This window comes from Patagioenas fasciata, chromosome 4 (genome assembly GCF_037038585.1).
Source record: "Patagioenas fasciata isolate bPatFas1 chromosome 4, bPatFas1.hap1, whole genome shotgun sequence".
In the NCBI taxonomy this organism is placed as follows: Eukaryota; Metazoa; Chordata; class Aves; order Columbiformes; family Columbidae; genus Patagioenas; species Patagioenas fasciata.
The window spans coordinates 19,133,782-19,205,870 of NC_092523.1; the positions used below are offsets into that span (position 1 = coordinate 19,133,782).

Genomic DNA, 72,089 nt, shown 5'->3' on the forward strand with positions numbered 1-72,089 from the left:
AACTAAAATATTCAACAGTGACAAGTCTGAATTAGGTGATCAAGTAGCCAAGTATATACAATCCAATTCCATTTGTTTCTTACACTTTGAGTTGTGTACTTAATCACCCAGAATCCTTTTATACTATTTAATGTACTTGCGGTTTTAGCAAAAAGGGACTCAGTACCGGCAACAGGTAAAGCCTCAAGCATTACTCTGCAACTACAACCTCAAACTTGCCACAGCAGCAAGATGACACAAAATATCATCTTGTTCACGTTAAGCTGTCAACAACGTAAGTATAGAAAACTATACTCAACTCAATCTGTTCAACAATATGTCATTTTACATGAAGTATTTTGACCACGACTCTAATTTTTGTAATTATACTGCAATTACCTTTAAATTAGGTTTAACTAAAACTTTTGTTTTTCAGCATTTACATTATTGTAAAGGATGGCATGTTTTAGCTATTTCTACTGCAGGAATTTACATGCTTTTAAAATCGATATCCTTATTAATATAGCTCTACTACTGTAACTTTTTTTTTTTTTGAACACAGATGCTGTATGGCATTGGAGAGATTATTCTGCAAATTGTCACATACAGGTGAGTAAAAGTGAACTCGCAACTTAATGCCCTTTCCAGAGGCAGCTTCTATGGTGACACCAAACCTGAAGACCCTGATTATGCACCCTGGTCACAGTCTTCACAGACTATCGCATCACCACGTATCGAAACACCTGCACTATTATTCCTCCATACTATTAGAGCTGATTGAGTTTCCACAGATATGTACTGGCAACCTTAGCAAATTAGCACCTATTGTCTGTGAACACTCATAACCTTCTGAATTACAAATTATTAAAATAAATTAAAAAAAAAAACAATCCCAGTCAAATAATTATGAAGGTAAAACACAGTATTATCCGAAAATTTTACCAAGTAAACTAACACTCTGTGCAAGTGCTTTAAAATAATCCACAGCCATTTGAAATATAACTAACTTATGCAGCAAGACAGTGATTTTTGAGTAAGCAAGTTGCCTCCATACTAAAAATCTCTTTAAGATGTAGCTTCTTCATTTCAAGCAAATTCTAGGTCTCATGCAATTAATTGAGCTATTGGCATTGTCTATTTCAGACACCAAAAAAATCCTTTAGTAACTGAAACTTCTAAGTTTCAGTTAATGAAGTAATAAAATCAAGATGACATTCAGTGCAATAACCTTTAAAAAAAGCAACACATAAGTGCAACATTGCACTGCTGTAGAAAATACTATTTATTATACATTTAAATACAAATTTGAAATGTGTTGTGGACACATCTGCAGGGTTACAGGTAAAAAAGTGTACAAAGTTATGTTCTGCATCTCTCAAGACTGACACTTCGAAAAAATATTTCACAAAATAGCAAAAGTTCATCTTTGTAAGAACAGCAAAGATAGTAACATATACAATCTTTTGCTTGGCAGATTATCTTTTTTCTTTCCCTGCATAAAGTACCTAGTTTGTAAACAGTCTTTAAAAGTGTTATCAGCTTTAAGGAATGTGTAATCACAGTTCATATGGATTAGTCCCACAATGAATTATAATGCTACACAGTAGTTTCGTGTTTCCACAACCCAGTTCTAATATTACCAGTACTGTCTGCAGTGAGCAAGGGTCCATCCTGTCCACTGCTTTTAAGTGGTCCATTCTGAATGGCTAAATTTAAGCCATAAGATTTTTGTTGGTTTTCAAGTTCAACTGTTATTGGTTTCCTTAGAATATCTTTTTTGTTGTTGGAACCTATTGTTTTTTCAGTATTTCTGCTACTTTTTGGAAGTGTACTGCAAGCATCACTGCTATCTTGTTGGGACTGGTTATACTGACGTTCTCTATATGCCAAATAGGCTCTTCGGCTCCTTGAATGCCCTTCGCTGTTGCTTTGCCGACTTTTAGGTAAGCCGTTCTGCACGCTTCCTTCCACGCTTGTGGGAACATCATATGCATATTCCCTCAATACTGCAAGCCTGCTAGCACGATGCCCCTTGCTTCTGTTCTTATGATGCCGACTTGTGTGTCCGTTTGTCCGAAACTGTACCTCTAAGGGAGCTACATGCATTTTGATATCGTTATCCACTGAATGTTCAGTGAGGCTGTTATCAAGCTGAGGACCTGTGTTCAATGGCAGTGAAGTAGGGTGGCACTGAGCTGCTGCAGCTTGTAAGTTTGTTAGTTTACAGCCTTGAGAAGAATTTTTTAGGCTTGATGCGCTTTTATTTGTGCATGAAGATTCTGCGCTACTGTTGGTGCACTTGGGGGCCTCTCCATTGGTTCCACTGGAACTGGAGGGCTGCACGTTTACTTGCACTGAATACGTGCTCCTTCCAGGGCAGCAAGTCATTATCCACGCATGCCTGACATCTTCCCTGTTAATGCAATGGTGCACCATAAGAAAGGCACTGAAGCTTAAACACGTTGCCCCAAAAAAACAGCTGAAGATTAGGTCCATGGGGTAATACAGGGAAACTGACAGAGCTCCAAAGATCCACAGAGCGACGTACAAAAGCAAAGTAAGGCCTACTCCCAGCAGCTGGGCTTGAAAACTGTGCTCATTCTCCAAAGCAGATGTGGAAACCAGAGACACAGACAATGAATCTTGATGAGTCAGTTCCCCATGTTCATTGGTTGCCAGACGCTGCTGTTCCTCAACAGGTTCTTTCAGCTCATATTTACGTTCAGGGTGACGTTTTAGTTGTATGAATATGCTGAGAAAATACATACAGTTTATGAAAATTATAAAGCTAGCTGGTCCATAAAATGCTCCCAAGCTGGGCTCCCAAGTCATCCAGCAACTGGAAAAGAAACAAGCCAAAGAATCAAAATGGACATCTTCTCACAAGTCAGTGAGGTTTTATCAGTTCATAATTGTACTTTGACTGTGTTACGTTTTCTGGAAGAATCAGAATTATTTGCAACAAGTACTTAGAAAATGAAATCCATGAAATCTTAACACGGCAGTCTTGGTTATATGGTACTTACTAAGGAGCATTAGGTCTGCTGCCATAATTTCGGATGTTTGCTGCTGCTGTTATTCCACAAACAATGATAGGGATCCCTCCACCAATGAGGTAGAACCTAAAAAATAAAGCCATTATATCAGTGGCTGCTTAATGGTAACGGATTTAATTCAGCTACCATGATGGAAATGTGAGCTTTCCAGGATTCTGGAAATATGCAAGTTCTTTAAGAAAATAAATAGGGTAAATCAGGTTTGGGCTTTTGCAATATCATTTGTTTCTAAGTCTTCCTTGCTACAATATTTTCCCTCCTGTTGTAAACCACCTCTCTCAACTCCTCACCTTCCTTGCAGGCACTGAATTAAAGTATATACAGAGGTAAGAAGCAAAAGCTGGCAGTCAAAAGTTGTAAACTGATGGAAGAGAAAACAGAAGCTTGGAAAGAAAGCAAAGTGGTTTGCCTCTTGTTCCAGAGATGAACTTGCCTAATACTATGGACACTGAGTGCAGATGATCAGTCATAAGAACCCCTGTTACTTATGGGTGGGGTGTGAGTGAGTGAGTGACTGTGTAGGGGCCAAGGGGGGTGGCGTTGGTTTTATTTATTTTTAATTAATTCTCTAATCTCATAGCATACACCTCCTGCTTTCCCTGTGCTGGTGTTAATAAATCTGAAGCCTTCACAAGGACAAAGGCATGTGCTTTTTGAGTATCTAACTTTTCATTCCAATTTCCATAAATTCACACTGAATTCATTAGTGCCAGGTCAATAACTACTGATGATCATTTTAAATAGCACTCTGCTAATCCAGTCCAAATTCAGATTAGAACATGCAGCGACAACTACTACTGTGACATGTGGATGCGTAGTTTGCTGTTTTAACAGGAGATACCTATACTGATGGTTCTGGACCTTTTCACTCCATTTTAGATTATTCACCAGAAGTTACTGCTGTCTTACTTAAGACACAAAGCAAGCTTCTAAAATAAATTAAATCTCTTGGAAGTCTAGATACACTAAGGATATTTCTTAGATGCTGAATCCTTTGGCATTGGTTTATTCCGTATCTTGATGTAGCAATCAGAGGCTGGCCAGATGAAAAAGATCATTGTGGCAGATTTTACTCTACTTATCTTTCACTACAAGTTACCAAATCACTGCCTCAAAGAGGCACCACTACTCAAACATCATCAGACAGGTGAAGGTGGTTCTACACAAGGCAAATTGTTATTGGTGAGAGAGCGAAGCAATATGGATTGTTTGCATCCATAGTTCATCTTGCTGCGTTGAATGAACATCTTTACAACTGCCCTTGAACCATACCGAGACACCAAGTACCACCACCACCAACAAAAAGTGCATGGTTGTGTGTTGCAGTGTCTAAGTCTTCAGCAATTCCTAAGAGTCCAAATTACAAACCAAAACTACCATGCAACAAGGAGCTGTATGAACAAAATAGTAATTAAAAAAACCACACACAAAGCATGCTAGAGGATGCAAGCAGTAATATTCAGATTTGGGGGCTGAATGCTGTACAAGCTAAAACTTTTCCTTAAGTTAGATCAAAAAGAGAAAAACAAATCTAATGACTTGGGTACAAAAGAGGTGTTAGGAAGGTAACAAAAACCCATGTAAATAGTGAAATGTTGTCTAAGTAGAACAGTCACCCAGTATTTGTATTACAGTAATACAAATATTTGTATTTTTTAAAAAATTAACAAAATACTAATATTTCTATTTTATGCTCTACTTGAAGTATCCCATTAAGATCTTCAGCAAGGTTCTTTGTAAAGCAGTTCTTCTATGTAAAAAAAAAAAAAAAAATTGAAACTATTTCCTTTTGTCTTTGTTGTAGTCTGCTGAACAAAATACAGCTTCTGCACAACAAAGTCCATTTCTTTCTTGTGACTGGCAGCTGAGGACAGTTATTTTTATACTCTCTTGCCTGGCATGGCAATAAAATATACTGGGCATAAAGCACTTCACAGTTAAGAAATTCCAGCCAGTGCCAAGTGCTGCACTCTCTTCTCAACACAGCTACTGTGAGCCACAAAAAAATCTCCCCTCTAATGCCTCCAGCATCTTTCTGAAGAACCCCAGATCCATTTCAAAGACTTTTTCCACCTTGTTCATGACCTGTGACAAAGTCCCATTTAATACAAAATGAAGATCATCATCACCAACAAAACTGCCTTGCATGCAATGAATTTTCCCAAATAAAGAATAAATCTATTCTATGATAAATCATAGAATACATCTAATTTATACTAGAGGGGAAGGAATTTTAACAGGTATGAACTCCACCCTCAGAAAATACCTATGGGAACTGAAGGTCAGTGTAAACACCATGTCCACCTATCACCTGTAAGGCCAACTCCTTTAAACCCCCAAAAAACATAAGGCAGAATAATTTACATATAGAAAATAAGGAGAAAAATGTGTACCTACATATATTTATCATTGCTTTTTTTTCTGTTCCAAAAGACCCTTCGTAATTCTGAAAAGGCACACGCAAGAAGAATATAAAAAGTGTGGAGGCCAACAAAGAATCAGTTGGTTTGTCTCTCTAAATTCCAGTAACAAGGGGCATGTTAACAGTAGGTGACCAGTTCCAAACAAGCAAGAAACTCTTGCACAGAACTCTTTGTGCTGTGCCACTACAGGTAGTTTTGTTTTGAACATAAGCTTAAAAGACAACAACAAAAAAGAATCTTCTATGGCTCTTCCATGCAAAAGCAGTACACATCTAAGGAAATCCCTGATATGCAACAAGTTGGCCATTCAGTAAATCTGAAAAACATGAAGCAAGTTTGCTCTGTTCTGATACTTGTCTCCAGAGTTACTGCCACTGTCACAGATGAGGCATCCAGATATGAAATGGTGTGTACATGTGTATGTCTATGCAGAACTGCACCCGTGAGGCCGGTAATTTTACTGTAACATTTTCCAAAGCAAGAGCTCTATAAGGAAAAAAAAATAATCACAACAGATGTTAAAAAGGCTCCCCAGTACACTGCTGGAAGGCACACAGTTGGTGATGGGCATGATATCATACAGTGAACACAACAGATTTACTTTTTAAAACTTTTTTTTTAAAAAGAGAAATAACAAAAGGACAGCAAAGACAACACTAAAGTGATATACATATTAACCATCCACCTTCTAATTTATCAAATATTTCTATATGCTTGTACATAGTTGATGATATTCAGAAAAGCATTTCTGATTTTCTGCAGTCTCTCTATTTTAAAATCAAGCTTTCCAAGTATTCGCCTGTAACTAATCAAAGTTAATCAACTTCTGCCACCTTGTGGAGAATTTCAGCTTAGCAGTTTTTAATTAATATCTAGAGGCTCAGTAAGCTCTGTGAACAAAGTATGTTAATGTTTTCTATTAAAACGTATTTCACATGAGAACTTCACAGATAATCAGTTTGTCTCATTTCAGTGATTTCAGAAGTAAACATTTGATAATGAGTGATACTTATTTTTCAAATTATTTGTAACCAATCATTGGAAAACATATTGAACTTTATTTAAATTGCAATGTTTGTTAATTGTGTGATAACAGAGTTTTCTATATTCTTTCTTCTAAGATAACTTAATAGGAAGCGCTGCTCTCTCAAGTCCTAATCAAAGCTCCAGTGGTGACGCTGAAACACCACCCATTTCTTAGTTTACAAATCACGAACACAGCATTGCAACAGTAATACGCCAAGACCAATCGTCCTTCACCTCACTCTCCTTAACATAATGCTGAGAAATGACTTTATGGATTTGGAAAGGAAGTATTTTATGAAAGGCACTTGCAAAAACACAGTAGTGACCTGTTACATTTTTTGGTCAGAACATAAGCACAGTAACCTGGAAAATAATGAGCTGCAGAAACAAACAATAAGCTCACCTCAGCATTGGTCTGGGTGGAGGAGGTGGCTCATCAGGATCTTGACATCTTTTTACTTTTTTGGTCACTTGCTTGTAAATATTACGAGATGTGACTCCCAGCCACAGTACTGTCGCAAGAGTGGAATAATGGAGAATTATCCCAACCTAAAAAAAATAAATAAAAAATGAAGCCCCAAACGTTTCCTTTCTACAAGTTAAATGATTAATAATTGAACACACAACTTGCACAGAGCCTGAATTTCCAAAAGCTCAGTTCGAGAGAAGAAAAAAAACCCTTATTTTATTATGACTGTTCATTGTGGATTTCAAAAAAGCAAAATGTTACGCAAATCCATCTTCCTATCAGCTGAACTGGGAAACGCTACAGATCTGCAGTTGCTTCTAGTGGAAGGAAAACTTAATAACGTGGGAACAACTCTGCTGGCCAACATTTTTAAGATTACATATTAATCACACACTTTGTGAAACACTTTAAAATATCTTGTGTTACAGATATTATTCAAACTGAAAAAAGGGAACAGCAAACTAATGACATTATGGTAACTATGCAGCAAGTGGCAAAATATAGACTGCTAACACTCAGGGATTTTAATATCATTAAAAAAAAAAAAAAGAAGTGTCATACTTTGGATATTTAACCAGCCCAAACATTAATGCAAAGTCAGCCTCACGGACTGATTGGGCACTACTGTTAAGAAAATGGTTGTCTGACAGATCCATTTGCACCTACATTATTTTCTGAAGTGAACATTGCTGCGAGTTCCCAAAACTTCTTGTAAGTCCCTGGGGTTTTGTTGAGGAAAGGCACAAGCTGGTTGTCCTGTATTTCCTTAATTAAAAGCCAACACTCAGACAATGTGACTGCAAGAAGTAGGTTTCAGCACACACATAACAGAGGTGACACTTCAGTTTCTGTTAAGATGGCTGGAGGTGGTTTCCTTGCAAGTTTCAATCACCAGTGAAAGCACAACTCAGATAACCCCTCCATACCACAGAATTTCTCTTGGAGGATTACTGTCTCCAAGAATGCAAGAAAAAAGATTACAGTTTGTCAAACTGTTTCCTCATCTCCATATATATGTGTGTGTGTGTGTGCGCACACACAAGCATTCTCTTCATATTTGTAAGAGAAGGGTCAGAGACATTTTATTACAACACTTTAAACTGTCAACCTAATAACTACTGTAAATTCAAAAAGAAGCATTATGGAATATTATGCCAAGGGACTAGAAACTTATGAATCACTGAATCAAAAAAAAAAAAAGAAAAAAAAATTTCACTGATATCATTCCAAAGTGGCAACTGTTGTTATATTGAAACACTGCAACTGAATTAGAGATGGTCAAATCTTAAAAAACCAAATCAATATAAAAGAGCAGTCTCAATAAAGCCAGTGATTTTTGTTTACAGAAAGCACTGGTCTCTAACTTGAAACTCTCTCCCTCCCTTTAGGTTGTACTGAGCAAACAGAAATAACTCTTTTAATACCTGTGGAAATCAGTTTTCTCATGGTCTGTAAAGGCCACATACAGGCCTATAAAACAATTTCATAACAAGTAAGTCTCAAAACAAACAGGTATCACATTTCTTTGTGATAGCATTTTGGACAAAAAATATTTCTGCTGCACTTCTGAAATATTTTTCCAGTTTTCAAGTAACAAACTAGTTTTATCTTCATGGCTGGAGGAAAACACAAGAGAAATCTTAAAAGTGAAAAAAAATAGATCGTTTTTTGTCCAAATTTTACATTCTGATGAAAATGCCTGGACAGTACAACAGGCTTGCAAAAGGCAAGGGGGGTGGTTACACATATAGGAATATGAGACTGGTAACTAATTTTTTCAAGTGTTTGCATTTTTACTTACTGCTTGGCAAATACTGGCGTTCCTGGTCTGAGTTATGCCTCCAATAAACATCACACATGTCAGGAAAATGTGAAAGCTCAGGTTAACTAGCATATGCCAGCTTTTTACACTGATCCTGATCACACTGTTAAAAGAAACAAATTAGACAACATAAAACACAGCTGCATTATTGTCTTTCAGAAACTAGCACGATACACTTGTGATAAATGAGATATAATTACTGTTAATGATTGTTTGACTATCATGTACTTTGTAATCAAATATCTCTGGTCTTCATGAGAAGAAATTAAAACACCCTCCTATTAACTCGCCTTATACAATTATTTGGGGCCTGATTCAAAAATTTTAGGCGTTAAGCTTTCACATCAACAGAAGCGTAAAAGGCTGAAGAGTTCGTTAAATTCCACCATCGTGCTCGAGTGGAATCTTATCATGAAGCAAACGTGAAAAATTAAAGAGATACATGGTTACAAGAGCTACATTGTCATACTCAAAAACACATGAAATAACTACTTTCTTAACTATTAGTTTGCATCAACAGATTTTATAGGGGAAAAAAACGATCACAAATGGAGATCACTGTATTTTTAAAAAGAAAAATTAGTCTAAGCACTATGAAACTGATTTTTTAAGTCTAGTAACTTTGATTCATACCTGTGATGGTATATGTAACTGACTATGATCATCAACAGGCACATCAGCAAAACCATGGCAGTGGCATAAATTACTGGATGCAAAAGATCAGCTGGCTGCGTATATAATTCAGCTCCTGTCAAGTCCTGACAAAAACAAAATTAACATTAGTCCACCTTATCTCCTCATTTTGTGAGGGTGGGGAAAAGGAAACACAAATTAAGTAGTAACAGGAACCTTTTAGATGAAACTTCTTCCCCTCACCCTACCCTAAAGCTGACCCTCCAACTTTTTATTATGTGATGTCTCTGGCTTTCTTCCGCTATTACTTGCTATTCCGACTAACCATTATAAATGCTGTCACCCATCTTACAGGACACTTAAACTTCATACGTACTGTAATACAGAGAGAAGTTAGCAGCTTATAGACACAAACCACTTTCTTCTTCCTAAAATATTTATATGTATAGCATGTAGAACAACTGTGTGTTTCAGTTACGATTATTATCTTCTGCAATAACCCAAAGAACATTACATGAAGGGTCCCCAGCAAGTCTGCAGATGATGCTATAGACTGGGGGGACTGATCAATAGATTGGAGGATATTCAGAGGGGTGTTCGTGAGCCAGAAAAATGGGCTGATAAAGTGTCATTAAATTTACCAAAGGTAAATGCTAAAAGATCTGAATTTGGGATGTAATAACCCCATGTGTGCAAAAATACAGGCTGAGCACTTGCCTTATTAGAAAGCAACCAAAGAACCACTTGAGGCTACTGGCAGACAAAAGCTGACCTCAAGTCAGCAGTGCTGCCTGCAGTCCAAGGCCAGACTTTGCTGCACTAGCAAAAACACAGCAAGTGGGTGAAGTGGTTATTCCCTTCTGTTCAGCACTGTGACACCATCTCCTCAGAACTGTCTTCAATCTGAGGCTCCCCAGTACAAGAAAGGCACTGACATACTGGATGGAGCAAGTCTAACAGGTCACTGGGACGATTAGCGGGCTGAAGCACACAATGTCAGAGGCTGAATGTCTGAGTCTGTTCATCTTTAGGAAGAAAAGGAAGATAGGAGAAATCTCATTATTATCTTGAACTACCTACTGGTATAAAGAAGACTGAGTCAAACTATTCTTGGAGCTGAACCACGAAATAATGAGAAGCAACGGACATGATCAGCAACATGGAAAGTTCTGATCAGATACAGGTAAAAAACTGTAATGGCAGTGGGCACATAATGGCCAGAGAGACTCTGTCCTTGGAGATACCCAAATCTTGACTGAGTATGATCTGGAGCAATATGATCTGACTTTGAAGCTGATCAAACTTCAAGCAGATAATTGGACCAAATGACATCCAGATGTTCTCCCTACCACAGTTATTCTATGACTACTGTTTGACTGGAATATACAGTTGACAACCCAAAAAGAATTCAACAGCTCTTTAGCATCATTCAGGTCTTCTGAACCCACCCATCAAAATGTTACTTAAGGAGTAAGCATGAAATGGGACCCTGGACTGCTAAAGCACGGCAGTATTTCAAATGACATTTAAGGAGTGACATTTTCATTCATTAACAAGAAGAGCAAGAAGAAATAATTCTGCTTGGATGCAGTTACAACTACTAGAGTTCCACTTCCATTATGGTAATGAACACTGGGGACACGGGGGGAAGAAGCCACAAAAATCCACAAACCCCAAACCAACATAACATCAGTCACTTTCAGCACAAAATAAAATAAATTTGTTGAACTGACTGGAAAAAACTCTTTTAATGTTTCAGAAGGGACAGCATACAGAAATGTCTCTCACCTCTGAGTCACTCCTAAACCTCTAGAGTTGGCAAAGTTCAAAAGCGTGCTGGGGAAAAGAACAAATTTGGCATTCACAAAGAACAGCAGAACATTAAGGAGGAAGCTTCAGTTTGTTTTGAGAAAAACCACAGTGATGTACAATCTGGTTTTAAGGTTAAGCTGGGTAATCTGATTTCATGGACAGAAGAAGAGTTTTTGAATTGAGGTTTACAATTAAATTAGAGTCAGCAGTCTCTTCACCACTCCTTCAATTGTTCTTTCATCAGAATATAAATTTGGTATTTTTAACTAACTCACCTACCTCATTTCAAACTAATTTAATCAGATTGCCAGTTTGATTTTTATGTATTTGGTTTTCTTTGGCACTTGGAAAAAACACTTGGAGAAAGATCATAAAATCTTATGCCCCAGGCAGGCAGTGTTATCCAATTTCAACACTACCCATGGCCTGGTTGATCTCCAGCTGCAGATCCCTAGGAACTCAGTGCTGCTACAAGCATGAGCAAATGCACTGGCACCCACAGCCAGTGAGCATCAGAGAAGAGGAACTATAGGAGAATTCCGGTTGCTGCTTCCAGATTGGTGACAGGTAACAAGATTTCTGCATGTATTTGTGCAAATGTTGAGAACAAGGGCTATGAAAATGGCAAGATTTACAATAAACTTCTAAAACATTTGAGAAAAGTCAGTATGCCTAGCCTAGTCAGCAAAGGCCTTGCCCCAACGCTCACCAAGTCAATGGAATTCTTAGCAATTGCACTGACATTTTTAATCAGATCTACTTAAAGCAGTACAGGGAGCAAATGATGTTATTTCTGAGCTAAACTGATCTTAAATAATAATTTAGTAAAAAAGAATTACAGTAAAGTAACCATAGAGATAACATTAAGAAGAACATTAGGGCATTTATGGCCAACTACCAGAACTCTGTTTCTTCTCAACTACCATTGTTAGGTTTTTTTAATCTCTGCTGCAGGCCTATACTAATGAGATTTCAGCTGAGCTTCCTGGTTATGTCTTGTATTATTAAACAGTGGTTAAAATAATTTCCAAATAAATACAAAATTTTATAACTGTATCTTCTGAAATTACTAAGATTAGAAAACCAGGCACTCAGTTATGGGTTTCCTTGTCAGAGAGGACTTTACATTATGTTCTTAAATGTATGAAGACGAGTCAGTGTATTACAATCTCCTTTCTTCTACACACATACATACTAAGGCGCAGTAGACTGAAAAAGAATGAAATAACGCTGGTTAAGTCATACACCATCCAGTCAGGATGATGGAATATTACATTCCAGTCCCTCCTGCCACTACTGTTCATGTATTTGATGTTAATGACAACTGCTGAATTAAAAGTCAAACTTCTAAAACTGAAGCCAAAAGAATTTCCTATGAGCCTGGGATCAGAATCCAGACTTTCACAACACTGTGAGAGTTCACAAATGAAACAGCCTATTATGGTTTTTCTTAGTTAATATATGGATAGGCATTATGAAAACCTTTTTCAATAGCCCCTAAAACATTCAGAGCTTTTGCAGTGTATTAACTATGTGCAAGGACTACCTAACACAAGTGTGTCAAAATCATTCTCACCAGGGGTCAACATCAGACTCACAGTTGCCTTCAGAGGGCCAAATGTAATTTTAGGACTACTCCTACATTTATACAATCTTAAAGTTACATACAGCCCTTTGAAGGCAACCATGAGGCTGATGTGATCCCCAGTGAAAACAAGTTTGACATCCCTGATCTAACAAATGAATGTTACTCTGTTCTCCTCCACCCAGCCCCTCCACTCCAGTCTCTACAGCCCAGCGTTTTGGGAAATAGCTAAACATTTAACGAACACCAGTTTTGGGCAAGCATAGAATGAGAGCCACTGGCAGAAAAGAAAGCTGCCTCTCCCTCTAACCTTTTTGATTTCTGATTGTCAGCAGTTCTCTATATAACTCACAATAAGATACCAATATAATCTTACCATGTATTAATTTAGAAATAGTCATTTACACCAGCAGATTGAATATGCTCTTCATTTTTCTTCCTCCAGATGGCAGAAATGTGACCAATTTAAAGCATAATCTCTCTTTACATATTACACATACAAATGAAGTTTAATTCTGTTTTAAAGGACACGTTTATGTTTTAGGAAAGGATTATGTATTTGAAAAATATCAAATGGAACTATAGGATTTTAACTGTCTGAAGTAACTTAAAACAGCACCTTCTGAGGCAAAGCGAAAAGTTGCCTTCTTTGAGCTCTTTTAAAAAGCCTGGCATGTAAATCTTAATTTTATTTATGTTTAGCTTTTTGGTATTCTACTAAATTCTTTTAAGAGGAAGATTTTTGAAAAATAACAATTTTTCATACACTGGTCATCATAAACTAATCTTCTTTCTTCTACATACAATTACATTAAAATATCTATTTAATTCCACAGAGAGCACATTACCTACAACAAAACCCATACCAAATTTATACTTAAGTTAACAAGATTTCATAAACCTGTTACTATTTCACCCAGCTTCCTACTACCCTCCCATTCATATCACATTTTATCATTTAACATCTGTGGTGATGACTGATGAGCAGAGTACCAGTCACCATCTGTAAAAAGGGAAGCTTCACAGGCCAAATTCTGAAATGAAGAGCTCTGGGAACAGGCAAATAAGAAAACCTACTTCATAACTGAAGTGCACTAAAAGAAGGTGTCTCGCTCTCTTCTTTAATGATCACTATGTTTTAGGACTGGTTAAACATTTTATTGCCATCAATACACTAAGACTAAAGTTCAGATACTATTTTTTAAGCAGTATTTCAAAAACATATTGGATGGTAATTAAGCACTTTGATTTTATTTTCCTTTTTGAATTGATATCGTCTGGTAACAGACCTACCTAGTGAATGAATAGCTAATTTGCAGTGAAATAGCAAATCTCTGGTCACAGATCATAGAAAAAAAATACATGGAAACCAGTCCTGCCAAGAGACAAAGCTAACAAATTTTATCTAACACAGAAAAGATTATTTTTTTGACTGTTACCCTTCTCTATTTTAAACTGTCATCGTTAGACTAGAGTTCATAAAAGCCCATTTGATTAACTAGCTCATTAAAATGGCTTCCTATAATACGGTACTTTTTACATGAAAATTCTTTTGTGCCTAGTATAATCAGCAATTAATTCCACTTGGACAGATTTCCACTTAAACTTCACCTTACATCAACATTTATACCTTATGTCTAGTTTTACGTGACATGGAATGTGGGAATGCTTGTTTTCTTTAATGCAAGAAAAAAAAAAAAAGAAACAATCATATTTTGCATACTTTTAAGTTCCAGAAAGAGACATGTAATTCTTAGTCTCATACCATTAAAACAGCGTAGTTGCTGAGGGAGAAGCATTGAATGGTAGTAATATTTTCATCGGACAGAAGAATGCGACAACCATCAGATTTCCATCCCCCTTGTCCATTCAGTAGATCAAAGTCCCACTGAGCTGCAACAGCATCTGCTCCATGCGCAATGCGCCGCAGTGTCACATTTATAGGAACGTAGTGACTGGCTAGGTTTAAACCATCTGTTACAAAAGAAATGCATTTGCACATAAATTTCTCAACGTGTAACACATTAGATGCTAAAAAACTTATTAGATATACAGTAGTAGAAGGAAAGGACTCAGAAATGTTTCTGATTTTTAAAGATTATTAAAAAGAAGCAATAAAAAACAAACCTATCTTGGTAAGAATAACTGGTGTTACAACTGTACGACGTTTCCCATCATCAGCCAGATTTGTTGAATTCCCCGTTGCTGGAAAAAGCTTCCCATTGCGAAATGCAATAAGCTGAAGCTTGTAGACAGATTCATCTGCTGGTTTGATTTCTCTTTTTTGCTTTTGGGTGAAAAGGGAAGCTGGCAACTGGATAGAAGCCTCTACAATTGTGTTCTACAAATAAACAGATTTTTAAAGAGAAAATGAAATTCTTTACAGAGATTAAATTAGCAACTCCTCCAACTGAACAGTGTCAGAGATTAATGCATTTAGCAAACTATGTATCGTGACAAACCTATTTGACAGTGTTTCCAAGTAATCCATGATAAAAATAATTCAATTGGGTTATTAAAGTCTTGACACTTCAAAAGGAAAAACAGCAAGCTAAGAACCTGCAGTTACCTTACTTGTTACAGAGAGTAAAGCTGAAGTTGACAACAGTAAAGTATTTCAAGAGCTTTCCAGATTAAACTACTGGCAACTAAAAGCAGTAACCAAGATAAGCAGACAAAGAGAAATGCTGTAATTGTGCATTAGTACCATTCAAAATGAAACACTGTATACAAACAGGTTTTAATAAGTTGTATATAAATTATGCTAGAGTAGGGAAGTCTGCATGTGATTTCACAGAATTGCATAAATATAATTTCAAATATACACCCTGCAGTGATGCTCAGGCAAATGAAGTGATAAAAGCAAACTGGTATGTTGTGGAATATAACTGAAAAAATACTTCTACAGAATATGAGGACGAGTTTCCATTCCATACACACCCACATATACACAAATATATATATATATGTGTGTGTGCACGTGCACATATACATGTAAATCAACTCAACCTTTCAGGTCTATTTTCTACTTCATGCTTAATTACAGTATCACTAAGCAGAGTATTTTAGATCTTTAAGAGACTGGTAATACCTGATTTAATACGTAATGAAGGTGAATATACAGCAAAATAAAGCTGAGTATCATTATGAAGTAGGGAGTATTTCAATTTCCACACTTATGAGAAGATATGAAAGCATCTTTCAACTTAGGAAGTTTTAATAAAGAAAACCACACCCACTCATTAAAAATTGTGTCCATTAAAAAATATACTCTACAATCAAACTTTATTATCTTTTGTCACTTTCTCTTGTCACAGCCATTCTGGATTACGTAAAAATGCTACTTTAAAAGTTAATAATATAAGCTTGCTTTCTAAATGATTCATATCTAAGATATTACAACAGTAGTGAAACAATGAGTATCCGACCTTTAGAGCCAGACTTGACAGCGTATTTGAAACATTGCACTTAAAGCTTAATTGTTTATCTAGATTTCCATCTGGATCTCTTCTCCCATAATCACTGAGTCCTGTACGGTCTGATGTAGCCACTTTCTGAAATACGGTGCATGTCATCCCAGTGAAACCAGCAGCTTTTATTACATAAGCCTCAAGAGCAATATTTGGAGAGTACTGTGATGACAAAAGTCAAACATTAAATAATTTTACACTTCACAGGAAGAATAATAAATAATCTTAAATCAATTCTCCGCCTTAATAGAAAGAAAAAAAAACCACCAAAAAAAAAAGACACACCAAACCCAAAACACAACAACAACAACAAAAAAACCAAAACCAAAAATACCCACAACCAACCAACCAACAACAAACAAACAAAAAAACACAAATACCACCCAGAAAACTGTTTCTGTTTATCTGGCAGGGATAAATCTGTTCAGAGTATTTCTCTTCTACCTACACAAATGGTAGGCATATCAGATAATGACAACATCTATTAAGAAAAATAAAAAGCCATTGAAACTCAAGAACCAGCAAAATGTCTTCTAAATAAATAAATTTGTACTTACAGTAGAATAAACTTGAGCTCCATTTGCAAGCCGATACATAGCAATTTTCTGTAGACACTGTACAATTCTAGTGCAAGCCTTGGCTTCCCTTTGTGCCATCCACAGAACACGTTCATCAGCTAGCATAATATTACTTGCTATGTCCACCATCACATCACCAAGCTAACAGGGAAAAGAAATAAGATTAGTTTATATATTTCAAAGTATTTGTCAAGTAGGATCATTATCAGAAAATACAAAGCAACTTGTCAGCACAAAAAGTGAAAGAAAATTGTCTGTTCCTGTTTCAATCACCACTTGTCACATTGAGATACTGAAATACTTTGAGACATTTACCTCCATTCAAGAAAAATGTTATGCCAACCTTATTTTTGTCTGTTTACATTATATTTAGAAAACAAATACAGATATTTCATTAAAAACAAAGTGTAATACTCCACATTCTACTGTACTAGTTAAAAGGACAATTTATAATCAACTTTAAACCTAAAATAAACTATTATAAAAATCAACAATAGTACAGTTTGCATGTGTGAGGGAAGACAATAAGAGTAATACAGGCAAAAAATAGCATGCAACCCTTGTGTTTTTCTTCCTCTCACTATGCCTGCCTTTTCTTTGATTGCTTCCTTGCTCGCCTTTAATACTGCATGAACTGTTCTATGTTACAGGTTATACATGATAGAGATAGCAAATACTCAGAGGTACCAGAGCTGCTTTCAAACCACCAATTACATTGTTGTAAGTTTATGCTCACACTCTCTGCCCTGTCTTCTGTGTGACAGGCTAACTATTAATATAAAGGGAATTCATTTATATAGGCCACAACTCTGCCAAAATTAACAAGCACCTACATTGACAACACTGACCTACACCGATTTTTACAACATTTAAGAAAGTGACAAATACTGGTCAGAAGTGGAGGTGTACGTATTTTCTAGCTGAATTGACTGAAATGCAATTCACAGTGCCTGAATTTAGGGACTGGAATTTTCTGCATAGAGAGAGGGTGGGGTTGGAAAGACATCTCCTTTACTATTCATGCTTCCCAATTTTCTTTCAAAATATTACTAATAAAGAGATAACATAGTAGTTTGTTGTTCTTTTAAAAAATCTTTTAATATAAAGGCAAGAACGGGAATATAAAGATATTGATTGTTTTAGGAACTGTCAGTTTTAAGGACAGAAGATACAAATCAGCAAACATTCTCAACAGCTAACACAGAGCCTCAAGCAGCATTTGCAGGTTGCAGCCCCTTTCATTAAATTCTCAAAACCAAATAAAAGTTAGATTAATTGAAGATCTTCATTATGACTTATTACTGCTTGAAAAATTCTAACGTTTTATACACCAAAGGGTGGTTTTACAATAAATGAACAGTATTAAGACCCTAAAGTCACAATACTTAAGTTGTTTCATACTTTAAAAAATATCACACATTATTCTATCTCCTGCTTATCAAGGTACACACAAGTTTTTCCAACTGTGTTCTAACTTAAGACAATTTCCTAAGACCCTCCTGAACATTTGTCTTCAATTTATTTCTTCTGACATGAAAAATGTATTAAATGCCTTTTATAATTTATAGTTTTTATCTTTCAGAATAGCCAGGGTAACACAAACTAAAGAACTGACAGTAAGATGATATAAGTGAATACAGTGTCAAGAAAAGGTTTGTAGATTAGTACCTTAATAAGAAATAACTAAGTCTTAATTAGAGGTACTAAAAATATTAAATGAAATCGCACTCATTATCATTGGATATACCAGCAAATCAAAGGTTGACTTCAAATCAATTACGATAAAAAATACATTGTTTAAGATCAAAACTACCTATGAATTTGACTTGAATTTTTTCATATCAACTACTACCTTCAGACATGGCAAAGTAATGCCAGATTGTATCACTCCACAGTCAATAAATCACAGTTGAGAATATCCTCATAATGTAACAAATCAAGCTGCAATCTAAACCATAGTTCTGTTTTTGACTGGCTACAAAACCAGCCATTTAATGAACTGCTTGTATAATTCCAAAATGTACACACAAAAAATACAAGGCATGACTGTAAAAAGGAGATTTAGCCTTAAAATTCTCCAAGGATTTCTGCAAAGAATTTAGAACCAGTATTTATGGTTTGCTGAGGGTGGACAGGGAAAATCTGTCTTTTTGTTTGTGCAAGTTTATAATTGAGGTGCTGTGGTCTCCAACTTCCCAACATGGACTGTACAGTGAGATCAATATAACCTCTGTTCAGCAGTGAAACAGAGAGTTCCTACCCACTGGTGGGATTATTCAACCACTCACATTTTTCTCCCCAACAATGAGAATTCTCTAAGATTTTATTTTAATGTCTTATCTCGTATCCTGCAAGACATAGGAATACTGAAAACCTTACAGATACAGCTCAATACTGAATAAAGACAGCCTACCATGGTAGGAGGGGAGAAGATAAGTCTTGTTTTATTCATTATTGAGAGGATCTCTGAGGCTTTCATTATTTGTATTTTTACATAAGAAAAACTCCAATGAAAACCTGTGCGACCCACTCCATATTAAATAAAAACAGACTTACTGTACCTATCTCCCTGCTCCAGTGCTGACCAGAGGTGTTACTCACATTACAGGTCCAGTGAATGCTGGATCATCTCAGCAGGAATGCAAAGTCTGTGACCATGGGTCAGCAACTTCAGGGACCTACTAAACAAACAAAAACATGGAATAGAAACTGATAATCCACTAACTCAGTGCCTGCATCTAACGTTGAGAAGGTTTCACCACTCAGAATACTTAAGGACAAACAGATTACTTTAAAGTGATGGCAAATTATGCAGTTACCTCTTTATATTTTTCAGCAAACCTTCCAAATTTCTCTATCATTTCAGCCACAAAAATAACATCCATCTTATCAGAAAAATTTGCTGCTTCAACAGTGTAAGCCAAGAGCTGTCTTGCTGTTGCCACTGCATTAGTAAGGTTGAGCGGCATCTACACAGAGAACAAACATAAGCATTTTGAAGTGAAAATTAAGTACAAGATAGAGGCAATGCTTCAGCAATTAATAAATAACAATTTTCCCAAAGAGGATAGCAATTCCCACAAGGATCACAGTGTTTTAAGTAGCCAGGGACTACCAGCTTATCTGTTAGGAAGAACACTTCCTACAAGCCAGAGAACCAGCATTGGTACCAACAGCCAGAAACGGGGCTCTGTCCTGTTGTCCTAGAAGGAGAAGAGTTGTTGCACCAAGAAAAGGAGCAAAAGACAGTACTGTCAAATTCTTACCTTCCTTTATACTGAAGCCTAGGCATGACAACACAAAGCTCCTAAAATACAGCATTTTATAGCAAGGGAAGCCAAAAGATTAAAACACATCACTGCTGTAGCATTCACTCTTGATTATGTAGTTACAGAAATCATTCAGAATGGAACACATACACACACCAAAAAAATGACAAAGTTCATTATTTCATTCCTGAAATGCAACATCAACATGCCTGAGCTAGCAGGGAACATCACGTAGTACAGTGGAAAGCTGTTCAAGTGTTATCAGCTCATGTTCAGATGCTGTTTATCCGTGATAATCCAAACTAGAGATGTACTGTCTCTCCATTTTTGGTGTACAGATATCTAGGCCGCCCTACTGGATTTGCAATGTGCCACATAAGCACAACTACATGTTTGTCCCTGCTGGTCTTAGCACTTGTACATAGATTTGAATGCAGTTAATGGAAGATTATTTTTTTGAAAACACAAAGCCATGCGTTTAAAGTATAAATAGTTCAGTTCTTATTATGACTTTGAACTTTAAGTAAACTTTCCAATTCAGATATTCTGTAGAATTTCTTTGAACTTTTTCTTTAAACATGAATTTCTTTACAGCTAAAACTATATCTGTACAATACGCAAACAAGAACAGTGTAATATAAATGTTCGTGTATAAATGCTACAAAGATTTTACTCATTTTAAACTTAGCCCTCTACTTGATTTCAATTGCTTGGCAGAGTTCTAATATTCAAAACAGGTCAACTACTTTTGTGTTCAAAGGCTGTAAAGATGCTTATAATATTACATTTAATATTACTCTCAAAGAGATAATAAAAGCCTGTGCAGAATTCTGCTAAAAATTCCAGACCTACTACACACAAAAAGAGGAAGGCTCTGATGAGTAAAATAAAGTTCTAAAACCAGAACATGCCAACTTCTCCGTTTGAGAAAAGAAAATTAATTTGAGATCTCTTTCAGTGTAGCATACCTGTCTGCATGTATTTTTAAGCAGAAAACAGGAAGTTATCTACCTCACACATGGAAATTCTACTTCTGCTTTTCTGAAGATACCAGTGTGACCCTCACCCCTGCTACGCCACTTGGACACACAAAAGTCTCCAGGGCTGGATGGGATCCACCCAAGGGTTCTGAGGGAGCTGTCAGAGGTACTCACTGCACTGGACAACATCAACCTTAAACCAGAGGTCAAAGTTTATGGAGTATTTTACATACAAGGGTGAGTACGTCACTGTAGAACAGTGTTTGTGAAAGTGTGCATTAACTAGAGATAATCTTCAAAAGGAGTTAGGAGCTGAAAAGGTTTGTTTCATAGCTACACTGAAAAATCTACAATACTCTGTTGTACCCTGGTGAGTACTACCAAGTTACAGACACCTAGTTAATACTCACTGCTTTCACTAGTTAACTCTCATCAGCCTCACCAAGTCCATTAGAGGTTTAGAGCAACAGAAGTAGAGCAGAGCTTTACTATTCTCTATGATCATAATGAACATAGTTGTTCTCCATTACAACCTCAGCCTGCCTTGTTTCTCTATAGTTTGTGGGCAGGACAGGGCATCTAGTTGACAAAAACAAAAACAACAACAAAACAAAACAAAACAAAAAAACAAACAAACAAAAAAAAAAAAACAAAACAAAACAAAAAAAAAAAAAAAAAACAAAAAAACCCAAAAACAAAACCCATGACAAGTACCATTCTCTTATACTTCACACAAGTATACCAAAGAATAAAAATTTCCTTGCACTTTCAATTTGAAAGCACTCAAACCAGATATTAAATCAAACTTTTAACATAAACCTACAAGTTCTAGTGTTGTAATCAGAGGCATGTGTTCATCATAATTCATCTGGACCACTGGTATTACCAGTTTTAAAAAAAGAAATGGACTTTTGAGTTTTTATTTTCATTAAAGAATTTGATTTCATAGAAATGCACAAATTACCTGATTGAACATATAAAGAACTCGAGTCACATCATTTGCATACTGGCACCTGGAGTAGTCCTCTTCTGCCCAGTACCCTCCCCTGTCGCACCTGCGCCAGGCTCTTCTCTCATCTTGCGAGTTGCCAGGATATATCCCACTGCCAGCGGAGTAACGCGTACACAGCAGGTAGGCTGTGATGCCTGCCAATGTTCTAGGCCACCTGGGGAGTCAAAAGCAAAAGAAAAAAAAAATTAGACAAATTTACATGACAAGTAAATAAAAGGATTAAGCACTACAGCATGAAATAAAGAGACACTCAAAACTAAGCATCTCTAAACTATTTAAAGGGCCACCTTGGCTCGCCTTCAGTATTTTCAAGCTGTTCGTATTTGTGTATTATTAACAAAATGAGTTTTAATTCTAGCACACTTTTTTTGAATTCTTTCATGAGGTTACAGATGGAGAGAAAAAGGTGCTCATAAAATTACTAAAAAACTTTTACAATTTTTTATAAAAATACCTTGACTACTTCATGAAAATTTTTGTATTAACACTATAAAAACAGTTAAAAACATCGTGGAAAGCCCTGCAAGCTTTCTATTTGCCCTGTTCACATGCACCAACATAACGTTCAAATTACTGTAGTGGTATCAATAGTAAACTGCAGATATGAACAGAAGACTACTTTTACAGCAATTAATAAACACTGGCAGTACTACAACCAAACAGAAATAAATGGGAAACAAAAGCATTCATGATGTTAAGTAGAAAACAATTCCTTTCACTCCAGGTACGTGGAACTAAGCACTTTTGAAGAAAACTTATTCTGTCAGCTTTCTCCTCTAGGATTTTACTGCATATTTTATCTGTATAAACACATACAGATAAAAATGAAACAATGAATGAATACAGAAAATTAAAATGCAATACATCTGTCGTGGACTGATCATTCACAAGATCAGAACTGATTCAAAGGAAACCATGCCTGAATTAGGTTGCCATGCTGGGAAGAGAAAAGGACAGGGACAAGGAAAGCCACCCAGTCTGCCTGGCCCTGCTTCCAGCCCTCTCCCATTAGGATACACAGGAGCAGTATTTTATCATTCAGAACACTAATACTTAAAGTTTTAAAGCAGAGAGCATACAGAGCATTCCACAATTTAGATAAGTATCTCAAATCCAACAACCCAACATGTACGGTTTAACTAAAACTGAGGGCGAAAGATGGCTTCATTTGATCATCCCAGGCTTTCTGTACCATAATTAAGTCAAGCTCCTTGAACATACTTTTTCTCAGTTTTAAGTATTTTAAAGGGCCTTGCACAAAGCAGTCATCTCCAAAAACTGAAATGGTCAAACAAAAATATTCTGTTAGATTACACAGTGATTTAAAGTTTGCTTTTATACCTGGACTACATTTCAGTAAATGTCATTTAGTCCCTACTATCATCTAAATTAAGAGATGCTCAGAACATACCTATATTTGAAAACAAAAAACCCAAACAAACAAACAAACAAACCCCAAACAAACAAAAACCAACTTTCTGTGTTTGGAGGAGGATGAAGCAAACCCCTTGAAAAATGCTCCACTTCAGGAAATTAAAATTTAACTAATATTGTGAAAGCAGAGAAATTGAACAAGTCAGCCCCATTTTCCTTCCTTATTCATCAGTTAAGTAACGTCTTACTGAAGACACTGGGGTTTATCACCGTTCTTTCTCCAAGAAGAGAATCACTCCAGGGACAGGCTAAGGCAAAAGGTTGCACTTTTCAATTATATTGAATGATGCAAGTGATTAACCTTTTGGGGTATACTGAAGGTCTTCTCTGTCTCAATTCCTACTAATTCCTAATCAGCTCAAACAGAACAATTTTGGTACGTTCAGTAAAGAAAGAAAGGGTCTGTCTTCAGGCCATTTTGACAAAGATTACTTAGGTTTGGGCAACAAGAAACTCCAAGATAGCTGCTGGTGGCATCCTTAAAACGCATAAGTCATGGCAACAACCATAAAAGAATTCAAAGTCAGTAAGGAATCTAAGGGCAAAGGCTAAACAATAATTACAACAAACCAAATAGAAAACAAAGGCTTAAATTTTAGTACCTTAAGATAGTAAAAAAAGGCTTAAATTCTATTAGCTTTTATAACATCTTTAGCATTACAAATCAGTTCTCCATATTCTAGTGACATCATTTAGTTAAGAAATGGAGACTTATTATTACAACCATTATAGTACTATCTGAATACTAGAAGACACAGAAGATAATTTGGGTATCATAGCAGATTCACCCAGCCTAGCAAATACATATAGACTTTTATTCAGAGCCTCAGCAGCCACTTCAAGAAACTAATGCAAGTGTCACCATTCAACCTCTATCAGAAAGGAAAGCTTATATCAGCATTGATGGCAATGGAGGCAGTTAAGAGAAATGAAAAAAAAAAAAGATTAGCTCAGTTTTTAAATGCCAGGAGTCATATACAGGCATTTTAGAGAATGTATATTAATTCAAATAACAAATATGGGGTCTGCAACAGTGATGTATATTATTTACCATCTTTTCTCCCATAGAGAAGAAAAGTCAGCAGAAAGGACAAAAATCTTCCTTAGAAAAATCACAACAGCCTTTGTGAATTTTTGCAATCCTAGTAGTGAACTCAGTGCAACATCCCATGCATCCTAGCAAGCTAAAAAATCATCACTTTAGATCCTGTCTGGCCAACTCTGATCAATGATAGAGCAAGTTATGAATCTCCTGCGAAGGAAAGAAGGCCTAAGAGGATACAATTCATGTAAACTTATTTAAGTCTCTGAAATTTCTGTATGGACAATTAAAATGAAGTCTGATCAACACAGACTGGGAAAAAGACAAGGACAAAGATGAGCTACTTCTCTTCTCCCACTTCTTGAATGCATAATGAGCCTTCCAAGAACGAGGCCAAAAAAAACAGGCAGATGAGGACAACTAATAAATCAGCTGGCACAGCTGTTAGAAGACCTGCAGGGCCCACAAATACCTTGCATAATACACTCAAACCTCAGCTTCCAGAATACAGACAGGTTCCCACAAACACTGACACTGGAGTCCAAAACATCATTTCCAAAGCAATTTTATCAACAGTGAAATTTTTGTATTAAGTTTCTACATCAAAGATTCCACTTTGAAAAGGACACCTGCCTCTCTCTTTACAGACTGTTTTCTAAAAGTAGTATTTTTCTGAAGCACTTCTAACTTAAAGTGTGGCCGGCTCAGTTGTGACTGAATGTATCCGTGTATAGACTGAGTGCCACATAGCCTTATCCTAATTTAAACTCTGTAGTCTGACAGATGCTGTATGACACAACTTCCAAAACAAATATTTTCACTGAAAAATGGCATGTGTCATTCCTTTCCTCACTATTCACAACTAGAATTAGAAAAAGAGAAACCAGACTGAAACACTAGGACTCAAATGAAAAACAAGCCTTTCAGAAGAGCTTTAATTAGGATATTTTAAAATAAATATAATTTCTAAGCTACATGTCTCTTCTAGAAATTCTATAGCCATCAAATGGAAAAAAGTGACAGTTCCAGTATTTAACACTACTTCAAAGACTATCAGATAATCACAAGTCTATTTTGCGTTCTCTCCCTCATCTTCTCACCCCTTGTCCCTTTTTCATCCATCTCTTTCCCTTTTATTACTGTCGCTTTATTTCTGCTGTATTTACTTTTCACTCATCTCCCTGCACAGCATTTTATCGTCTTTTACCATGATCTTATCAAAAGAATACTAGTAATACTAGACAGTCATATAATCTGTGCTGCCTTTATAACAAATCAGGTAAGTACAGAAACATTTTACTCATAAAACTGATACATTATTCATCTAATGATTTAGAAGGCTTTCCACTAACCAGACACAAAAAATGAGCAACTTAAAACTCCCAATTTCATGCCATAATTTTGCATACACAAAACCAACACGAATGCACAGTGTCACTAACAGAAGTGCTTGTGGGGAGCAGTATCCCTCATCCTCTTTTCTCTCCCGTTCACAACACCCATGGTGCAGGTACAAGTTTCTTTACAGCCCAACAGTGAATGAGATGAGAGAACCAATTCCAGCTGTAACTACACTTCCCTTATTCCCTGTTTTTACTAACTGAAGGTTAACCTGGACCACTCTTGGTCATGAACCGTTTCCTCCCAGTACCTGTATGTGATGAGCAGATGAGGCGCTCTCCATTTTCCAAGAATTCAGAGAGGACATTGCTCCAGCAGGGCTCGAAAGGTGACTAATGACATGAAATTCTCATCATGAAAACAAGGGCTACAAAAGTCTGGCTGCATTCTTAATTTCTTGTCAGCCTAAGCTTGAACATCTTTCACACTTTACCCAACTGCTAGCAGAAGTACAAATTTGGACTCTATTAACTCTCTTATTTCATCACTGCTTATAATTAGGTGTTCAAAATTTATCACATATACATGAGAGTAGACAGCTGTGGGGGAAAAGATGGTTCATTTACATTTAAGTACTATAATTTCGTTTCAGGAAAAAAAAGCCAGTCCATGAGATTATAAAAGAATCCTTCCCTTCATGCATATTAATTATGTTTTGAAAGCATTCATTTCTTTAAACCAACAATAAGTTTCAGTTACAATGAGTGTTTATATCATAATTTCATTAGCTTACAGGTAGTCTAATATTTTTTTCATATTACATGTCAGTAATTTTCTAAATTCAGCATGACAGCTGGAGTTTTAAGATTAATTACACTCAGGGAGTAACAGTTTCCAAAGGATAATTCTTATATTTAAGAAAGAATTCCATCAACTACCAGCATAAAATTATTGTAAACACAACAGCTGAAGGATTTATTGAAGTAGAAGCATTAGGGTACATTTCAACATGCAAACTGTATTTTCAGTTTAATCATCGATTGTAACAGATATTTCTGAGTAAGGCTTAAAAGAATATCTAAATTAAAAAAAGAAACATATTCCATGATGACGACACTTTTTGCCTAATATTTATAAACTCATGCTAAACTACTATTACTGAGCCAAAGACACTGAAGACAAACATCCTTCTTTGCTACGCTTTGCTATCCCATCTCTCAAGGGATAAAAATCTAGATGCCACTTTTGAAACAGCTTCCAAGCTAAAGTGACTAACCAGTTCCAACTAAAAAACTATAAAATCAAATTCACCTAGGATCATTTACAGCCATCTGCTCAGAACCATTTTCTCACTAGTCAAAGCCTTATTTCCATATGGTCTCAAAGGTGAAAAATTACTCTTTATTATTACACTACCTAAACTACAAATGGAAGTCTGTTCTAGTGAACCCAGACATAGTGAACTTCTTGATAAGCTGAACATTTCCTGAAATCTTATTTCTTTCTACTGAATTCCAGAGGGGGTAAATCCTATTACACTGAACAGTCACTGAACAGCACAGGTTAATTTAATGGAAAACACTTTGAAATAAGCCTTTACCATCTGTTTTCACCTCTAATGGCAAATCAAAGAAGAACAATTCACACTAGTATCATTTAAAAAAATGCATAACTGATTTAAATAGACATGTTCTTTGATGAATACAGCATGCATCTGTTTGACTTTCTTCACCTTTTATCTTAAGCAGGAAGTTCTCATTTTCTAATGTAATGCTCATCCCTGCAGTTGAAAGCACCACAGTGTAAAAAGAGGATATGCACAAAGTTTCTTTTTTCCTTACAATGTGAAAGTGAAGCTCTTTAGTAGTTCCAAACTGTCTCTGTGCAGCACTTCCCTTACTAATAGTTCCTCATACTCAGACACCAGCTCCCCTTTCTCAAATTGTCCAGCTGATGAACATATAGAAGGTGAACTCAAAACAAATGCTCTCAGCCAGGGTTATACCTCAATTTTTGCTACAACTGGAAAAGGCCTTCTGAACTTGAAAGCTTCCCTCCTCTGCCTGCAGGAACTATGTCCCAGCAACATGCTTTAACTCACTTCTCATTTCTTAAAATAAAAGATTTATGGTCTTGGATTAGCTGTACAGAAAGATTACAACTTTAAAGAACTCTAATGTACACAGGGAAAGGAAGAAAATTTTATAAACGCAAACAAAAGATCAAGCAGAAGATCAACATAACCAAGCAGCTAAGAGAAGTGAAAATAAATGACCAGGTAAAAGCAGTTACTACAACATTAAGATATCCTACAAACTGTAGTGAAAACATACGCTATGACATACGCTAATTCTCAGTAGGAGCTACTGCAGAGAGGTACAACACAGAGTAGTTATAAAGGAAATTACCTTACATACAGAGAATCTATACAGAAGCTATCTGTTACAGCTGGCACCTCCAGGAGTAACGTGTTGTTAGAGTGACCAGCAGCAGAAAGACCAGAAAAGGGAAAACAGGTGAAGAGGTAAGAACAAAAAGATAGAATACTCTGCAATACCCAATACAATGGAATAGAGCTACCACTGCAGTCCCGATATGCATTAAAAGGAAACACCATTCATACCATTTACTCTAATACTTACAGGAGAGAGGGGAAGTGGGGAGGGGCGGGGGGAGAAACCACAAACACAAAAACCAACCAAAACAGAACAAAATCCCACATATATTGCATGTTTCTTATATAGTGGTTTTGTTGTACAGGAGCAGGTGGTTTTTTAAACCAGAATGATAACCTGGTGGAAACCCCCTCCTCAGTATGTGATCCAGCTAATTCACAGATCATGTAGAAGTTTCACTCCATTCCAATAATTTCATTTTTATATTTCAAAAATCATAGATTATATTTCATGTCTTCCAAAGATGCAAGTTACCAGTCTCAAAGTTTAACATTTCATAGTATAGTTGTGTGCACTTCTTTCAAAACATACTAATTTAGAACAGTTAAAAATCTGTTACACACCATTTATAAACAAACCCACACAGGTGCCTTTAAAGCATAATATCTTTATTAAAAACAAAATTAAATGGACTTTTCTCTGAAAAAAAAAAATGAGGTTACCAACCTGAAATCCCCTTTATTGTTCACAACCCTCTCTGGAGGGCAGTACTGCGCAGAACTTTCTAACACCACAATGTCGACTGTCCTTGTGTTATTCCCACGTCTGGTTTGCACATGGCAACCCCAGTTTCCTGTGGAGCCAGCCTGAATATTTGAGATGGTCAGTGCACTGCAAAGATAAAATTAACAAATAAAACCCAACAGTCTTCCACTAAAATTTACATAAGCTTTTACCAAAAGATTAATAAGGTACAGAAAGACAAAGGAAGAAAACACCAGTTATATACAACTGCGAGTGACCTTACAAAACTAGAGCTGTCTATGAATCAATGTACTGTACTTAACAGAGAAATATTTACTCTCTTCTTCTAGCTCTCAATTTTGCCAAGGTAGGAAAGAACAGTAACAGCCATGAAAAAAAGTTCCTTCACTTCAGAAAGAAGAGATGAGAAGTCCAAAGTCCCCAAGCATTATCATTGCTCAACACAAAATTTTTTTATAGCTGTCCCAGAAAGGCCAAACTAAAATAACTTCCTAAATGCATCATTTGTGATAAAGTTAGAAGCCCTAATTTACTAATGCAATTACAGGATATATAACCAGTCTGTAGACGCTGAATGAGTCAAAAACCTGCTGCAGGCAAACTAATTATAATTATAGATCTCTGCTGGAAATCACTCATAGCTCTGGTGTGCTCAAAAGGAAGAGAAAAGAATTCATAAGTAGCTTACCTAAACACCTTGTTTCCATCATTTTCATGTTTCAAGAGAACAAATGTATCCTACCGCAAAGATGTTTTACATGAACTGCATTGGGTAATCCTTGCAGTTAATTAAAACCCAACTGCAACAGTCCTGGGCAACCTGCTCTAGCTAACCCTGTTTTAAGCAGCTAGGTTCAATTAATAAAATATTTAGACCTCCACTTCAAACTTGATTGACAGCAATAGTGACCAAACCTGGGTGATTAAGGAGATGTGTGAAATCAGAGTACTTCTCCACTTGGGATGTTTCTGTCTACAGGTGTTCACTCAGCAAGGATATAAGAGGGCCTCATTGGTTATGGAAATAGTCACTAAATTAGAACAGAAAACAAGGAGTGGGAAATAGATTTTCTCATTATGGATTCACCTTGCAATAAGTGAGCAGTTATGAATCATATTTTTTTCAACAAAAATACCCTGGGACTCATCAGTTTCCACTATCTTTCCATCCTGATACCACAAGACTTGCATGTCTTGATCAATATATGAAGCCATACATTGGAAGGGTAGACTATCTCCTTCAAAGACAACTTGACGGTGAGATGGAGTCATATAGAAAGATGGTAATTCAAGTGGTGGTTCTAGAATCCAAGAAATAAAAGCAGAATTAATAGCAAGAAACTGTTTTCAAGAGAGAAGAAAAATACACTGAGTATCAATTATTGATACAACCTCCTTGTAAATTGCATCTTGCAAGATTTATATAAAAACTACATTTGATGCATCTGATATTGAAAAATACAAATTCTCATTACATTATTTTTCATAAAGTGTATTCCTTTAATGTAATACTTCTGAAAATCTTTTGTCAGCCCACATCTGAGACTGAAAAATATAAACTTGAAAAGTATATGCCTTTTATTTCTTCACAATTTCTCACTATAAATATTTCAAAATCACAAGCACATCTATTATTTCGACAGACGGAAGAACTACAATACAACAAAGAATTTAAGGAAGTTGGTCATGTCTTCTTCACCACAAGAAGGCGGCTAATCAACAACGGAATCACCATGAAGGAAAGTAAGTCATAAAATGAAGATCTTTTAAATTCAAAAACTTGAGCTTGGAATAATTTGCACATCTGAAACCAGATAGCTAGACTTTGGGAAAAAAAAAAAAAAATAAAACTACAACCATCTGTTTCTGCTTCGTCTTGTGAAATTTAGGTAAAAATGCCTGAAAAAACATGGATTAGGAGGCAAAAGGAGTTTACCTCTGAAAGGTGCTACTCATCCTTAGTTTCTACAAATTAACATCCACATTCACCAATTTATTTATTATTTATTTCCAAAAGCAAATGACACTGAATTACAACTAAAAAACAGCCTTTGAAAAAGAATCACTATTACTGCTATCACGTAAGTGTTGAATTTCAGGGAAACAAAACAGAAAAAAAGTCAGTTCACTAATATTAAGAGAATACAGTGCATTAGAAAGTAAGTATCAGTTGTCAGGAGTGCTTACCACAGGTCAGAAGCTCCTGCTTAACCCCAGTCACCATCTGTGACTGAAGTGACTTGGGATAGGCACATTTAGTTTCACGTACAGTTATATTTCTTTCTTTTAACCACTGATGCATCCACAGTATGTTGCAATCGCAAAGAAGATAATCAGTCTGAAATTCTCTGCAACACAAAATAGTGACAAAATGCAACACTCAAAGGTCTGAAAGCTTGACATCAACAGCTGTGCGATGCCTCTCATTGTCACAGACACACAGGCAACAAGCAGTCAAACCCCAGAACACAGCAAAGTTGTCTGCCACTATGTATTGGAAGATACTCTCATCCTCTGCAAGCTATAGTCTGAAAAACAAAAGTACACGGTCCCTGAGAAATGGAATCTTTTCCAGAAACATGAGGAACATCTAATACCTGTGCATGAAAAAATTTCTAGTAATTTCTTTCATTGAGGGAGTTGACAACATCTAAGTGAGCAATAACAAAGAATTGCTTGAATGTGCATCACCATAACTTCTGCACACACTTTATTGCTTCATTTTAGCAATCCAATGCTTTGACAGTAAAATCAAAAGAAAGATAAAAATAACTTCTCACCTATTTCTCTTTTCAGAGCCACAACTCACACAATTTTAATGACAGTTTTATTTTGCTTTATATGAAAATCATATCAGGCTTTTCATTGATTCACAAAGTCTTCTCTGAATAATACTTTCTACTAAAAAGACATACCAAATTCCCCACAGGTTCCTGTTGTAGTCAGTTACATTAAAGGAGAACACAAATACTTTATTTAGAAACAGCCAAAAAATTACCAAAATGTGTCCGTCTACACTGGTTTTTACCTCTAGTGAAGGCATAATTTATTTTTCTTTTTGCAAATGTCTAGAGGATAACACGAACTCGCAGGCAGAACACTTCAAACACTAAATCAACATTCCTGCAAAACTCTATTTGGCCTTTATTCACAAGAATTCCTCCAAACACACACATTTTTAATGGCAATAGTTATATCCAGGTTCTCTTGTCTGACATGTAATGTTCTTGGACAGCAACCTTTATGTACACAACTAAAATACCAGGAACAACAACTTATGAACAACTAGAAGATGCTGGAGGAGGGAAAGAAATATTTGCCTTTTATTAACTAGGAGTCAATTAACTAGGAGTCAAAGCCACAAGTCAGAGCTTTTGAGAAAGTCCCAGTAGAGTGAGTCAACTGTAATGACTACCACGCAAATATGCAAGCTAATCATCACCACTGATACCTTTTTTCCCATTTACTTTCTTTCTCACAGAAGATTACAACTCTCATGAAATTAAAAGAGAAAAAAATAACATGAGGTTGAGATGTATCCACTGTTCTGCGTAACAAAACTATACTATTCTTCAAGGACTAAGATATTCCTTAAAAGTATTTGTTCCCTTTGTTAAAAAGGTGTAAACCACTATTTATTTAATATAAAGTAAAAAAATGACGAATACAGAATAAAACCTTCAGAAGCACAGATGCTAGTATAGCTTCATTCTCAGACCTATGTAACAAATACTGAGTATCTTTCAAAGGAAGTAATATAAGCACCTAAATATCTGTACATACAGCTCCGATGTGCTTATCCAGATAAAAAACCCACTATTATGAGGTTTAAAAGTAAAAACACTAAACTGTAGTAAAGGTAAGTGTCTATAAAATGTTTTTGTTATTGTTAAGAACACAAATAATCATGCAAATTAAGATAAGATGCAACAAGTACTTACAGAGCCTTTAGTGAACCAAGATGAGCAAATGTTCCCTGTGTAAGTGTAGAAAACAGATTTCCAGAAAGGTTCCTAAGAAATTAAAGTATCGTGATTCGAACTCATGCTCAAGCAACTGACATTTGAAAATAAAAAAAGGAAAAAAAGAATCCCTCTTCAAGATAACATTATTTTAAAGCCTACAAGATACTTTTACAATACTGCCATAGTTCACAAGACTAAGAAAAATAATCAGGTTTGATAGCCTAGCAAAAAAAAAAAAAAAAAAAAAAACACACTAAACAAAAAAACACCACCACCAAAAACACAAAATAAACTGTTCCCCAATGTTCCTTTCTTAGTTGAAGAATTTTAAGCCTGGGAACAAGGATTGCAAGAAAAGACTTTATTTAAAGCAACAACTAGCACACGTTGAACATTCATTTCAGAAAGCTTAAAATTAACTTTGTTGTTCACAGTGAATTGATGTGTTGCCATTAACATGCTGTAAGAAGTTTTAATCTAGCCAAATATTTTTAGAAATATTATACATCCCACTTTCCCTGTATCAGTAAAATCACTGCATAAGAAGCTAACAACCGGGGAAAAGAAACATTCTATAACCTTACATATTATTTTCTTAACGTAATGAAGAACTACAAAATGTAAGAAAGCAAGCAAATCAACCAGACTGATGCTATGATAGAGGGCACAGACATTAAAATATTCTATAACCCTGAAATATTTTTCTAGGGAAAATGTTTTCTACAGTCTGCTACTCTCCCCCTCCCATACCTTCTAGGAAACTGGAAAAAGGATGTAGAGCAGACAAAACACTGAGTAGTATGGTTTTGGCTGCCCCCGACACCCTTTTCTTTTTTAAGCTTGTTACTGAGTAAACAATCCACAATCACAACCACACTCTGTGTCTTCAAGCACATACTTAAAACAAACTACTTGCACTGAAACAAAGAACGTTCACTTACATGAGGCTAAAACTTAAGTAAAATTGTATACAAGTTATACTTACAATCTAATAAGATTTACAAGTCCTCTAAATATATCTGCATTCAGGCAGCCAATTCTGTTATTAGTTAAGTCTCTATAAATACAAAAAAGCAAAATTCAGAATAAGCTGTTTTATTTCCAAATGACATACAGTCTGTAAACAGAAGTATTTAAACTAAAATTCATGAGTAACACATTGTTCCATATATACATTTAGTCTTTAAATCCCAAAAAGTACTGTTCTATGGGTGTACACACATGCTCAGAGTCCTTATTCCATTTCTGAAGTAATAATAGTTCGCCCATGTACAGTTAAATAAGCCTAGCCTTCACCAGTAAATCCCCTTAGAACAGGCTCGGCTTACATCACTAAAAATTTTCGTATTTGCACACTATGTTCATCTCATGCGCTACGTAACTTAATTTTTTGATGTCAGAGAGACCTACACCATGCATTTATTCTACATAAATAGGACCACCTCTGTATTTATACTTACACAAATAAATATTATATATTTTACAATGTAGGTCTTAAATCAAATTGCCAAAAATTCTTAAACAAATTAAAATTAACCTTGCAAGTCGTAATGGTCCAGAATTGGTCCTTTAGTTTTAGTTCTAAGGTTTTCAAAAGTGCAACTACCAGCAAAATTTCCTTTTAAGTGATATAGATCATATGATCAGTGACAAACAAACATACACTACAAAAAATTTAAGAAGGAAAGCTGTATACTGACTAAACCTGGAAATGTCAATGAAATCAATTAAGACTCAAAGGTTGAAAATCTGAAGAATGTTTAAAGAAAATTTTTAAAAGCCAGCATGCTGAGGTCTTGTTTTTAAAATTTTATGTGGGACTGGATTTTTACAGCCAAGTTATAAATCCCCCAAAAATGTGTTAATGGGAATGTTGGCACAACCCTCAATAAAGCAGTATTAACAGTGCTGTAACTTTGTAACTTCAGTTTAGTATTAATAGCAAGGGACTCAATGTTCCACTATGACCTTTGGGGAAAAAAAAAAATCATGAGCTTAACATTTAACAAAGCCAGACTTGATGGCATCAAACCTCTGAATGAACGTCTACCCAGTGGTGTTTCAAGTCACCAAAATACAAAAAGGGAGGAAGAATACAAGAGACTGCCAGGAAGAACAAGCAAGACTGCCAAGCCACAAGCAGAGGATGTTCTTGAGTCATAAGACTAAGAGCAGACTTTGTTTTATACATACATCTGTGTGTGCATGTGTAAATTTAAACAGCACATACACATTCAGCTTTAAATACATAAAATATATAAAATCTTTGCTCTCTGTGTTGCCAAAACCTAAGACTTATTCTACTCCCAGGCATGTTCTGTTTTTACTGTTTCAATTGACTAGCTAGATGTGCTACTTACAGTCTTTTCAGAGATGAAAGCCCCAGAAAAGCTCCCGGATCTATAGTACTAATAAGGTTGTTCTTAAGGTCCCTGTGGAGAAAAATTAAGACATAATATTTACTATAAACTTTATGTATACCTTTAAAACAGATATACATGCATAAAGATACACTTAACTTGTCTCGTTTGAAAACTGCCAAAAAAAGCCATATGATACATTTCTACTTTCTCTAACATAGTATCTTTCAAAATTTGAAAATCTGTATTTTAACTAGAAAGAAGAATCTAAACAACATGTGTATTCCTTTAAATATTCTACTAGTTCCTATCACATGAAAGTGTAAAGAGTCAAAGATACTTGGCCACAGTGTCCAAATAGGTTACAGCTGCTTAGGATGTAACATTTGCTCATTACACAGAACAATACTGTGTCATATTCCTCAGCTTACCCCATTTTAAATGTTTTAGCAGTCCCCAGCATCTACCAAAAGAAGCCAAACAAGATCCTAAAAATACACCAAAGACACAATATTGAAAGTTTCCACTAGTGTTACTGACACCAAAAAAAAAGTCCTGCCCGAGAATTCCAAATACAGCTGGTAGAAAAATAGCACAGATTTTTAAATCTTAAATTTACAGAATAGGAGATTGCAAGGAGAAATGTATAGTAACTATGTCATTAAACTGCTCTATTAATTGTACAAGTAACATAGGAGTATTGACTTGTAACTCAAGATATTTTGCAGATACAGCTTAATTTGAAAGGTCACAGAAAGCATCTGCCAGCATCTACACAGCTTTGAACAAACTTTATCACCACATGAATGTTAAAGTTATTTCTACCTCCTTATTAATCAAAGATTTTTTTACTGTACTGTTATCCTGAAACTTCGCAGGCACTTATTTCTACAAGAAAAAATTCTCATTCCTTGGTAATATGTGAACATTCTGCATTTTAAAAGAAAATCAGTAATCTCAATTAAAAGCAATATTTCAGTTAGCAAGGGTAGGAAAAAAAAACTCCTACATCTACCACAACATTAATAATTCTGCCTGAAAGAGAATTGTATAAGAGGATTACATCTACCATCACACAGATATGCATGAGTGAAAATGTAAATCCATCCCAAGATTTCACAATAGCATTTCCTACAGCCAGCTTAACAAATCATGGTACAACAGACAGTGTCATAGCACATGAATCCACTTCAATGCTATGACTAATGAACATTTTCAATACTTGAAATATTTTAAATACTTTAAATTTACCTTGCAGTGCAGTAAATTAATTCTAAATAAAACTATGACAAACTTCTTGTATCTCAACTTTATTTTCTTGCCCTGTACAGTGGCAGGGACTGCCAACTACTTCCAAAGCAGTATCAGGAACCTGAAGAACTGCAGAGTTTTGAAGCCTCTTTTGGCCCAATACCAAGACAAATCTGAAAATACTAAATGTTATTTGTCACTCACCATCAGTCTTTGGGACAGGGAAGAAAAATGATACTTATTGTTCATATTTAAATTCCAGTTTAAAATCACATAACTCCCACTTAAAATCTTACCATTGAAAAACACTCAGGAAGAAAAAGCTTGACAACATGCCTTGGAAGTCCACTAGTCTAGATTATCGGTGATGTTTTATTTAATTAGTTAAATTCAAAGCATACTCCCTGATACACTTCTTTCTTAAATCCATTGCTTCAGCGGAAAAAAAAAAAAAAATCTCGTTTTTAAATTAAAAGCAAGAGTTTTACTACTTACACAACCTGTTTATACATTTTGTCAGATTAGCTGATAAAAACTGACTAGTCTATTCTTTATGTAATTTTTTGCTTTTTTCCCCTCCCCTTAGTAGGTATTAATATCGGTTCCAGAAGGATGATTACACTAGAATTAATATATTATTTTTAAAAAGAAATGCCAGCAATTTTCATGTTTTCATAAAAATCAATGTATATTCTGTATTTTGTAAATAAGATAGCAAAGCGTTAATGAACCACCACGCTCAAGTAATTTTTAAAACACAGCCTGGATGCCCCAAGTGTTCACATTTTCTCAACCTGCAACCACAACAGTTGGGGAGTCTCTGAGGTTTTCCCCCTGGTCTCAGTGGCAGTCATTAATAAGCACTAGCTATGTATTCATCTATCAAAAAGTATTAGCAGATGAAAACTGTGAAATAAATGATATTTAAAGATGTCAAAATTAACACAGTGCTGACATGTCTGGCAGCTCTTCAGAAACAGTAGATGATGTTGATACACAGACTGGTGCAACTGCCAGGACTCCAGTATCTGGGACAGTTTCTAAATGAAGAAATGACAGCTGCAGCTAAGCCAACAGACTGATAAGATTCTCACTAAAAGGGAGGTGGAAAAGACAGTCTCTGAAAGTTGCGTTTGGCTTTAAAGTTTTTGTTGTTTTTAACACTTACAAATACATATCTACAAATTGGTGAGTTTTAACAATGGGAATTTAATTATCTCAGCCACTGATCTTAATAATTTTTCTTTGGCAAAGCTCAACCAAGAGGATATACTTATAGGTATTTGTTTGTCCAAATAAAAGAAAATCTGTGCAAAAGAAATCCATCAGAAGAAGGTTTCAGTTAGGGTAATATTACAACACACCAAGCTCTACATCATCAGTACACCTTTTATCTTACAGTAACTACATCTTTCATCTAGCAACTAAAAATACTGCTACAAAAAAAAAAAAAAACAAACAAAAAAACACCACCACAAGCCAGGCAGTAGAGCAATCTTACACTGAGCATCTAAAAAAAAAAAAATTCTCTTAAATCTAAATAACACTGCAGATGATGATGCCCCTGTATTTATCAGGGAAGGTGAGTAACTGAGATTACAATAGTTGAAAAACTTTGTATTTAGGGGATGTGATGAGGACATGTAGTCCAACTTCTGCCTCAAAGCACAAGTAAATCAGACCAACCACCCTGCTGTTGTATCCAGTGAAGTCCTGCAAACCTTGAAGGATGCAGATTTCACCACATCACCCAAATCTCTAAGTATTTAGCCATTTTCATTATGAAGAATTTTCTGATGTCCACTTGGAACAGCTCTTCTTCAAATCCATGACTAAGTGAGCAAATAGCAACTCATCAACAAGCAAAAATATTTAAGAGCCTGACAACCGCATCTAATGTTATCTTATTAAGATAAGAAAAATATCTTAATGAAAGAATATTTAACTATGGTTTGCCATGTAACAAACAAAATCCTTTCATTTCATTAGAATTTATAATTAAATGTTTCAGTGCATGTATACATACTTAAAAACTACTTACGTATTTATACATCTTACTTATAATTTACTGCTTTCTGTCTCAGCACAATGAAGATTGTCTGAATTATTACTAAAGCATCCTGCAGGCACAAAAAATGCATATGTATACATACTGACATGTAAACATTATTTAGCTCTCTCTACTACCATTGGATAAACTATCTTTTCTTCCTGAACAGAACTTGAAAATGAATGTCAGACAAGAAATACATTAGCTACCATGGATTCTTACTATACAAAATGCCTTTTCAAAAAGCAAATGGGGGAAGACAACTAAGTAAGAAATGACAAGAAGAGGTGAAACATTACATAGCCTATCCCTCCTACAGCCCTATGAAGTATAGATTTTATTCAGACAGATCCAACAAATGCTTATGAATAATTAAACAATTTTTATGTTTCCTTATCATTCACTTAGTACGATTTAAATTCTACCCTATACATACATAAACTTCCCCCATACAACACAGCAGGCTATTTTTAGAGTTTTCACCATCAACGTACCAAATATTTAGGGTACCTCCGAAACTGTCAATAACTGAAAGCACAATACTTTATTGCATGTGGGTCTCAGATGTAGAATTCTACTTTTGGGTCACCATATTCAAATTCTATGTCAGACTCAAGTGCTGCTGGAGCTGTTTCACTAGGTTCAAATAACTCTCTCTAGAAAAAGAAAACGGACTTAGATCTATCACTGATGTTGATAATATTAGAATAATACAAGAATAAGAAAGCAACTTGAGCGTCCAGGTGCATAAGGAACTACAAAAGAGATGATAGTTCTGAGACTTGGACACTTTACAAATGGAAATTAAAAAGCTGTTATTAAAAACCATCTCTTGAATTTTTAATAAGTTCTTACATATGCTTTTAACATCCCCTTGCACCTAAATAAATCAATAGTAAATTAGATCACTTTGTTTTGCTGTTTTGCCTACCCCATCACATTATCTGTAGCACGGACTGATGAACTACAAGAGTCACAATTCCGTCAAAATATAATGCAAAAACCTGAAAGAAAAATGTTTGAGACTACCACACTTAGGCAAACTAAAGAAAAGCTAAAACCTAGACCAGAACACCTTTTTCTTTCCTTCAAATAATTTCTATATTTCCAAGAGTTCAGAATACTCTAAAGCATTCAATTTCACAGCACAGATTTTTCAGCAGACTAGAAGTATATTTCCTGCTCCCCTCACAACTCATCTTTCAGAAATTACCCAAAAAGCAGGTGAGGATGAGGAAAATAAATATTTTGTTAGCCTAACACTCTGTGTTGTCCTTAAAGAGCCACAGCTAACAAAGAGATGGAGCTTCCAGAAGCAAAACCAGAACTAAAGTTAGAGCAGAAAATATGTTCCTGAATATTCAGAGAACTGTTTCGCTGCTCAGTAATATTCAAGTAAGAAACACTGATACTCTCCATTCACTTTTAAGACTTCTAAAAAAACAAAAAGTTCAGGTACACCACTAGAGGAACTCAGGTCTATCTTTTCACATGCTCCACTGCAGTATCACAACAAGAACTAAAATCAGAAACTGTTACTGTCTGGAAAAGTATTAAATGCTCCTATTTTTACTCAAGGCACCTATATATCTGTAGATTGGTGTTGTAAAAACAGCAGAAAAAAATTAGACTCTCTACAAATAACACTCCCTTCATATTGCATATTTTCCCTTTCCAAAGGTTTATTACCATAACCTAAAAAGACTGTCATTATTTACAGTTTGATAAATATCAAACCCTTCTTCTGCTCCCTAAATATCTTACTGAATTCCATGCCTGTCTCTTCCTCCTTTCTCCTTCACATACAATGAAAAATAGTACTTTACAAATACATAAAGTAATCTTCTTATCCTCGCAAAAATCAACAGGCAGCATTAGCTGGCTTCCAGACAGAAGACAGCAGTTTGCTTCTAAGCTGCTGGACTTGGACTAATGCAATATAAAGTCAAGTATCTACTAGATGAAAAATTATCTGTCACAAATTAGTTGTGCAAGAAGCTACTTCAACATTTAAACAGCAGGCAATTCATAGCAAAACACAGCATTAACAAAGTCCGTGGAGATTCAAATACTTATCATTTTGTGTAGACACTTTAATTACAACTTAGAGCAGTTAAAATTTTTTACCTGCTTACTGTTATTCAGCTGTTTCTCCTTTATGATGAAGACACATGGCCATTAATAATCACTTGCTAGCGTATTAATTCCTACACCAGTGTACATAAAGTGTGTCATCTCATTCAGATGAGACCACCCATACCATCTAAAATACTGCTATCCCAGATCACTTCAAATGCTCAAAACATGATACCTGCCTTACTGCTTTCTTTTCCTTTTCATGAAAAAAAGACATTAAAATAATCTAGAAAATCCTTATAAATAACAGGAGTTAAATGGAAGCAAGCTGGGTTCTTACGACTTTAAAGAAAATTAAGATTTGGATTCATAGAGCAAACAAAAATTATCATCTCAATCTAATTAGATTTTCAAGTATTTCCTGTCTGAAAATTGTAACAAGTTACAACAAATAACAACTGTCAGCAGATGCCTTTATTACCTAAGCAAGGATGCCAAAATAATGTGTAAAGATCTAGAATGCCATCACAGCTGATAACCTTGCTTCTTTGGCACAATGGCTTATTTCTACAATAAAGTTCATCTGCCAGTGCAGAAGATAAATCTTTCTTTTGGCATGTGGGGGATGGAATGGAGGAAGCATTTGAATTTATTTAGGCCAGGTGACCGGGATTGCAGCTTTCAAGTTTTAGGGGAAGAATAAAATACTTGAAGCCAAAAGGCGTTTGGAGTTCTTCCTAGATGTTGCGAGGTGATTATGAAACTGGCTACTTTCCCAGTCAAATGGCCTAGAAAAATCCTTATCTCTAAAGTTTCTGCTTGCTCCCAGGTAGATCAACCTGCCAATCCTGACCTTCTACCAGCTGGAAAAAAAGCTGACTGTAACAGAAGCTACAGTGCTGCTTCTTATCCCATAGGTGATAAATCATCTGAAAGGAAAAGTGAAAGCAGGAAGCAAAAAGTGTCCAAGAAGATACTCCCATCAGCCTCACTCTCATTTCATACCCCTCCATACATTCAGTATACACCACAGTTGTAGAATAAGCAGCAAAACTCTTAAAATAAATGTCAACAAACTTAAAATGACTACTTTCTTTTAGAGGCTCTAATACATCCGCTTCCCCTACAAATATATTTTACAATTGTTTGATAAAGGATGTGAAACTTTGTAAGTAAATTAAATAAATCATTTTCTTTACAACATAAGTTTTCATATTATGAGACCAACACCAAAAAGCAAATGCAGTCACCATAGCATTCCAGTGAACTTCCCACTAAAACTGCCCTAATCCCACATCCAGGTGAGATCATCCCTTTATGCTGTTAAATGACTTTCACATTCATGAATGCTCAACTATGTTACCCCTTCAATCACAAAAAACCCACATCATAATAAAGTAAGAACAGATTTCTTAAGACATTTGTTCCCAGAATTATTAATGAAATATAAACAGAATATAACTTAATTTTTAAAGTGAAAATAGCTTTTTAAGAAGTGCTTACAGTCTTTCAAGAAGGTGTAATCCAGAGAAGGAACCATTCTTCAACTCTGTTATTTTATTGTTACTCAGAATTCTGTAAACAAAAACAGACAAGAACAATATATTATGTTTGGTAACAAAAGGATTTGGTGCAGCTTACATTTCTGGCGTAAATCTTTTTGTTTAACAACACTTATATCAAATTACAATGTTTAGGTCATTGTCTGAGGTGTACAACAGAACCACTTAAAAATTATGAAGGAGAAAAAGGACTTTCTGTGTTATGAAACCACGCAAGCTTATGTAATTAACATGTGAGAGAAAATTCACTCATATAGGATCATGATAATAAAACACCAGAACCGGTGTCATAGAAAATGAAGCATTAAACAACCAACCTACACGTTCAACATTCTGTTCTTCCATACCCATTTTGGTTTTCAAAACCACACAGCATTTTGCCTTTTTCCGATTTCCTCTGCTGCCACCCTCAGCCACACGCTCACTTCTCCCAGCCATCTGTCACATATCCATCCATCTCCTCAGTGCAATCTTTTTAAAACAGCTGCAAATAAGGTCAGCAATCACTCCTTCACTTTTACCGAACCTTTCTTCTCTTAAAGGACCACACAACCACAAGTACCCCCTTCCACACAATTAACTGGATCAGGCCCATCTAACCCAGTACCCTTATTCTGCAATCACGGCCCTATGCAAATGCAAATTATCCACAAATTAGGAAATCCCTTGTATAGCTGGATGCTTCCTTACTTAGAAGGACCTGCTTTCTATACAGCTACATATTTCTCTGTCACAAAAAAGGCCTATTTTCCTTTTGTATCACATAAAATTTCGGCATCCACAACGCTCCTTACAAAACGTTTCACAGTACCATTCCATGAAGAATACCTCATTTCATTCGTTCCGAACATGGCTCCTGCTTGCTTCATTTGATGCTCCCCACTTCATACACTGAAACAAGCAGAAATCAATCTCTACACCTACCCTCTCTTTAGCACATGTAATTATGTAGAAATCTAGATGTTCTCTTGCCAGATGAAAGATAGTAAAGTTAATTACAAAAAAAGTCATTTTGGGTCACCTTAATCATTTCTGAGCTCTTTCCAACTTCACTACCCTTGAAAAATTCTGAGATAAGACCACCAGAACAAGACACAGACAAGTCACAAATATACACAGTGGGATAACAATGTTCTATTTTGTTTCCTATTGTTTTCCTAGCAATTCCTAACATCTGATCTGCCATTACCACTTGCACTAAGAACTGAAGATTTCTGGTCAGTTGAGTGCCTATCACTTCATATACAAAGACAAAAGTGTCATCATCCTCAAAACGATTTTCATTTTTCTATAGTGCTGCTTCTGCCATTTTATTGCCCAATTATTAGTTTCACAAACTTCTTCCAAAATTCTTCACTTTACCCTCATCCTTATTACATCACAGAACTCAAACTCTGTCAACCTCCTACTCACACTGTTCTACAGGCCATTAAGAAATTCATTGTGCATTACAGGTCTCTAAGCCTCTACTCCACTGAGAAAACTAATCATTTACTTCCACATCCACTTCTTATCCTTCAGCATGTTAGCTGTTCATATCAGGATTTTCCATTTTATGCTGACATACTATTTTCATCAAACGCCTTTGGCAAGGGACTGAGCGATGCCTTTTGGAAAAGCATTTATGTCTCATCATATCAGCTGGATCATCCTTGTAAATAATTTGCTGATTCTGAAGAACTGCAAAGGTTTCTGGGGAAGAGCTTCCCATTACAGGCAACATAAATTTTCCAGAGTACATCTCTCTCTTTTTCCAGGTATCCAGTACATTTACTATAAACTCTGCTGATTCGTTCAATGCAAACATCAGACGTTGAACCCTGTAGTTCCCCTAAACTCCTGATGCATTTATTTAAAAGAAAAAAAAAAAAAAAATCAGCATTTGCTACCCTTCCAGTCCTCAAAAAATCAAGTTCATTCTAAGAAGACTTCAGACATTCTTAATTTGAATTTTTCACCCTCGCCATCTTGTCCTGGAAACTTATTCACTGTCAGTTTTTTCCATAACTTCTGCCACAGTCACTTCAATTTCAGACAGGTCCTCTGTTAAATGCATCCTGCAGATCCAACATGCCCAAGTACTTCTTCACTTACACCAATTACACCTTCAGGCTGGATAACTACTTCTGCACTTAAAACTGCCACTAGGAGATTTCTTTCCAGCCTACTGCATCTTTCAGATATCCTTTACTACAGCCATAAATGAAACACACACACCTCTCTTTCCTCTGATGCATAAACTTTATCTAATGATTACAAGGATTAGTACTTCAAAACACATAACGAATACAATTAAAATACAGAAACAGCAGTCTACGAAAACAGCATCATTTTCACACAACCATACATTACACTAAGTAGTTTTCTTCTCCAGGTTTCTCAAAGACTGCCTGGAGCCTCTGTGGTTTAGACAAACACACGGCAGGCAATTTTTTGTGTCAAAGCTCTGGCTCTGAGTTACTCTCAGTCTCACACACACAGAATCAAGACAGCTGAACACATTATTTGAAAATCTTTCTATTTCCAGTCTGACAGACAGAAGGTTTGAAAATTCTTGAGGTTAAGATTAAATCACTCAAACGAGGTAACAGTTCTGATGCTAGAAGGAGGAGATCCCATTCCTTCTCCTCCCTGTACAGTCATCCCGTGTATTTCTGCAGTTCATCTCAAGTCAGTCTCCGGTGCCCACTCCACAAGCAATGAACATTAAACTACATATTCACCCAAGGCACCTTCCAAGAGATTAATTTATATGTCAACCACAACAGTGTCATCAACACAGTACGCTACGCAGTCAGCTAATCCTGGGTGAAGACTGATGACAGGAATGGTAGAAAGGATGAGGAAAAAAAATGCAAGTATTCTACGAACTTGCTGCTGTATGTGCCTGTAAAGCCTATGACATCCACTGGAGTGTTAGCTAAGAAAAAAATTTGCTCTTGTGAAAATACATTTCCAGAGTCAAATAAATTAAGCTACTTTACAAGAAGAAAAGAAGGAATTCTGGCCCTTGGCTTCAGCTGGGATAACCTAGATGACCAAACAAATGAAATATATAGAGCATTTTTTAAAAACAGATGTACAAATCAAGAAAGCACAGTTACTCCTCAACCAGAATACACATTTGCAAGGCTGGTAAATAGATAATTATCATAAACAGCATCATCATAATCTACAACTTGGAATGCCTGCAGAAGTAGTAAAGCTTAAATGAAGCATTAAAAATCACATGTCCTAAAGTCTTTGAAACTACTTTCACTTCTCAAAGAGAAAAAGGGTTCAACCTAATTAGTAAGTAGTATTTGTATAAATGATAGCTATAGGATTTATTCTGTAAACCAGATCTATTCAGAGCAAAGCACACCTTTATTTCAACATCCTTTCTGGTTTCAGAAATGTGTGTGGGGAAAAAAAATAATTATATATAAAGAAATGAACGAAGTAGCTCATGAAGAATCTTCATTAATAGTTAATGCAAATTGAACATAAGGCATAACTGCAGCAGGAAAAAAAAAAAGACATCCAAAAAACCTCACCACTTCCCTCCCCCAAAAACCAACCAACCAACACCAAACAACAACACAGCACACCAAACACAGGACAACTTCCCACCTATGGATAAAAGAAAAAACATGAGATTCAGGAAACACCCAAGTCAACACAAGCAAGCAAAAAACTACACTCTTTGGTAACACAGAAATAATTTGTCAGTTATAACTGACTTCATCTTAAGATTTATTCATTTTGCCTGTACTTTTTCCAGAAAAAGAAACTATCCAAAATGGAGTAGAAACCACTTCAAAAGTAGCTAAAACTGACTGGACTAAATTTTAACTAAATAAAAGTTACAGCTCTGCTAAAAAAAGAAAAAAAAAAAAAAAAAAGTGTTCTGACATCACCTAGAAAATAATAGGCCTAAAGTAGAAGCCTTTGAATATCTGTTCACTAGGTAAATTTCTCTCTGGAGTGTGATGTACAAATTATAGTCAGCCTGATTTAGTATTTTCTCTGCAGAAGCTCTAAGTTGCTCAACCATAAAGGTTTAGTACAATAAATGATAGATTTTACAACACTCCATATAACATAAGACATTTCACCATACTTAAAATTGTTATAAGTGTAATCTTTAAAAAAATGCAGTTTAAAACTTGCTATTAATATATTTAGTCTATACATTATTTGAAGTGTTTAGAGAGGTGGCATACAAAGATGAAACACGATAAAGTGTTCACCTCAAAGTAGACATTTTATAGTCACTTTCGGAATTTCTGTGCATTAATGTACAGCGAAATGATGGACTATCATGTACCACTTAGACACAGAAAATTATTTGTGACCAATAATAATTCTAAGTTACTTGTTTAAGACCATATTTTTTTCCTAAGAGGCAAGTAATTCTGAAAATATGCCAACTTTCACATCATTAAGAAGTTCAAAGGCAAAAATGGTAGAGAGCTACAGATTTCCATTTCTCCCCATCTTATTCAACTCTTCTTTAATAGGTGACTTTGTAACATGAATGTTGTACCTGGATATTTCATGAAGGGGTTTCCATAATCCAATGTCACTGTTGCTTTGTATGTCTTACAATCTCCAGGTGACATTTTTTTAATAATCAACAATACCTGCTTGGAACAAACGTGTTTTTGCCTGTCCAACCCTAACATAACTGAAAATAAAATGTGGAACTACTATATGCAAACAGTGTCACAGCCACAGGAACTAACACCAAAAACTTGGAATGAAAGGCATCTGAAGAGCAGGATTTAGAAACCATTATGGAAAACAGCTCAAGTCAGCTTAAAATGACACATTTCTCTCTCCTTTGACTGAGCAGAACAGTTATAGTTGCAGAGACAAAGAGATGATCCAAGACAACACATTTCAAGGAAAAAAAAAAAAAAACCACAAACAAAAAACCAACAAACAACACAACACCTCCCCTTCCTCCAAAACCATCCCAGCTCTTCACCCATTCCAAGAACATTGTCACAATGTTCCTTTGTTGAATACGGCTTAGATCTGAAAGCCCTGTTTCTGTTTTGCTCCATAAAGTGGTAGAATTTGGCAAAACTCTGCAAAAAAAACTCAACTCCGGGTCTAACTTATTGGCGAGACGTTTCACAAAAGATGCCCAGTTTCAGCATACAAAATAGAACTATGCAGTCAAACCCAAAGTCTGTCCTTTGTACTACAAATAGTTTTACAACAGATACTAAAGGTTACATAATCATCCTTTTCTCATACTGCGGGGAAGCAGAAATCAAGGTTTGATTTCTTTTTTAAATTAAAACAAGGTGGTAAGCTCTAAGTGAGAAAAGTTTTGTTTAGTGAAACAATTTGGGTTTGTCAGCTTTAAAACAACCATAATTAAGACAGTAGTCAACTAGACAAGAATTTAGAATGCATCTCCAAACTTCACAAATGAATCATTTCAGAGGATACCATTAAAATCTACGCATATGCTGACTAACACTGTTACAAAAAAAAAAAAAAAAAAAAAAGTCAAAATGGCCTCTGTACAAAGAGCTGGGAGACAGTGTAACTGAATAAAGTCTTTAGCTGAATGCTAAAGACTCACATAGAGAGCCAAGAAGCAGAAAATAAATCCCATCATTTCATGACAATGGTTGTATACTCAAAGGACTGCGAAAGCAGCCACCAGCAAAAATTGGACTAAAGTAACCATGTGTACAACCAAGAAAAATGCTTTCTGCTGAAAGCTGTGAACATGCAAAAAAATACATTTTTCAAAGTTTATCTTGTAGTAGCTCTGATTTAACAAGGATATAAACCCAGTATTTTTCAACAGTTAGTATTTTGCCTTCTAGTGAGTTACTCGTGTCAAACGGAAAGAAATGCAAGTAATAGACCAAGTAGAACATGAGCAACATTTGCTTAAAAGTAACTCTGAAATGAAAACACTCCACAAGCTACACACAAAGAATTATGAACCCTTCCAAAGCCCCTAACAAAAGGAGATAGTACTTTCCAATTTAACAAAAACATTATAACTGAGGAAGCTTAACAATTAAACATTTGCAAAATAGAAACTTGCAACTGATAAAATATTTCCTGTGCTATTTCATTACTATGCACATTAAGCAATATTAAGATTGTAAACTAAAACAGAAGTAATGAAATTACAGAATAAAAACTGTGCCCATTTTATCACTCCATTATTAACCGGGAATGTGCTAACTTCATATGATGTAATGATAGACTTCTTTTCTACACAATCCCTACATCATTGAAGCAACTATGCTCACTTTGTGCACTGCTATTCCAAACATTTTTTTCTTGATATTCAGTGTGTGACCACGTGCCTTATGTATTGCCTTTCTTTAAGAAAAAAAAAAAAAAAAAAAATCTGTAAGGACAGAATTCTTCATTTCCAGGGAAATACAGTAACAATCACTGGAGTATCTCAGTGAATTTTCTGTGTAAAAGTACTAAATAAAACTCATCCTAGAAGAACAGAACTGAGGGGCAAAACAGAATGCAAGAATGAGTAGCTGTGTTGCTGAAAATTATACTACTATCAAAAGAAATTCTTGTGAAATTATAACCTTACCAACCAAACTTCTCTTTCTAGTACTTATCCCAGGTTGGAAAGCCTACCTAAGAGAAATTGAAGTGGACACAACAACATCTACTTTCTTTCAACACTAACTCTGAGTTGCCATCTCTAAAGTTAACCAAAAGCACTCGTAACCTAGCCCTTGTGACCATTACATTCTGGGAAGCTTCCTCCAAGTTCCCTCTCCCCCCTTCTTAGCTGTACCATCTGCATTAGTTTGAGAGACGATGACCAACCCTTTTTGTAGCGACCCTCCTGTCTTACTCCTCTCCCTTCTGCTCCCTCCTGAGTTTCCTGCTCCTTATCCACCAGGTGTAGACTTTTTAGGATTCTCACAGACTTGCAGTTCAGTGCAAATTTACTCCTCCAACCTCCATACACATGCTTCACAGGAAATACTGCACACACGCAGATGCCTAGCCAGACGCAAACTTAAACTGTTACAGAAAATATATTGTGTGTGTCAAATCACACTAGTATTACTTATAGCATATGCTGCCATACCCAGTTTCATATGTATTTACATTTCTTATTAGCTGTACGTGCTCTCTAGAAAGGGCTTTTTCTAGACACATTTTAGCAAGCACTTCTTGTCAACTCCTGGCATACGAAGATACATTTTCACAAACATGTATATCCTAATGCTACAGAAGTCAACAGTTTTTTGATAGTTCAGCTCCCTGAGCTGACTAGGCATGGATCAAGACAAATGGGACAGCAGCAAGGGACAGGGAAAAAATCCCATACCCACACAGCAGGAGACTGGGAGGTCAAAGTATGAACACATCAGTTCAGGTTGCAGTTTTACAGGCATCTGGGTGTGGATGTAACTTTCTGCACTGGGGAAGATCCTTCCCCTGCCCTCACAAAGCAGGAAGAGAAGGTGGAAGGGACTTCCTTCTCCAGCACAGAGCTGGAAGGTCAGCTCACTGAAACTTTAATGAGTCCATCAACAGGCAATTTTGACCATTGGTATGAATTTCTGTTAACACCAGAAGCTGTTTTATCCTCAAACAACAGTTCAAGGTATTAGAATCAGTTGTTTGGCATGTCTTACAGGACGCTTTTCAAAATCTGAGTATAACTTGCAAACTCTGACTGCTACTAAATTTCAGGGCAAAACCTATTCCATGACGACACGGATTAAATAATAATAAGTTGTTATATCAGACAGAAATAAGCCTTTATGTTCACCTGCTCAGATGGAAATAGCACATGTAGACAACAGCAGTAGCTTTCCCAGACTGAGTTACAGCACTACTATTTCCTTATATGATCCATCTTCTCCTACTGGCTTCCAGACACTAATAATGCCTTTACTGATATTGTGGGTAGCTGCTGAATTTCAAAGAATTCTTGCCCATCTCATGCTAAGCCAGTTACACTCATTCTTCAGCATTTTATCTCTTCTGCCTTCATTTCCTCAAAGTTCTTCCTATTTCCCATCTCCATAACCAATACAACCACATAAATCCATTATCTCATCTCAGCACCCCACAACTCCAGTAGTTTCTGCCTTTTAATCCAGTCTCCCTGCCTTTCTTCACTCCATATCTAGACCTTCACCTCCCTCCCTCTACCTCAATGCATCGTTCTTCCCTAGATTGAACCGACCTAGCCAGTGACACAGATTGTACTCTTAGACAAAGCACCTGAAGACACCACAGCCCACAGCCACCTAGAAATGTAATGCTGGAGACTTGCCAGGATGAACCCTAGAACACACTGACCAGTGCAGAAAGAATTGTGAAATTAAGTTGCCTATTTCTTATTTAATCAACCTGCATTTATAATGTTTGATTTGTCTCCCAAATAAAAGCTCTTAGTTGGTCTGTCTTGCCAAAAAGGTCAAATTCCTCCCCCAAAAGCGACAACCTCACAGCCTTGCCAAAACTGGCTGACTAGCTTGGATCACGCACACCGCAAGAGCAACTGCTCAGGGACCAGCAGCTCTGCACAGCCAGGAGATGTGCAGGACAGAGCTGTACGGGACTACTGGACATGCCCTGTGCCATTACCGAAGGAATCGTCACAACACAGTAACCCACATCAACAGTAACTAATGGATCCAAACTGTCCTGCTGTAGCACTCTAGGGGCAGTAGGACAGTTTCCACTGCTAAACAACCAAACAATGAAACCCAAAGGTGAAAATAAAATTCTCACCTATTTACTGTGTTAAAGACTAAATACGTTTAATAGATTATTTAAGATTTTACAAATTAATATTCAGAATTCCTTAAGTATCTCATTGCAGAAAGCAATTTAAGACAATTTATTATTACTAATGAAAAGAAATGCTCAACTATTTTTAATCTTAATGGATTAAGTACTGATACAAAGAAAGCATTTCAACTGTATAGATTCAAAAATTACAGAGACTATTATGGTGAAATTACAGACTAAATAAGGCAGTAATGACAAAACCATAAACCTGCAACATATCTGGCCCATGCAGAGTACATATGGGAACCATTAAATTCTGAAAAATCTAACCTTGCAGCTCCATAGTTGTTTTAAATTACAAAAATAACCTTTGAAACATGAAGAACCTGCAAGCAAAAAGGAATGAAACACATGCAGTTCATCACTGCAGCACCAATTTTAATTCTATTTCTTTAACTCTTGGCATTAACTTTAAAATTTAAGTATTTTGCAGTTTTTCCAACCTGAAACAAAACCAGGAGCACTAGTGATCAATAGAAGACAACAATAAAAGAAAAAAGTATTAATCCTGAAGACAAAAATCTCTCTTCCTGAGGCTAGTGAACACATAAAGGGTATTGCTAATATGAACATCTTCAAGGGAATAAAGGTATTGGGCAATTCTACACTAATATTGTAGCTTTAAGAATTAAAATAATAATAATTTGTCCTCATTACAAAAATTTGAATTTGCTCTCCATTATTTTTCAGAACTTATCTCTATCCTCCTCCTTTATTTTTAACTCAGAAGTAATCAGTACATAGCTTTCATGCAAAATTTGGGCACCAGGCTTGTAACAACTGCCTATGGTTCCATCTATGGTGCAGAAGCCATATTTCTAATTAATTCACTTATTTAAGCGGAAGTACAATAAAAATTGTTTTAAGTGCCTTTCACAATGAGATTAAATGCCTATATAGAATAATAAGTAAAAAAAACAATCAGTATGCATTGATACAATCGTCATTGTATGAAGACTATTACCAATTACAACCCACCATGCATGTTACAGTAAAGCCATTACTGCAACACTGAAAGAAACAAGTATATTCAAACTTGGCTGGATACTTATTAACAAGGTAACATTGATGTCTTCTGAAGTGGAATAGTTTTTTAGGTAAAACAAAATAATGTAATTTAGAAGAAAAGACAGTTCAAATTGTGACCTCAAAATTTTCTTGCAATGCTCAAATATAATAGTCTATAACAACCACCCCACAATAACGAATTAGTGTTGAAATAGGGCATACAGTAAGGCATGAATCTGATTTTTAATGTAGATTGCTATCTTCTCAATGAGGTAAAAGACATACACAAAACCTCATGGATGTATACCGAATAGCTCTACTAAAATATAAGCCTAATATAAAATGAAACACCCCTAATGATTTTCAGGAGTCAGATGCCACTGGTAAAAAGGCATGAGCAAGTACTTTGCAAATCACGAAATTGTGGATGCAACAATTCTCAAGTACTGTCTCTCTACTGCCTTGTGTTCAGGAGTAAAATCTATTTTGCATAGTCCTTGTACCCACTGTCCAAATAAAATTTTAAGATGAGTTTTAATGGGAGTTATTAGCCCTTTGTGTCTCCAAAAAAAAGTTAACACTGCCCAAGTTATTTATACTGGGCACTTAAAACAGTTTAAAATATACTATTTTAACAACAATCAAAAAAAAAAAAAAAAAGGAACTAGCCGTCAAGGGCACCTTCAAGTTAATAATGGAAATGTACTTTAAAAGAAGAGGTAAACTTCCACAGAAGACATTCACTATGCCTGTACTTTCTGTTCGTCAATGTTTTGGTAAAGGATACTTTTTTTCCAAACACACAATACAGAAAGACCCAGCTAAGCAAAACAAAGGAAATGAAAACAGTTTAGTAAATACCAGATCACATCTAAAAAAAAAAAAAAAAAAAAAATTAAAAATCATAACTATAAATCTCTACATAATATCTATTTGCTTTCTTTTTAAAACTTGAAAAGTCCTCTTTCTGTCAGAAGGAAAAAATTACTCACATAATTACACATAATTCATGTAATTACAATGTAATCGCACACTGTGATACAAATGACTCCTTGCAAAATAAGTGACCTTTTGCTTTGAAACTTTTGGAAGTTAGGTATTTGTGTTACAAATGGAAAGGCTGTGCAGATGTCTTGCAGGCCAAATAAGTTTGCCTTTCATCTGTTTAATGGATGTAATTCGGCATGATTATTTAGAAGCTGGACAAAAACTGGGACATTTTAAGATGTTTCTCAACAGTAAACCAGTTAAGCATATCTTTGAACAGTTCTGAACAAAAAAAAAAAAAAAAAAAAAAGGATAATGCTCTGGCTTGTAAATTCTAACACTTGCAAGTGCAAACATCGGTACTCGTGTGTTCCTACAAGGATATGTGAGTAAGCAAAGTTGTTTGCAGACCAGTAAGGCTCCTGATTCAGATATACAATTCTTCACTGAATATCTATACTTTTATTGTGTTGATTTAGATTCCTATTCCTACAGGATAACCTATGCGTAATTGGTAACTAAAATTCTCAACAAGTAACAAGGATTACAACCGCATGGGCTTGTCTTCAGTGGGATTACACATTCTCCTCCAAAGAATGACATAATGGCTAATATCCAATTTGTTATGACATAATTTCAGCTTGCATCAAAGAAATACAACAGCAACAGATTTCTTATCTCAGACTTCTATTACAAGAGTATAGTGCATTTTTTACTTACATGTGAATCATTGCAATGGTCTCAGTATCTACTGAAATATAGAGCACGTCAAACAAAGCATGGAGTTACATTCACCCAGTTATCTTCACATCAAAAGCATCTCATCTGGCTGGTTAAACTACAAAGGTCAAAGCCATCTATGGCGTTCATATAGATACACCCTTCATTTGCACCCCAATCAGTTTTTATTACATAAAGCTATGAAAAAGTCCTTTTCTTAACTACAACTAACTTGAATTCATCTTGTAATTCGACCTGACTGCTCAGTAAAGCACCAGATAATTCTACCTGGATCTTCATTTACAGTGCTCCCAGAAATCCTAAACATTATTTATTCTCCCACAGACATCTCTATAGTTTAACACTCCTCTTTCAATGTCTGTTTTCCTTCCCCAATCATTAAACAAACTTACTACATCTCTTATCAAATGAAAAGAAGTTAGGATTTTTTTTTTTTTTTTTTCTAAAGAGTAACTAAAGATTCTACTACTGACCTAAATTAACAGGACAACAAAACGTTTTGTGGCAAACAAAAGCCAAAGCATTTCATAAATTAAGTGACCTTGTCCACTTATCATTAGCATTGTTAACCACTAACTACAATGGCGTGCAAGAATGATACAACCTGGCCAGCATCCTCAGATACTATTCATTCATCCTAATTTCCACTATTTCTCTTACTTTCTCACTTTTTAGATACTTTTGTGCTCAAAAAATAGTTCACTGGGGAAAAAAAAAAAAAAGCCACAGCTGTAAATGCTAAATGCACAGCAGCTGATGTACTCAAAGGCTAAGAGATCAGCAATAAGGACTGAATCAGGATTTCCAAAATGAATACAATCACTTAATTTGAGACATTCCTAGGTCACTCAAGAACCAAAAAGTTTTGTAAAATTACAAATTACTCTTATATAAAATCGGTTTGTTCAAAATAAGAGCCAACATAAACCGAATTAAAACGTAGCTCATCTACACAACAGTGATCTATTTTCAGCTACTTATCTCTGCAGTGATCCACTAATCCAAAAAGCTGTAATAGAACTAGTACTTATCTTAATAGAAGAATCCCACAAGAATCAAGATAACTCAGGGCAGTTTGACGCTAATCAGACAATCTTCCACTATCCACAAAACGTTGCAATTCTAAGCATCAGCTTGGAAAAAAAAGTAATTTTTGGCAAAAGATTAGATAATTATTAACCCAGCCACTACTCATCAACATGTTAGTGAAATGGCACTTGGCAAAACACCTCATAAATCAACAAAACTTTCTAACCAGGTTAACACAGATCCTGTAACAAAAAAAAAAAAAACAAACCAAAAAAAACCAAAACAAAAAACAACAACCACAAACACCACCACACACTAAACACACTCAAGAGATACAGAAGCCACACCTTTAAGAGTCAACAAAAGATCCTGAATCACAGCAGTTATTGTGTCCATTCTCTGAGAAAAAGCAGGAGCATTGGTTTAGAATTCTTTGTCTCATATTTAAGTAAAATTTCAAAGTGTGCATTCATATTAATTGTATCAACACCATTATGATACTTGCTACAAATAACAATTAAAGAAGTCACATTGTTTCCACTGTGTCTATTAAAAAGTTTAAAAAGGAAAAAGAAATGTTTTGGAAGTTATAATGAACTTCAAAGGTCAGTTAAAACTGAAAGCAACTAATTAGCGTATGTAGATTTGCTCTAGATACACTCTAGTTAATTAAGGAGTATGAAAATCAAGATGAAAGATGAATCATTCTTCCAAATTCTTCTGTCACTGCAATTATGAACAAAGGTCCATTCACAGCCAGGCTACTGTGTTTGACATCTGCTTGTCTTTCACAACAGAGCTGTGACTCCAAGTTTTCTGAACCAAAAGGCTCCCACAGTCAACTTTTGCATATCAACCATACTAACATCTACTTCTATCAAAATGTTAATGGATAATGCTATATTCTTAACAGATAATCAGCTGCAAAGCCTTTGAGGGTCACAAAGGCTAAAATGAATTTGTTGATCAAACAGCTGTCACCTTCTACCTTTTGCTTTCTTTTCTTTTTCAGAACATTCATGTATGACTATTTCTGGTTACTTCTCACAGGTCATTTAGAAGTGTAAACCCTTACAGATTGCCAAGCAAGAACACCTACTTTATCCTTAATCATCTCCCCTTTTTTTTGCTTTCCCTTTTCTCATAGCTCCGCATTCATGAATTTGCCACTGACTGTGTCCACACCTTTACTAACACTTCCTGAAGGAAGCTCTTCCTTGGTGTTTCAGTGCTGTCAAAGTTCACAAAAGCAGCAGTCAGATTGTTGTTCTCTTGACAGAACCATATACATTCTGTGCTTATTAATCTCGGACTATAGGTAAATCTTTCAAACCTTTGATTTCCAGTTAGGCATATAAATATCTTAAGTACCAGTACCACAGGCACTTTACGGCTCTCTAAAGGACAGGGTTCCACTTTTCGGGCTGCCCACTGATGAAATCCAGTGCTGCTGACAGCCCTATCCATGGCCAGGCAACTGGACTTGGTGATCTCTAAAGGTCCCTTTCAACCCAAACCATCCTATTAGTTTCTTTGCTAGACTGACCAGTTAAGTGTCTCAGGAAGAAAAACCACATGCAAATCCTTTCTTTGCATGTGTACACTCATGTCTAAGTAAACAGCAACATATTTCTTACTTTGGAATAAGTTGCACATCCTGTTTGAAACTTGTTTTTCAAATGGATGAGCTAGAATTACCTCCACATAAAAACAGTACGCCTACTGCTACGTGGAAGTAAACTGACCTTTTTTCCAAAGAGGAAACAAAATAAATCCCTTTGGCTGGTTTTATTGTGAGCCATAATGAATAAGTTGCTGTTTGCTACCACAAAACTTCAGGCCCACCTAGCCTACACCACACAGTGAGCAGCTCACACTCTCTGTTAGTGCTCAGTTGTTAAAACTACCTCAGAGCACGGTACTCCAAAGCTCAGTTTCTCCTGAGATTTAAATTTAAAAAAAAAAAGTACATTTAAGGAAGTTTAGAAAACAAAGTGCAACTACTTCTAATAAAGAAATACCTAAGCTTTCCTGAACGGTGTGACGGAGAGCAGTCCCAGAAGGGAAGCAGCAGCAAGGGCAGTGCGGGGCCGTTGCTCCGCGGGGTGGGAGGCGTGGGGGTACGCAGAGCGGCACCGTCCCGCACAGCCCCCCGCTCGCCGGTGAGTAACGGGACGCTCCCGCACCCCCTAAAATCAGTATCCTGGGAAGCTGAAGAAAAACGCGAAAAGCACACCTAAAAAAACCCTCACGGTCCCAAGGGCTTTTCCCAGCAGCAGAGGGGGATCAACGCGCGCGCCCCCTCCCCCCCACGGCTGACCCCATTTTACCTCAGGCCGCCGCTCCCTTCCGCCACCCCCCCACTCCGTCCACGTCGCACCAAGGCCGCCCACCTCCCACCCGGGGACAGTACTCACAGGGTGACCGTCCGGTTGGGCAGCGCCTCGGGAGGCAGGACCTGAGCGAGCTCCAGGTTGCTGCAAACTACCTTCACCTCCACCGGTCCGCCGGCCGCCGCTGCTTTGCCGGCGCTTTTGGGGCGACTGTCGTACTTGCATCCCGGGGGCAGCGCGGCGCCGCCGCCGCCCCCCAGCACCGTCAGGAGCAGGATCGCGGGCAGGAGCCCCGCCGGGCGACGGGGGCGCGGCAGGCGGCAGGGAGCTCTGCGGCCGGGGGGCAGCATGGCGGGGCTGTGCAGGGCCCCGCTCCGCTCCTCCCGCAGACGGCAGGGACGGACGAGGTCGGCTGGGCCGGGCAGGAGCTGAGCGAGCGCAGGGGGCTCGCCCTTCGCCCTGGCCTAGCTCCGCGGAGGCGGCGCCAGGCGCGGCCGTAGCGCTACCGCCATGTGGTGCCGGTGGGCTGCGGGCGGGCAGAGCCGCGGCCGTCACAGCTGCCCTCGCCTTTGTGTCGGGGCCGGCGGGCTCCGCGCAGCAGTAGCAGCGCCGCCTTCCGCCGGTACCGGAGCCCCGCGGCTCCGAACGCGCCCGCCGGGCCTCAGCCCCACTGCGCAAGCGCCGCGGTTGAGGCTGCGGCCACAGCGCCTGCGCGGGTGAGGGGCCGCGGAGGGGGCGAGCGCCTCTGAGGGGGCAAAGCGCTCGTCGCATGGGCAGCTCCTGGCCGAGTTGTCGGCAGCGTTGGGCCTGCCCGCCGTCCCGCCCTCTCCCCGCAGCCGTGGGCGCCGTTGTCATGGCCTGCTCCAGCAGGAGCTCTTCGCCCAGGCGTTTCAGTGGCCGGCGTCTTTGGGTCCCCCAGCATTCTATAGAGTCCCTTTGGCTCTCCTTTGACAGGGGGTACTGTCCCCCTCGCAGGAACAGGGTGGAGCGGTGTGGTTTCCCTCTTCTCTGCTTCCAGCCTTTCCTGCTGTCCCCAGCTTCAATCCTTGATCTTGCAAGAGGAACTGCTGCCATTCATGCCTCATGGAGAAGGAATAATCCTGTGCCTAAGTGCTAGATGGTTTTTAGTATTCTGATGCTAAGTATCTTGTACTTGTAATTAATTTGTCCTGTAAAATAAGATAACTGTTATTCCCACTTCACAGCCAAAGAGCCAACAGGTGGGAAAAGTTACTTCAATATCACCAATCTCAAGTGTTTAAAAAAAATAATAATAACCACAAACAAACAAAAAACAACCTACACCTACCTACAATGTGTAATTTCATTACACTCTTGGGACTGCTTTTCTAGGTGTAGATACATCATGTTCTCACATTTCTCTGCAGCCAACAATGCCTTTGTGCCAATGACAGCTGAAATTCTCAATACATTCTTTGCATCCAGTAGGTGTGAGCATAATAACTGTTACCTAACTTGCAATCAAATTACAAAATCTGTCAGCACCTATTTTAAGAATTTTAAGAAAGGCTTTGCAGAACTTGTAGGAAGTTCTGGTCCCTAAGCAAGAACTCACAATGACCCATCCTTACAGAAGAGCTCTGGCAAATAACACCTTGCAAAATACCAGTTGCTACAGAGAAATGCAATTTTAGGCATTGGCAATAACAGCTGTCAATATGAATCTTACAAAGACTTTAACCTAAAGTGTCCTTGAATATTGTTGAACACTCAGGTTCTGACCATTTTAGATGTAACCCGATGAAAGATACGGGCAAGCAATAGGAACTGTGATTTGGGGCAAATGCAAAAAGGTTACACTAATAACATCACAATTACCTGGGCATGTTGTAGATACTCTGTACCCACCATAGTGTTTCTGATTTTCAATTGTATGGCCTCTTACAAATGAAGATGGAACCTGAAATTGATGATAAGAAAGCAAAGAGGACACAAGTCCTTTAACTTTAACATTAGGTTTGCATGCCACTGAGTCACACAGCAGGACTAACCTGATCTGAGTGAGATGCAAGGCCGCTATTGAGCTAAATTAGGTCAGGACACAAAATACAAAGTTCATGATGCCCTTGTTCTCCTATGCTGCTGTTGTGACAACTGTAAGAGGAGACCTAATTCGCATAAAACCAGTGTAAAGGAAATTCCTCCATTTTGGGTTTTGTTTTAAACAAATTGAAACAGCAAAGTGAATTTGTGTTGGATCAGTGTTTTGTGTCATTGAGCTTCATAATTTTTGATCTGGCACCAGGAGTTTTAAAGCTGGATTCATTATAACAAACCACAGCCCAAGCTACCTTTTTCCCTCAGAAGTAGTGCTGAGTTAAACAGTTCTTCCTGTAACCTTCAGCTATGTCAATACCATGATCTAATTCACTGCATAGCTACACAAAAAATTGTACTGGTTTAAGAATCAACATGGAGACAGGACATAGAGCTGCCTCTTTTGGCAGTGAAACCAGTTTATGCCAGTTTAAACCACTGATCCCACGAGAATTTTGGCTTGGCATCACTACAGTTCGAACATAGCTAATCAAGGTTGCACTTTAGTGCTACTGAAGGGAACAGTCCCATGTATTTCTGAAGCTGCTTGCTCCTCTCTCTTGTCTTGCATATGTGGTAACGCATATGATTTGACCCCATTTGTCTCCAGTTGTATCAATGAGATGATCCACATGGTCACATGATCTAAAGATGATGATCAAGGTGGTGAACTGTTGCTTTTGGTCACTGATCACAGAGCATCTTAACTCTTAGTTTTCCCATAATCCTGGAGTGACAAATTTCTTGCCACTGCTTTTCATCTTAGTGTCGTGTCCAATTCCTTTCCTTCTAATTTGTAGATTCAAGTGTGTTACTTGCCCTTGATGTTTCTGAACTCTCCGCTCTGTTCTGTCTGCTTCACTGAGATCAGCCATACTGAGATCTCTAACTATGGATCCCAGCTGCAAAGCTCCTACAATTTTAAATGATGTTTCTGTTTAAACTGCTGCTATTGAAACCTTGAAGTATTGCTCTCTGTTGATTTATATTCTCTTAGTTTGTTTCTGCCGTGAATCCAATTTCAGGGCATATTGTTTCTAACCTGTTTTCAAAAGGCTTAAAGGCTTCAGGCAAGAGGTTCTTCTTGAAGGCTTATGCTCTTACCCTCATCTTTTCTCTTTCATGCAAATTACTGCAACTTCCATTCTGTGACAAAGATTTGAAAATATATTTTCTTACATTGACTCAAGAAAGCTCTTAATCCAAACCACATGTCCCACATGGGTCACTTAACAAATTTCATGTGTGTTTTGTGTTGTTGATTGGGTTTTTTGGGGGAGAAGTTGTGTTTTCATTTATTTGTTTGTTTCGTTTTTAACTGTGATATACCTTATTGTAGTTGTGGTGGTCTAAAGATATGAGGATAAAGTTACATTGTATGGCTGCTTCAAAAACTAGAAAGTCCCAGCTTTCCAATAACTGCGCTATCTTTAGGTTATATGCCCTCACTCTTGCTCTACCTATAGTAGTCATATGACTGTTCGATAAACTGATTAAACTCAACAACTAAGCTAACCTTTTTTTGAGTTTAGCTTTCTGCCAAGTTATTGAGTTGAATCAACTCAGGAAAGGGTTAAAAGTGTACCAGACCTGGAGGAAGGAGAGGACACAAGTGAAGGGAGTGAAAGCCCCCAGCTAGGCAGCAAAGCAAGCCACCACATGTAACTTCAAGAAAGAAAAGATTTGTAAAGGAAGGAAATATCTTTTATTATAGTAGCTGATATAGCTGCAAAAAAGGATAAAAGCTGTTCCCTAAACTTACTGACTGTAACTGGGGTAGCAGCTGCTCTAAAATGTTATGTCTCTTTGCAATTTTTGTATTTTTCTGAATTGAAAAGCCCAAACTTTCTTTCTCTCAATCCCCTGATTCTCTGTCAGTGTTGGTAATCTTGTTGGTGCTGGTAATGCTCAGCTTGAAGTGAGGCATGTAACTTGAACTTTCTCAAATGTGCTTTGCTTCTAGATTTTGAATAAGCATACTTTGTCCTTTTCTGTTTTTTCCCTTCATAAAATTTGCCACTAGTACATTCCATTTTGAAAATTAATTTTTCCTCTCTTCTTTCTAGTCTACTCATTACTTGTATCCAAGATATTAAAAAGAAGGGTGTGGGAAACAGAGGAGGGCGAAGGAATTCTTATCAGTGTTTATGTGTAAACAAAGGTAGCTTTGGCAACACTTCAAATCCTTCATAAGTCCTCAGGATAGAGACATAAATAGGAGCTTTTAAGTGATTTTTGCCTATTTTTCATTCTGATTTTCTTTGCTTTCTCTTGTCCTTTGCTTTCATCAGTTCAAGTTTCACATCCCTGGACATTTTTCTGGGCTATCATCACCTTCACTGAAATGATTTCTCCCTAATTCTCCTCTCAAGGGACTCCCATGCTGCCACTGCTCTCATATCTTCTCCTTTTTCTTCTCACTGCCACAGTCTTCCACCTACCCCATTCCATCTCTTCCTCTTAATGGATTTTGACATTATCAGTTATGTTTTGTTTGCTACAGGAATTGTCAAGGAAGAGGAAGCATTTGGTTGCCCTCAGCTATGTCTGCAACACTGTGGTTATTTGCTATTCCAAGTACAGGGAGGTGATGATAACTGCTGGCACATGCTGGCTTGCTGTTGGTAACCATTAAATCCGAGCAGGCACAGTCACCTTTCTACAACAACTACTTCTTACACAGCTGCAGATTGTAGTATCATATCCCTACCTCTGTCAGACAGTGTGAGTTACCCCAAGCTCTGCTGTTTCTTGTGACAAACACAGATATTCCCAGATGTGTAGCTGATGTTTGTCATGTTGGACATCCTCCATTTATTCTCAGACACAGAGGTATTTTCTGTGAGCCCCTCTCCCCAGTTCACTACAGGCAAGCATCAGGAATCTTCTATGTCAGCAGCATAGTTGGGGGAAATACAGTTTTTAGACTCAGCTGGGAATCTGAGGAGAAACACTATTTCCCTTTACCTGGCTGTTCCTTTAGGTATACATATTTCAAAAATGTTTTGGCAGAACACCAAGCATTAGTTGGCTTAGTTTGTGTACTTCTTATGGAAAAGTTTTTGGAAATGCTTAAAAGGAGAATGCTCTCAAAGCTATTTATTTAGAAATCTCTGGTTTTGGTTATCAATAAATCCCAAATCAAGCCAGAATTAAACACTGAAGTTTAGTATATTAAAACTTGAAATATCACCAAATGCGCTTCTGCAGAAAGAACAGTCAGGCCCTGAAGATTTTCATGCTTGATTTTCATTATTTTCTTTGCCTTGAGTGAAGGCGTGAAAAAAAAAAAAACATACCATGTGGAATCAGCAGACTCGTACAGGGATGTCACCCTTTTTTGCTGTTCTAGTCTCTAATTGTAGATGGAACACTGGCTTTGAAATACGGTCTCATCACTAAATTTTAGAAAACTATGTACTCAGCTCAAAAATGTGTGAAATATGTTGCACAAGGTTTCTTTTTGACATGCAATCCCATCACAACTTTTTCAGTATTTGGCCTCCAAATAATTGTGTCATGTAATTTTGAAATCTCTTTGCTTTCTTTGTATCCGATGTGGATTTTCAGCAAAATAAGGAAGGAGTAAATGTAGTATTAATAAAACCTTGCATTAAAAATTTTGTGAAAATATGTAACTGTCATTTAGGCCCTTCTGAAAAGGTTGTCATCAGGTGCATTACTTAGCATTAATAATCTTACAGGCTTCCAAGCAATAATCTACTAATAAAAACAGAAAGAAAATAGTTTCTCTTCTACTCCTTGTTACACTTTGTTACATAATAGATGTTATAGTGTAAGTCAGATCCAAACACACAGAGTTGTGGGGAAAAATTCATAGGGAAAACAGAAGCTGATTTGCTTCATTACTAAAACATCAGTGCTTATGGCTGAAAAGAAGATGGTATTCCAAGATGGTACTGATTACAGCTAGATAGATAGATGAGGATTTGCACTGTTGTGTGAACAATGGATATGAAAGAAAAGCTGTCTGATGCTTAAGCAATTCAAATGGTTCAGAAGTTAAACTTCCATAACATGAATACTTTGAAGAATTCCCTTCACTCTCAAATCTTATCACCTTAGATTTTACAGAACATTAACTCTAGAAAAGTCCCAATTTTATTGGCTGCATAATGGCACCTGAAGCAAGAGATTCTCTTTCTCTTCCCTGCACAGAACCTCAAACTCAGGCAGAAAATTCAGAAGGAAAAAATGGAAATGACAAGACTAATGCAATAGTTAAAAAAAAAAAAAAAACAGCTACCCTGGCCAGAGGCAAATGGCAGCTGAGTCCCACTCTGACATGGGACTATAGCTCAGACAATATACTACAGGACTGAGCCAGGCCTCAGCGATAGTCAAAAAAGCAAAAAGAGAGGATGATAAGAAGCACATCTGGGCTCAGAGGTGTACCCACAGCCAACCAGTGGAGTGGGAGTTACAGACACATTGATGACAAGAGGTAACATGTTGCCCTTGAGACGGAGGCTGGGGTCCTTGCTGTCAAGTAACCAAGATGCAGCTACACCCTATTTGGCATAAACACACATGGCATGGCCAGTACCATGCAGAGATGAAAAAAGAGCAGTAAGTGCACAGGAGAAATTATGTATGTTCCAGTGGCACTCTGTCCGAAATCAGACCCGTACCTTTCAGCAGGTGGAGCCACAGCAGCAGGTTACAGCGTGTCTGGCTGGCTGCAGAGCCAGTGCTCCTGTCATTAGAGAACTGGTTTTTGTGGTACCCTCAATCACTCAATAAAAACACAGTCCAAGAAATCTGCAGTAAGACTTGCAGTGGTCTTTTCTCGCAGTACATTTTATCCACAGGATTACTTTTACTGCTGGTAAGCAAGCACAAGCCATAAAAAATGAAGCAATAGGAAGCATAATAATAAACAGCAATTAATACATCATTATAGGTTTGCTTCTTGAGGCAGAAGGAAATGGGGAAAACAATGCATTTTGGTGTCAACATCAGCAAAATTTCTGGATCCTGCTTGTTGGGTACTTAATCATCCTGACATTTAGGCACTTTCATGGGAGTTTCAACAGTGAAACTATCCAGGGAAAACTTTATTCAAGCAGGCCTCACAGACTATTCACTTTTTTTGTTGTTTTCAAAACAATGTGATTTTATCTCGGTAAACACAGCATGGTAAACATATTCCATATTGTGTTTTATACTTCCCAGGCATTTTACCAATTGAGATTTAAGTATTTAATTTAGACTTCATTAAACAGGTATTATATATTAAATAAATAGCAACTACATACTAGAACATATTTGCAGAGTATTAGGGCTATGCAATAGGTCCATATCAATTTCACAGTTACGAATCTATTACATAACTCTTAAGCCTTGGTGAATGTTTGATAATCAGTATTCAAATAACATACATTAACTGTCCTATTAAATCTAAATTAATTGTGGCTCAGGGAGCATTAATTTAAAAGGTTACCTATTTTCCCAGCAGATCTGATCTTTGTTTCACATTTTTCCATTAAAATTAGTGTTAAAGACAGAATAAATTTGTTTCATTTAGAATATAGTTACTAGGTGCTCTGAATACCTGTGAATCACATTCTGCTGAGCATCTCAGCTAATTGCAATATTAAAGATTCTCTCCCATTTTCTCCCAGTGTAATTAGCATTACCAGGAGATAAAAAAATATCACATATTTGTTTAGGAAAAGTAATCTCTTTTGACTGAAGAATGTGACATTCAGCAGTTTGTTAAAATGAGTGAGTCAAAATTTGACTGTGGGATTTGAATATTTTGAGTTTACAAAACTACCAACTTTCAGGAAGGGATGTAAGACTGAACATTATTGAAATATATTTCTTCTTTAAATGGATCAGGATCACCACAAAATTGATCTAAAAGTGACTGTATTCCTTTCAATCCTCTGTTTAACAAATGTGAGAAGCTACAAGAATTCTGTATTTAGACCTTGGATTCAGTTAATTGATGAAGACTGCAGCAGTGAACAATAACTGGCACTGGAGTGTTTTATCTGAGAACTGAGATGTTTCCTTGGAAAAGAGGACAAAATTCCTTGAAATTAATGCCAGAAGAAACCATTGAATCTTATAGTCTAACATATACTAGAAGAAGCCATCAAAAGCCTGTATTGACTTCAGTAAATTGTATGTGATTCAGGCTCTCTAGAAGGATATTTCGGAGAACATCCAGAGCTAGAGACTCCATTGCTTCTTCCAGTAGTCTATTCCCACTGACTGTTTACATTCAGTTTTGAAAGTAAACATGCCAGTTTGGACTTCACAGAATCACAGAATCACAGAATGTTAGGGATTGGGAGGGACCTTGAAAGGTCATCTAGTCCAATCCCCTTGCCAGAGCAGGAGCACCGAGATGAGGTTACACAGGAAGGTGTCCAGGCAGGTCTTGAATGCCTCCAGAGTAGGAGACTCCACAACCTCCCTGGGCAGCCTGTTCCAGTGCTCTGTCACCCTCACTGAGAAGAAGTTTCTTCTCAAATTTAAATGGAACCTTTTATGTTCCAGTTTGTATCCGTTACCCCTTGTCCTATCATTGGTCGTCACCAAGAAGAGCCTGGCTCCATCCTTGTGGCACTCACCCTTTATATATCTGTAAACATTAATGAGGTTTACAGTTCTCAGTTTAGAGTTTTCAGCTATGCTATTTTTTAAAGCTAGTATAAAGACATTATTCACCACCCTGTATCTAGTTCTCATTATTGTATCGGTACATCCTATTCATAGCATCTTTTAGTCTTTTTTAAAACCAGACAACCTCTGTCTTACAAAAGTCTTCCCAGCACTCTGTGGATCTTCTATTCACTCTCTTCAGTTTCTCAATACCCCAAAAAATGCAGTCACCAAAACTATACACTATGCCGATACTAGTTGCATCAATGCCATATAACTTCTTTGTTTTCATGTATGTATATGTATTTAGCTTATAATTATTTCCAATGATTGTGCTGTATTTTTCTGCCACTGCATATTGAGAATTAGTGTTCAGGAACCTACTGAACAGTCAGTTACTTTGGAGATCCACCTTGAGTTCTTTGTCCTGTATAGATACCATGACTAGATATATCTGCAGATGTGGCAAGATGAAGATGCCTGTAAATTTTTAAATACAAACAGTACAGCAGGCTGCTCCATGTATTGCATGTTAGTTTTGCATGAAAGATTCCATGTTTCTTAAATCAAACTTTTGATGTTCTACTGATAGACCTATTATATTGATGCTATAAAAACATCTGACATCCAAATCATGAGTACAGCAGAACAGTGTTTTGGCTCTTTTCCCCAAAACCATTCCCACAGAAACCTGCAATTTTCAAATTAGAATCAGAGTGTAATTTAGGTTGGAAGGAACCCCTTTACGTCATCTGGTTCAGTTCCAGTTCTGAGCAGGGCCAACTTCCATGTTAGGTCAGGTCGCTCTGGGCCTTACCCAGTTCTGTACAAGTTCCATGCAAGTTGCCATGCTACAATCCTACGGGATCGGTCTTATTACCCCATACATATTATCCATCACTGTCATGTGGCATTATTTATTTCCAGAGTTGAAATGAAAGCGCTGGATGATACCAGAACTGAGTCTCTCATGAGACACACTAGAAACAACTCAGTATAAGGAATCTTTAAATGTATTATTTATTGAAGGCTTAACCTGAAGAACTGTGTGCTATTGTTAACGTGTAGCACTGGCTTCTTGAAAACCAGAATGCTGTTTGGTATGCTGTTACAGCACTCAGAAAAATCGTATCTATGAAGTTACCTCAAGCATTCAAACTTCATGTCAAGAAAGAATGAGTTCAAATATATTTAAGAGGTGTACTTGAAAAAAAGTTATATATATTAATTTAGAATTTTTGCCTGTTGACCCATGCAGTCCTGTGTTGACTTTTGCTACACTTTTCCAGATTAAAAATTCACACAAGTCATTCGGCTTTGAATACTGGCACAACACTAGTACTGCTTCTGTTCTCTGGAATGCATTCAGCTTTACAAGACATTAAACTGAACATCTGAGTAAGAGAGATACTTAGCAGACTCTCCTTGGAGTCTCAGCCACAAGCTACTTGAGAACTGAAAAAAAAGTATCCTTTATAGATGTTGTGTGGCATTCTCCATGGCACAGCAACGAGACAAAATAAAATATGTTACTTTTATAAGACACAAAACTTCCAAATGTGAAATATGTAGTTTTCAACTGCATTTTCTCTGCTCTTGTGCAGACCTGTCAGGTTTGTCCAGTAGTTCCTATTTTGCAGCATCTTGCAGCTGGGCTGTGTTCCTATAAGTTTCCGAAGCCGTGTTGTAGATTTTCTCCCACTCTATAGCATTGCATGCCAGATGTGTCAGCTACCTAACTGTCACTGGCGGGCAAAGTCATAGAACAGGATGGAGGCCACATCAGACGAGTGGCACAAGGTTGCTCTTAAAAGCAAGTTCCTGAAACACAGGCGAGCATTGAGCGTCTCTAGCATCACATTTAATGCGTAGAATATTATTAGAATTTGGGTCTTTATTTGCTGCAGGGATAATATAGTATTGGTGAGGACTTTTCCACAGCTCTTTCAAGGGTCTTAATCATCCAGTGCTCTCTCTCCCATGAAAGCTGAATATTCAGAGAACTGATGACAGTCACTGACATATAAGAGCACAAGCCTCATAATCTTGTCCAGTCTGAGGAAAAAGGTAGTATTTGAAAAGAGTTAAATTGGGATAGCTAAAGAAATAATACAGACAGATACATTACCCTTAATATTGTTTAGCTGTTTGTGGCTGACCATTGAGTTTAAGGCTAAGATCCAAAAAGCTGATGAGATTTAAGTAATAAATGTCTTTGTGGGCTAGTCCTCAGCTACTTAAGAACCAGATATTTTATGTTTCTCTGTGCTTTTCAAGTAGTGCCCATTTTATTTGTTTCAATAGCACTAAATGTTTGTTTCTTATGTAAAGCCAGAGATTACATTATTTGTGGCTCTTGCCATCTGTTTCTTACTGTGCTGCCATAACACTGATGTTGTAGCCCCAATTCTAGTTTGGCTGGAGCAGTTATCTTTGATCTCAGCTGATTCATGATCCAAAAATACTAAGCAAACAACAGTGCCAACATTTTACTTCACTGTCTCTCTCTCCCTGAAGAAATAAACATGGAAAACAAGAAGTATAGGCAGCAGGAGTGGGTATGGTGTTGTGAGCCAAAGATGGATACCACTTCCCTAGTCCAATTTAAGCAGAACTTTCTCTTATGCCCACTAAAGTCATTTGTTGATCAAACTAGATTTCATTAGTCAAGTGTTATTGTTTCATGCTTATTTTAATATCCATGTCCGTTTCTTTGCCTCTGGAAACCAAAGAGAAGCTAGAATTATAGTACAATTTAAAAGAAGAGAGTAAGTGAGGGTTGAGGAAAGATGAAGAATTATCGGGCACTAAATTTAACTTAAATACCTGACAAATAGCTAGAACAATTAGTAAAGCAAGAGCAATCAGTATGTAAACAACTTGAAGAAAATGCAGTGATAAATCAGTAACACATTTGTAAAAAGCACAGATCAGGTGAAACCAAGCTAATTAGTTTCTTTGATGGAATAATGAATGTGTAAAGGAAAAGTGGTGGACCCAAAATTTCTTAATATTAGTAGGGCACTGATGCTGGTTGCACATGGCATTCTCAGACAGAAGCTAAATTTGGATTAGGTGGAAACAGTATAAAATGAATACGCAGGTGAATAAATGAAACACAGAGAAACTTCGTGAACAGTTGATCTGGAAGCTGGGAGGAGGTCAAAACCACTTCAGATGATCTTACATAGCTTAATTTAGATGTGAAGGAGCTTTGTTTGCCATTTTTTAAAAGACAAAAAAAAAAAATCCCCATGAAACAGCATCTAGTGTAAGAAACACCTAAATAAAGAAATTGAGCACACCAGCAAAAATGACAGCCATTTTGGTTCTCTGCCAGCACCAGAATAGCTTACATCAGCACAGTTTTTCTGCTACACAGCTGAGTTTCTTTATTTAGATGTATTAAATACTCCAAAGCGTATCTAAATAGAGCTTTGATTACGGCAGGATTATCTCAAATTTATTTATTGACGTTGCTTCTGTTGACTGGTATTTCTGTCCATTCATCTGAAAATCGCACGATTCATGAAATGTTTATGCCTTTTTGTTGTGACTGAGTGAGAAAAGATGTCTAGTGGCATCACGTGTCTCTGGGAACTTTTGCTCTGTTTTATTTATAGAAGCTAAAAAGATTCTTATGATTATCTGGTTTGTTTTGGGTTTTTTTTGGGGGGGATGGTTTTTGGTTTTTTGTTGTTTTTTTTTTTTTTAACCACAGAAAATAGACATGCTATTGGCAGTTATAGCCACCTATGCATTTTGACACCTAAAAGAACATTTTGGATTTTAATAATACAGAACAAAACCATTTTATTGTCCCCAAAGCTGATGTGATAAGAGACAACAGCTGACAGAGACATGAGAGCCCAAGATATCAATGAAAGGTTTTTTTGTAAGCCTTATAAACAGCAATTCCAGCAGGAGCAGCAGCTGCCTCATTATTGTCAAGAATTTTCATAGCTATTAGAGGAAAGGAACATTTTTTAGAAGCCTTAAAGAAGGATTATGAAGTTACTTTTGCAGATTCTTATGAGACAACCTTCCCAAGTAAGAAGGGCAGCACACACCTGAACAGAGAGTTAATAAAATCTGTCAGTAAACCGAGAAATGTATTTCAGATATTAGATAAAAATATAGTGTTGAAAGGAGACATCAGTTACAGAAGAAATTGAAATGCAGAGCCCAGAGAATAAACAGATGCAATTAACAGTGTTTTACGCAGGAAAAACCAAATACCATTAATTGTTAAACAGTTGATTTTGTCTGCTCATACAGACTGCAGTAATATTTATTTTAAAGTATAATGAGTAGAACCAGTAAGATAAAGACAACGAAATCCTAGTCAGTAACACTTTTGCCACAGTCATTTCTGTACCCTTAATACAGTCCAAATTGCATGAAAGTTGAAATAAATGCAAAATTGCTTCTGACTTCACGACAAATGGCTTTGCACTCATAAGAAATGTGCCTTCTAATTTCAGCAAAGTGCCACATGGCTTGAATAATTAATTTTAAAAAGGGCAATGATAAAATATCATTAGATAGATTTGGAGCTTATATTTAAAAGAGTAGAAAAATGCTGCATTAAGTTTTTTTCAGTGGAAGTATCACATCTAGAGGTGCAAAGAATGAGGTAACTGTTCTCCGTAATGTATGTTACTTCAAATGTGTATACCAGTACAATCACAATATTGTCTTAAGATAAATTTAAGAGCTCAAGACATATAATAGAAGTGAGTGGATTTAGGTTTTTTCTGTTACAACTCAGTTTTTAGGTAGGGATGTTCACTTCATAGAAAAGAATGAAAGTAAGCTTTAATAGCCTACAAATACAAATATGTATTAGAAAGCCAATACTGCTCGCTGATAACAAAATAAAGGATACAGGCAAATTATGAAGGTGAAATTTTGTCTATGATGAGCGGACTAGATAGCAAACAAGAGTGATGGTGGAGCTGCTGTTACTGGAGACCCACATGGCTGGAGTTGACGCTGCAGTGTCAAAACAGAAGACATGTCTCCCCAGGCAGTAAGGACAGTGTGAAACGTCAACTTCCAATTCAGAGGCTACCACAATTTTTGATTACTTTGCCACTTAGGAAGCCCACACACACTGGTACCTCTTCCCGAGGAATTAATGTGGCAGACAGTTTTTACAAAAGTTGTTAGGAAGGGTGCACCTCATCCAATGTCCCAGTTTTTAACATCCCAGCTAATTGCCAGCCTGTGTGAGGCACTGACTGGTGTTTTGAAGCCACAAACACATTGAAGAGTACAAAGCGTTACATGGTCTCTAAAGTTTACCACTCTTCCTTACAAGTTATAATAGTTTTAAATACTTAACTTTCTACCCTAGAACTAAACCCATTTGTTACAGCATACCTAAGCAAATTTATTTGTAACAACACTTTCACTAAAAAGAGCCCTAAAGCATCTGGTTTAGGGAGGTATGGTCAGAGCTTATAGCTCAAAATACATTTTTAAGAATGTTTCCTAGAAGATATAGAATGGTATTTGTTTTCTTTTTAATTGAGAAGCTGTAATATAAACATGTATGTACAAACGCACAGATAAATAGTTCTTAAAGAGTTTTAAAGTATTTTTCAGATCTACCCCACATAAATGCATTTGGGCACATGAACGTAAGTAAGTGTATAAATCAAGTTAACAAATTTTAAGATAATTATACTTTTATCCTTTCTGAATGCCTAAAAAACAAAACAAAACAAAAACAAAACAGAAAAAAAACCCACACAAAAACAAAACCAAAAAATTAAAACAAAACCAAAACAAACAAAAAAAACAAACCAACCAAACAAAAAACCCCACAAAACCACTGCATATGGAGACGAGGGTTGTGTTAAAACCTAAAGGTGAAGAAATTTGAATTACGGCAGTATATGAAATTTCAGGCTCAAATGCTTGTTGCTCGTAATTACTGTTCTCCAAGTGCTGGTCTACAGTGAGAAACAGAAAAGACAGAACTTGGAAAATTTTTAAGTGAATTATTAGCATAATTTATTTTCAAAAACATACCTCCCACAAGTCTCTACCAACAATTTGTCCATCAAAGAGGTACAGCTTCTTTTGAGGTATAGCATAGAGTACCATACAGTTTTATACTACACGGTAG

The 72,089-nt window shown here is 36.7% G+C and overlaps 1 protein-coding gene across 3 annotated transcripts; it reads right to left on the reverse strand.

Moving 5' to 3' along the window:
* Nucleotides 1-1,243: 1,243 nt before the first annotated feature.
* On the reverse strand, nt 1,244-57,929 carry ADGRA3 (adhesion G protein-coupled receptor A3). 3 transcript variants are annotated; one of them, XM_065837217.2, is made up of 19 exons: nt 57,344-57,929; nt 42,298-42,369; nt 35,418-35,489; nt 34,043-34,114; nt 33,034-33,105; nt 31,280-31,440; nt 30,180-30,393; nt 29,054-29,218; nt 22,067-22,268; nt 19,673-19,822; nt 16,833-16,994; nt 16,234-16,437; nt 14,933-15,146; nt 14,571-14,779; nt 9,409-9,533; nt 8,755-8,878; nt 6,888-7,033; nt 3,006-3,101; nt 1,244-2,818 (listed from the first exon to the last, which is right to left on the reverse strand). In XM_065837217.2, the coding sequence occupies exons 1-19, from the start codon at nt 57,607-57,609 to the stop codon at nt 1,576-1,578; spliced, it is 3,969 nt and encodes a 1,322-aa protein (XP_065693289.1). In that variant the 5' UTR covers nt 57,610-57,929; the 3' UTR covers nt 1,244-1,575. The 3 variants fall into 3 exon arrangements, with proteins under 3 accessions (XP_065693289.1, XP_071663465.1, XP_065693290.1); XM_071807364.1 differs by lacking the exon at nt 57,344-57,929 and adding an exon at nt 53,877-53,902; XM_065837218.2 differs by lacking the exon at nt 57,344-57,929 and adding an exon at nt 43,185-43,916.
* Nucleotides 57,930-72,089: the final 14,160 nt, after the last annotated feature.

What these genes read in the sequence shown, in the direction of transcription:
- ADGRA3 (XM_065837217.2), bottom strand. Translation starts at nt 57,609, where the DNA reads ATGCTGCCCCCCGGCCGCAGAGCTCCCTGCCGCCTGCCGCGCCCCCGT. An exon ending in CTTTCATCTCTGAAAAGACT is followed by an intron (nt 34,115 to 35,417) that starts GTAAGTAGCACA and finishes TTGTATTTATAG; the next exon opens with AGACTTAACTAATAACAGAA. An exon ending in AACAATAAAGGGGATTTCAG is followed by an intron (nt 22,269 to 29,053) that starts GTTGGTAACCTC and finishes TTGACTCCCCAG; the next exon opens with GTGGCCTAGAACATTGGCAG.